Source organism: Sciurus carolinensis, chromosome 7 (genome assembly GCF_902686445.1).
Source record: "Sciurus carolinensis chromosome 7, mSciCar1.2, whole genome shotgun sequence".
Lineage (NCBI taxonomy): Eukaryota > Metazoa > Chordata > Mammalia > Rodentia > Sciuridae > Sciurus > Sciurus carolinensis.
The window spans coordinates 47,191,862-47,250,181 of record NC_062219.1 but is presented as its reverse complement, the minus strand read 5'-3'; the positions used below and the strand labels follow the sequence as shown (position 1 = coordinate 47,250,181).

At 33.7% G+C, this 58,320-nt stretch overlaps 2 protein-coding genes across 5 annotated transcripts; one reads left to right on the top strand and one right to left on the bottom strand.

Annotated features, from left to right (window-relative positions):
• Positions 1–1,361: 1,361 nt before the first annotated feature.
• On the top strand, positions 1,362–46,377 carry Kpna5 (karyopherin subunit alpha 5). Of its 4 annotated transcripts, XR_007109489.1 has the most exons (16): positions 1,362–1,524; positions 6,803–6,936; positions 8,304–8,405; positions 8,526–8,625; positions 13,161–13,255; positions 16,512–16,643; positions 18,398–18,486; positions 23,446–23,545; positions 30,056–30,219; positions 32,271–32,349; positions 34,806–34,931; positions 35,613–35,740; positions 38,678–38,856; positions 40,800–42,020; positions 44,389–44,542; positions 45,162–46,377. XR_007109489.1 is itself a non-coding variant. In XM_047558527.1 (15 exons), the coding sequence occupies exons 1-15, from the start codon at positions 1,521–1,523 to the stop codon at positions 41,881–41,883; spliced, it is 1,563 nt and encodes a 520-aa protein (XP_047414483.1). In that variant the 5' UTR covers positions 1,362–1,520; the 3' UTR covers positions 41,884–43,017. The 4 variants fall into 4 exon arrangements, 2 of the variants coding, with proteins under 2 accessions (XP_047414483.1, XP_047414482.1); XR_007109488.1 differs by having other exon boundaries at positions 44,389–46,377; XM_047558527.1 differs by lacking the exons at positions 44,389–44,542; positions 45,162–46,377 and having other exon boundaries at positions 40,800–40,918; positions 41,872–43,017.
• Fam162b (family with sequence similarity 162 member B) lies at positions 43,022–51,951 on the bottom strand. The gene is made up of 4 exons (XM_047558529.1): positions 51,716–51,951; positions 51,452–51,560; positions 48,386–48,494; positions 43,022–46,610 (listed from the first exon to the last, which is right to left on the bottom strand). Exons 1-4 carry the CDS (start codon positions 51,885–51,887, stop codon positions 46,512–46,514), a joined length of 489 nt encoding a protein of 162 aa, XP_047414485.1. The 5' UTR covers positions 51,888–51,951; the 3' UTR covers positions 43,022–46,511.
• Between the last annotated feature and the right edge of the window lie 6,369 nt (positions 51,952–58,320).

Genomic DNA, 58,320 nt, shown 5'->3' with positions numbered 1-58,320 from the left:
GTCCTTTCAACAGTGCCCTCAGTTCTACCTCAGGCACCACTGAGAAAGGGGTTTTATATATTAGACTGTAGAAACAATGACATCATTAGTATTAGCTTGTTTAGTTTTTTTGTATGACCAGCTTTCCAAGGAGCAATGGTCCTGATGTTAAAGCAAGAAAGTAACTTTCTACAGATAACACTAACTTGCCCTAGTTCTCATGGTATAAAAAAGAGAGAGAGAGAGAGACAGAGAGACAGAGAGAGACACAGAGAGAGAGCGAGCTTGCGAGAGAGTGCCAGAGTTCTTCAAGATAATATGCATTTGGACATGGTAGATTGAACGTTTACATTTCTCTGCTTGTCAAAATCGATTAAAATGACAAGAATTTTCCGCTATCATTAAGTTATGGATCATGAGATGGGGAGATTATTCTAGTGGATGCACTGTAATCCCAACAGTTTTATGATGGGAAGATTACTAGGTCTGTGTATTTTGTTTCTCTGGAGGGAGCAGGAAAAGGAAATAGGAAAGGGGTAGAATTGCTAAGAGTTTAAGGTAAATAAAATCCTATTAATACTTCAAAAGCCCTGTCCAGATTTTCTTTGTCAATCAAGCTTCTCTGTTTTTCTCCGACACATATAAACACAGTTAAGTAATTTGTCAATTATTGAACACAGTAAACATAACGATTTGTCCTGTTCCCCGCCCCCTAAAAAATGGTAAATGTCTTCAGGATAGGAATCCTTATGTTATCTATCCTGTGTATTTTGTGCCTAGCATTACATCTGGATTTTAGTCTGTTTTCAATACTGGTTTTTGATCTTCATCGTGGCTTAAGGGCTGTGTTTTTGTGATAGAATTTAGAGCATTTTATCTGGAATTACTATTCATTGCATAAATCAGTGACTACATATTAGTCAAAAACTTGCAGATGTTATGGAAACCCAAATTATATATGAATGGCCAGTTAAGAAACTTGAAACAAACGAGCCTATAGGAAGACGTTCATGAAGGTGAAATACTCGGTGTAAACTTCATGTGGCTTGAATTTTTACCGCTCCCTACCCCATTACTGAATCCCCAATACCTAAAACTGTGGCTGGCACAGATTAGGCTTCCGATCAACACTAGGTTGAAGAATGGATAGGCGGATGAATGAATGAATGAATGAATCGGAGCTCGTCCCCGAGTAAAACAGGCTAGACTAGGGACCGCAGTGCACAGCCCAGCCACCGCAAGCGTGCGGAACCCTAGGATTCGTTCTAGCGGCTCTTCCCTGGGTGGGCGTGGCTGGGGCGCGCACTTCACCCCGCCCCTCGGCTAGTCTGTGCGGCCACGCCTCCGCCGCCGCCGCCTCGCGCAAGGGCTTCTGGGAACCAAGCCTCGGGGTCTCGGGCAAGGGGCTCAGGTGGCCGCCATCTTGGAATGCGAACCGGGTCGCTACGCTCGCGCTAGGGGTGGAGTGACCGGCACTCTTACCTGAAGCCGACCTTGTCGCCGCCCGCACTGGAGTCAGGGCACCGGAGAGTGTCACGTTAATGGGTAAGTGGGAGTGACACAGGCCAGGTTGGGGGAATCTCAGGCTTGGTCCTTTTGGATTCTACTAGTTCCTGTGGCCACTGTTTTTATTGACTCCTTTCCTTGAGTAGGGCTCTGGACCTGGCCTTGCCAGGGTGTTTCTCAGATTTTCCTGAGGGCGTCAACAGTCGTGGGGGCGTGGCAGCCCGACTTTCCCTTGTAGATGTGAACGCGCGGTGAGAGATTCTCTCCGACAGCCAGGCTGATCCTTGGAAGGAGCTTTAGGCAACGGATCTGATCCTCACCTCTCCCGCTCACCGTTCTGGGTAGTTCTTCGCAGTATGTAGTCTTGCCAGACGTTGCTACTCACGCCAGGTAACCAGCGGCAGGGAGTTTATGGAAATGCCACCGCGCTAGAGACAGGATCCTGGGATACCTCCGTAAAGCAACTCTACCTGTCTCCAGCTGTCCTTCCTCCTGCTTGCCTGGGAGCGCTCAGTCCAGGGTTCCACACTGCTCGGTTGATGGTGTCAGCTCCGTTCCAAGATGAAAATTTAATAGCGTATAATCGATAATGCATATAAGGATTTGAAAGCATTAAACGGCAGTGATACTTCAAAAATATGTCACTGACATGAACACTTGGCCTTTTTAGACACATCGGAGAAAAGAAAGACTTCTGACTTGTATCGCAATTTCGGTACTCAGTAATGATTCATATTTTGTAGGAAAGAGTATTTCCTGCTGAGCATGGCATGCCTCTGCCCTTCAGACCTAACTACTACTTGTTTGGTTGTAGGGGCTTCAGGTGGGTGCTTAACCCTTAGTACAGTTTTGCAATTTTCTAATGAGAAGGTCTGATACATGGAAATGAAATCTTTACTGGCATGAAAAAATTCAATTAATAGAAATCAGAAAAAAAGAAAATCCTAAGTTTAGATTCCAGTTTGCTAAACTTAAATATGATTTAAAGACCTGGGTAAAAAATTAAGCTTATGAATGAAAAAAAATTTTTCTGTTTTGCAAATTTAATGTGATTGTATAGCTTTTCTTATATTTAAAATACCTTATAATGCCTCCAGCTTTTGAATCTCTTTTAAATTGTATTTTCCTGTGAACAAAACAATTTCATTGGATGGGACATCTTTAGAGATTATTTTCCTTAGCCTTGACGTCCCTTTAAATCTACACAGGAAAAGGCAGGCATTAAATAAGATGCAGGAAATTAGTACTATAGAAGAAAAAGGAAAAAGTAATATATGAATTTGGAGGACTACCTTGTATTTGAATAATAAATTTATATTGAAACATTTCTGTTAAACGTTTTTAATCTGGTTGCCTAGGTTAATGGTCTCAGAAGTAGTATCTAGAATGAATGCGTGTGATGCTGGTTTGGGAACACAAAATGATCCAATTAAATGTGGAAAGAAAATATTAGAACATGTATTTATCTTTTTTAAAATTTCCTTTTTTAAAAAATCAATTTTTTGTGAATTTTATAATGGGATAACTTATTAACATAGTAATAGATGTCTAGAAGTAAGTGTTGAGGATGAATACACATGCATTTTACATATATAAAAATGTGTAATCAAAAAAGCTTAGAAGTGGTAGAAAGTGCTATATATATATATATATATATATATATATATATATATAGGTGCTAAGTATCTTAAGAGATTTATTACCAAAAATGTTTCTTCTCATTAAAATTTTTTCTACTTGTTGGTCATTTTTCAGCAACTATTGTTGAGGCCTAATTTGCTCTGTAATGAACTCTGATCTTCATTTTTCCTTTTGGAGCTTAAGCTCTTAGTGAGATTAGAAGATTTCTTGATATATAAGATAATAAGAAAATAATGGTAAATGTTATTGAAAAGTTAGATTGAATAGTTTCTAATGATGATTACTTATAGGTGCATGCAGTATTGTTAAAATTCATTAAATATTTGAAAGAGGAATTTTGGTCAACTATAAATGCATTTTAATTTCTAGAATACACATGGGTTAACTTCAGAGACACAAACCAGCTTCTTTTCTTTGGTGCTATGAGTTGAACCCAGGGCATTGCATATACTCAAGCACATACTCTACCACTAATCTATACCCACAGCCACATTCTCAATTCTTCAGTCCATTCCATTCTACCTCTAGCTCCATCACTAGTGAGATTTGTCAAACTTTACCAGTGATCTCAAGGTTTCTCCCTTTTTCTGTTAAAATGTGAATAACCTCAAGTGTTCTCCTTTGGTGATTTTTCTTTTATAGCTCTCCATGATATAGGATGATCAGTAAGGATCTATGTCAGAGTATGTACTAGAAATTTAACATTTCAAATTGAAGTTGTATGTAATTATTAGAATGACTGTAATTAACAACAATACCAACAGTCTTGACAATACCAAGTGGATACAGGATGCAGAGCATTTGGAACTCTCACATATTGCTGATGAGAATGCAAGACGGGACAGTAACTTTGGAAAGCAGTTTGTCAGTTTCTTATAAAGTGAAACACTATTGCCTTATTATCCTGCAATTCTACTCCTAAATATTTACCTGATAGATAGCAATAAAAAAATTGTGTTTACACAAACACTTCTATGTGAATGTTTGTTGCAGACATATTTATAACCTCCTACAATTGGAAATGACTCAAATGTTCATCAGCTGAAAAACTAATAGCTAAGAAGTATCCCAACAGTGAAATGCTCCTTGGCAATAAGAAGGGGCAAACTGTAATGCCAACAACATGGATGACACAAGTAGAAGGTGAATTCAGAAGACTGTATACAATTCCGTTTATGAGAAATTCAGGAAAAAACATAACTATATGGCTAGAGAACAAATCAGTGGTTCCCAAGTATGAAGCATGGAGGCTGGGCTAGGAAGAGGGTCAATAGGAAGAACATGAGACAGTTTTTTAGAGTTATAGGCTCTCTTCTGTGTCTTGACTGTGATGGCTTTATGGCTATGCTTTTGTTAAATTTAAAGAACTACAAGCCAAACGTGATTTTTACTTAATGTAATTTTTAAAATGAATTTAAAATAACTGAATTCATTATTATTCTCTCAAAAACAAGCAGGCAAACCAAATAACTTCTACTTTGATCCTCCTGATCCTTCAATTCTATTCCCTGTATGGGTTATTTTATCATAATACTAAAATGACTCAAGCTAAAAACTGTGGGGTCATCTTCAACTTCCTTTTATTCTTTACTACATATCTGTTATATTTGTCTTCTAATTCTTATTGAATCTATTTCAGAAATATTTCTGGAATCTAACTTACCTTCTATATTTTCATTTCTACTAATATATCTTCAGCATCTCTCTTTTCTCTCCCTGGATTATTTGAGATAACTTTCTCCTTAATCTTTTAAATTTTATTCTTTAGGATCAAGTCTAAATTTCTGAACTGGATTGCAAAAACCACATATGTTTTACACTTATAGCTTTGTTTCCTGTCCCTTTTCTCTTGCATCTTCTTATTCAAGCACTCTGGATTTCTTTACTGTACTGAGGCTTCACGTGTAAGGCTTCTTTTTTTAGTTATTATTTTTAGTACCAGGGATATTTTATTATTTTTATTTAATTCTTTTATTTTTGAAATAGGATCTTGTTAAGTTGCCCAGGAAGGCCTCAAATTTGCGGTCCTTTTGTCTCAGCCTCCTGCCTTGCTGGGATTACAGGCAAGCATCACAGCACCTGGCTATGCCAGGGTTCTTCAGAAAATGTTGCTTTTGTGAGTAGTTCCTCTGTTTGAAATGCTCGTTGCTTCTCTTCCCTTTCCATCCTCTTCCCTGGAGGATTTCTCTCATCAAGATAGAAAACGGTGAAACTGTTCAGAGTGCCTCAAGATACATATTTGTCTTCTGTGCTCTTATAGGATTTAATGCATATGTAAATTATACTTTACTATACAATAAAATCTTCCCATTTATTAGTCTATGTCTACTCTATCTGGGATGTCAGATCGATGACAGCCTCTCCTTTGGTGTTTACTTCATGAGCTGATTGATAATATCATTTGGTTAGGCCTGGTTGTTATCCTCTGAATTCATCAGAGTAACATACTAGGTTCACTATCTATCATATTTAACTTAAGTGAGGACACCACTTTAAACTGGTTTTTTTCTTCATATGTAAATCCAGAATAGGATACAGTATCAGTATTTTAGTATTTATATAAGTAAGATAAAGCAAACTATCAATATAATATTCATTTATGTAATTTATTTTAAAAGTAAAAGTAGAACATACACTTCAAATATAAAATTTTATATTATATATTTTATATATACTTAAGTATATTTGTTTTGAAATGTATAATGTTCTGAAATACTTTTGTAGCAAAACTTGAAAAATAGAATATGTAAATATTGTGAAAGAACTCATAATTACTGGAGTACTGAGAACTGACACTGCAGTTATAACTCAGGTTGTAAAACTCATGGCCTTAGTATTTAATTTAAGGTAGTATCTTAAATAAGTGAAAGATGCCAGACCCCAGTAAATATTTGAGGTGTGCGCATTGAAGCCTAATACTGTATTTCATTGACAATAAGACTGTTTAGTGCTGGCTATTTGATTTTGTCAGAAGCTATAATTTAGAAGGTTTTTTCTTTTTTTATTACCTGAGTAGTTCATTATTATTTCCTGACTTCAAGTGATTGATTTAAGATACATCCTACTTCAGAAAGGCCAAAGGTAAAGGAATAAGGAAGGTTGTTGAATCTTTATGAAGTAAGGGTAATAACTTTGTATTTAGACTAAAATCTGTTAGTCGTCTAATATTGCTATGGTTTGTATGTGATTTATCCCTGTTAAAACCTATTTTGAAATTTGACTGCCAGTGTAATAGTGTTCAGAGTTGGGCCTTTTAAGACTGATTAATGTCTTCTGTGAAAATGTATTAGTTCTCATAAATGTGGATCTTATAAACTAGTCAACATCTTTGTCCCCTTTCCCTCTGCACATATCTACTCACTTCCCATATCCCCATGCATAAAGCAAGGTGAGGCCCAAGCAGATTCCTTTACCTTCCCAGCCTTCATAACTGTGAATGAAATAAACCTCTTTTTAAATAAATTACCCTGGTTTCAGGTGTTTTGGTAAAGTAACAGAAAACAAACTTAAGACAAATATGTAATTCCTAAAATATTTGATCATTTTGCTCTTTGTACATGAGTTTCAGAATGATCTTTGTGATCTGTATAATCAGTGAGCCTGAATTACCTGCTCTAGAGGAAGTATCTTATGTTGCTTTGAGAGTTAGCCATGTCTTCTTTTTTCTTCCTTCAAGATTCCATGGCTAGTCCAGGGAAAGATAATTACAGAATGAAAAGTTATAAGAATAAAGCCCTAAATCCTCAGGAGATGCGCAGAAGAAGAGAAGAAGAAGGAATACAGCTTCGAAAACAAAAAAGGGAAGAACAGGTAGGTATTTTTAAACATTTATTTTTGTTTGACAAAAGAATGATATAGAGATTTAAAAGCTTATTGCTAATTTTTAGACAATTTTTAGTGGAAAGTTGAAAATTTATTATAACTAAATCTACTTTTTAATTTAGTAGATTCCAGGAATAATATTTGCAAATTTATGAATCAGGATCCCTTTGCAAGTTTTAGTCACTTGGAATGATTTTTCTATTTTATGGATAAACTTTTCATGTTATCATATTTCTACCCCATTGCTAAGAAATTTTTACTCTTGATTCATTTAGATCACTCACTGCCATTTTTCATTTGAAATATGTTTCCTAGAAAACAGTAATTATGTTTATTTACTGCTTTGTGTGTTCATCTTTGAAATTAATTATAGTAATCTTCCCATGTTATTCATTCTGTTCCTCTTATAGTTTCATTATATTTTGCACATGTGACATAAAGAATAGAAAATCATTTAAGAGAGCACTTCTCAACATTTTTCATTCCAAGATATACTTAGGTTTAGAAACACTTACAAATAAATAGGAGTGTCTGGTCCTCACATTTACAAATTAAAACTGATTTTTGAAAAGATTGGAGAAGAAAGTAGAAAAAAATGTCAATTGGTGGTACACTATGTAATCCAGGCAACTGGGAAGGCTGAGATTGGAGGATTACAAGTTTGAGACCAGCTAGGTCAATGAAAGAAGACCCCGTCTCTCAAAAAAAAAAAAAAAAAAAAAATGGTTGGGGGGAAGAGTGGAAATATAACACAGTGGTAGTAGAGCTCCCTTGTATTTACTCCTCAATATCACAATCAGTTAATCTATTAATAATATGATTTGTCAGCCCTTAATCTGTAGTAGTGTCTCACAGTCCTTAATATTTATAGTATGCACTCAAAAAAAAATTCTTGTTGATTAACAAAGGGAAGTGTGTACAGACTGAAGAATAGCAGTATTAGTTAGGAATCACAAAGACTATAGCCAGATTTTTTTTTCTCATTTTTGAATTAGGAAATGTACCTATAAATCTACTTTTACCATGTTTCTTTCTTCCTTTTTTGCCCTTCATTTTTATCCATTCCTGAACTAATAAACAGGGATATTAACTCAGTTAATATATACCATCTATTATCATCCCTATGAAATAGATGTGCTTTTTACATTAAGATTTTCTTGAAAAAATTCTTACATATCTCATAATTCAGTTTCAGAATATATGCTTTTTCAAGTGCTATAAAATGTAAATATGTACATTAAATTTTAAATTATAAAATTATTAGTTTGATTTGTTCTTGAAAATGAAAAGTGGAATTCTATAGCAACTGAGCATTTAGAAATCTCCATGTATAAAATGATTTCTCTTCATTGCAGTTGTTCAAACGCAGAAATGTCTCTTTGCCCAGAAATGATGACTCTATGTTAGAAAGTCCTATCCAGGATCCAGATATCAGTTCTACTGTACCCATTCCAGAGGTATATTTTACAAAAATGTACTTTGAGTTATACCTCAACAATATTTCAAAAACAGTGTTTGCGAAAGTATTAGTCCTGCAAAAAATTTAAATTTAAATTTTATTTTCTTTTGTGCTTTAGGAAGAAGTTATTACCACAGATATGGTTCAGATGATTTTTTCTAACAATGCTGAACAACAGCTGACAGCAACACAGAAATTTAGAAAGCTACTTTCTAAAGGCAAGAATTATTTTCAGTATGCTTATTTGGTATTATAGGATTTTGCAATAGAATTTTGTTTTAGTACATGTTTTCATTTCTCTTTAACATGTCTTTCAAAATAACATCTATTTTAAAAGATATTACTAAATTAACATTGTGGAAAATTTTTAAAATATAAGAGAATTTTATAAAGCAAATATAAAAATGATCTTGGTACTACCAGGTGCAGTGACACCCGCCTATAATCCCAGTGGCTCGGGAGTCCGAGGCAGGAGGATCAGGAGTTCAAAGCCAGCCTTAGCAATGGTGAGGCACTAAGCAAGTCAGTGAGACCCTGTCTCTAAATAAAGTACAAAATAGGGCTAGGGATGTGGCTCAGTGGTTGAGTGCCCCTGAGTTCAATCCCTGGTATCCCTTCCCAAAATAGAAATAAGGTTGTAAATGCTTGTAAAAGTATTTTTCAAGACATGATTTTAAAATGGTAACATGACATTATAGAGTATGAATATAAAGTAATAATTTAATCAGTCTTAAGTTTTTCCCAAGCTTTTTGTTATCATAAATACTGCTATAAAAATCATTGTACAATCTGCATATATTTACACATATATTCACAAAGTGAAATAATGGATCAAAGGGAATTTTCAGTTTGTACAAGTGTTCTTTTTTTAAAAATTTTTTTTAGTTGTAGATGGACACAATATCTTTATTTATTTATTTGTTGTTTTGTGGTGCCGAGAATTGAACCCAAGTGCCTCACATGTTAGAGGCAAGTGCTCTACCAATGATCTACAGCCCTAACCCCTATATAAGTATTCTTTTTAGTGTACTTCTACCAACACAATTTTTTTTAAAGACATAAATGTTTATGTAATAGCATTTATTTTATTTTATTTTATTTTTCACAGACGCATTTTGATTCCATATACACAAAAGGGGTACATCTTTTCATTTCTGTGGTTGTAATAGCATTTTATATGATATTTTTCTGATAGATTGAATATTTTGCCTTATTTATTGCCCCTTTGTAATTTATAATTGCCTGTTATTTTTTATCCGATTTTATAATAATTCATCACTAAACAAAGATGTGTCTCAATCTGTCTTATGTTTCATGTATGGAATTCATAGAATTAGTAATTTAATTAGCAATTGTAATTCTATAAATTCCATATATGTACTGATAAGATTTTGAAAATGCCTTATCTTCCTAATAGAGACAGAATTGAAAAGAAATCTCATGGTGAGGTCTACATAGAATCCATGACTTTTACTTGTGCTTTCTACATTTGTTTTGTTTTTCATTCTTCTTCCAAGCTAAAGTAGCTTAGTGATCTTAAGAAATCCTTGTATAATCAAGAATGACTCCTTGTCTTTTTCTCCTCGTACTTTTCTGGGGTTTTTCTTGTAATTAGGAATTGTTTTTTTGATGAGATTAATATTTTTGCATTACATTTTATATTATCATACTCTTTCAAGATTTCTTTTTGACCTATGCATGATATTATAACTGATTAACAAAATTTTAATTGTTTTATATTTTGCCACCGTTTTTGTTTATTTGTTTTTGGTACTGAAGATTGAATCCAGGGGCACTGTACTACTGACCCACATACCCAGCCCTTTTAGTTTTTATTTTGAGAAGGTCTTCTAAGTTGCCCAGGCTGTCCATGATTTACACTTCTCCTGTCTCAGCCTCCAGAGTCACTGGGATTACAGTTGTGTGCCACCTTATTTTTAGAGCCTGCCACTAGTATTTTTATGCTACCACTTGATCATTATTGAATTCTGTGTTTTGATTCATTAAGGCAGGGCATGGTTTTAAGGATTTTGTTTTCTCTGTACTCCTCCCCACTTCCTATGAAATTTTCTTTGGTAAAATTTCTTTTAAGCCTTTGTGTGCCTAAGTAATATTTTTCTGATGCCATTGAGCAAGTTGTCTGGATTTAGAATTCCTTGGTCAGAAGATTCTATCCTCATTCGCTGTAATTACTCAGAGTGTTGTTTCTGTTAAACTGTATTATCTTTTCCTTAGAGGCAATCACTTTTCTCTGTTTCTTCTTGGTAGTGGGATTTTTACTTGCATAAGTTGGGCGTACATCAAGAGTCGTAGATGTTTTCTTTTACTAATTGATGCAGATTCCTGTCAAATCTATCAGGCCTATTAAAGTATTAGATTTAGTGTAGTCTTACTTGATTCATCAAGTGTAGGAAAAATAGGAAAGCAGTATAATTAGAACTGGAAGCAAAAACATCCAGAAACTTTGCCTCTTTTGGAAGCATTTATTTATTGTAATAAGCGTTCTTACTTTTGACATCTAAGTATGTCCTTGGCTACTCCACCGCCTACCCTTAGCTTGAACTTTTACCCCTTTAAGTTGTGATAATGACATTTTGCTAAAATCACCTCTTTCCCTAGCATGACCACTCTTGTAGATATAAATCACAAATCATCCTTTTTTCAATTTCAGTTTTGTATAGATTTGCTGAAGCAGATATGTCCCCTATTTTACTTATGTTTATACTGCCATAATGAATAAAGGTCTCACAGAGTTCTTTACCTTTAGAAGTATGTAAACCATTATTCTGTCAATTCACATAATACTAGTAACAGTTAATGATATGTGTTGGATTAGCTGATGATCGAAGTACACTTAAACTGTTTTCTTTAAATGGAGGTAACCATAAAAGTGTTGCTTTTAATTCTCCAGGAAAAGACCATATTTGGGTTTTTATCCATGTATATGTCATATCTAAATCTATATTTAACTGTAGAGATAGATATAACTGATTGTTCAGTACCTGCCTCTTTCTACTCTCTAACCACAAAATCCTGTTTTCTACCATGCCCAGTGGCACACACCTGAAATCCCAGCAACTCCGGAGGCTGGTGCAGGAGAATGGCATATTTGAAGCTAGCTTCAGCAACTTAGTGAGACCCTAAGCAACTTAGTGAGACTGTCTCAAAATAAAACATAAAAAGGGCTGGGCTGGGGATGGATTTCAGGGGTAAAGCACCCCTAAATTCAATCCCTAGTACCAAAAAACAAAACAAAAACCTAAAAAACAAAATTCCTGTTTTCTCCTAATTCCATCTCCTGTCTACTGTCAAAAAGAGCAAGGCAAATTTTCTTATAAATTTAGGGAAAAAAAAAAAAAAAAGGATAGTAAATTTAGAATTTTCTTCTGGAAAAAGAGAAAAAACAAGAAAGGCAAAGGTGGAAGCTATAACCATAATATTTAGTTTTGATTTTTTTAAAGGTGGAGGGTAAAAGAATTAAAAATACATATTATTGTTTTACCCTGTTTATGTAAGTGTAAAACGGTTTAAACTAGGGTCTCAAGTTAATAATTAGAAGAACCTGGACTTTCATTTAGAGCATCTGAACAAAATTTTATTCTATAGCTTTTTTAACTATAGTATGAAGAGTAAATTAAATTTTTTTCTTGTGTGACTAGATAGATAGGTAACATAGTATAAGACAAATTTGGGTGTTGGGTGAAGGGTAAGGGTAAGAGTAAGTAAGCATTATGATATGAGTTTGATTTAGGTTATGGACATTTTAAGGTGTGAAAACAAAAATACATTTTTTTTTTTTTTTCGGGTGCTGGGGATCGAACCCAGGCCCTGTGCTTACAAGGCAAGCACTCTACCGACTGAGCTATCTCCCCAACCCCAAAAATACATCTTAAACGCACTTATAAATATGGTCTGGCATATAGGAGAGAAGAATTCAGTTAAGGAGATTTGTGAATTATCACAAATGATGACTCTAAGTGGCAAATGAATTAGCAAAAGAGGCTGATTTCTAGGAAGAGAGTAAATAGAAATAAGATTGATCCAAAAGAACACCAACAGAGAAGTTACTGAATAACCACAGAGGGAATTTTTACTAAATCCAAGATGAAGCAAGATTTCTTTGTGTTTAGTTGTTCTCTCCCTGAAATAGACTTGAATTTTTCTTGAATTTCCTAGAGCTTTTATGATTCTAAAAAGTCTTCTGCATTTCCTAGAAATTTATTAAGATTTTAGATAGCCCAATAGCATTTCTATAAAAAGAAATATTCATATAAAACAGAATCTCATCTGACTTAGAGACATTAGGCAAATCATTTTTGGTAGTAAAGAAGGTATCCTTGAAATTGAGGGTGATATTGGAAAGAATTAGGTCCTTTATCCCTCAGTTGGTGTTTTAAGTGTTAGGCTAAAATACTCCCATGTTGCTAAGGTAACCTCCTTCATAGGCTTCAATTTAAACTATGTAGAAAATATTTTTAAAATCTCTTTATTGGTGCAATTAATGAGAAAGTAGCATTTGCTTTGCAAAAAAAAAACATTGCAGTGGGGTTGGAGATATAGCTCAGTGGTGGAATGCTACCTGATTGTCTCCCCAGCAGCAGAATAAATAAGTAAATAAAATTGCAATTATGAGAAAATTTGTCTTCAGTTATATCCAGCTAAAGTTATTTTATGTGCCCTGATAATTGAAACAAGGACCAGATAAGTGTCTTCTTGTGTCTATGTAGTAACTGATTTCTTTTTCAATATTTAGAACCTAATCCACCAATAGATCAAGTTATACAGAAACCAGGAGTTGTACAGAGATTTGTGAAATTCCTTGAAAGAAATGAAAATTGTACCTTACAAGTAAGTCTAAAGTTTTCTATCTTAATCTGTTTGTAGAAGTGACATTAGTTTCCATGTTAACATTCTTCAGTACTGACTATATAATAAGCATTCAGAAAGTACTTGACAGTTAAAGAAAAACAACATACTATCACCTGTCTTGCCCTGGGCATGATGACAATGCTTGTTTCTTCTAGCAATTGTTATTTTATTAATCAATATTTGAAAGTATATAAAATTATTATTAATGTTAATAAAAATTCTGTGGTTGTTATCCATTAATAATTTTTTTGTTGTTTTAGGAAACCTCATACTAAAATGTTAATCTAATGGTTAAATTTATTTTGTTTCTTAGTTAACCGCAGTTGTAATGTTTCCTTTTAAAACATTTTAGCTAATCAATTAGTTCCTTTTTTGAAACAAGAATAAACTAGTATAATCTAGTAAAAATGTGACTAAAGTTTTTTTCCCCAGGAGCATTACTCTTCATCCTTGATATGTCTGATTTAAAATGTCTTCCACATAAGTTGCTACTAGTGGCAAATTACCAAAATTTGCATGACTTTTTTGCTAAGTAAATTCTTTTTTTTTTTTTTTTGCGGTACCGGGGATCAAACTCAGGATCTTGTCCTTGCAAGGCAAGCACTCTACTGACTGAGCTATCTCCCCAGCCCATCCAGTAAATTCTTAAGTAAGAGTACAGGGTGGAATTGTATCTGAGGAATTCCAGTAAGCCTATACCTAATAATGCTAATGAAGGAATGTTATTTAACAGTTGTTGAATTTGCAATTTAGAATAGTTACCTGAATAATTCACTTACCTGAATAATTTTGGGAAAGGCCTCATAGAAACAGAGGAATTATGTAGCACATGTGAATGTGAAAAACTGTTGAAAATGTGTACAATAGGGTCTCTGAGGAAAAGGCTACTTTATTTTCTGGTTGCATTTTTACCTTCATTTATTTTGGATCAGAAATCATGAGAGCTAGTTTCTTGGCTTTATATAAAAGCCCAGATTCCAGACTTAACATCTGGGTATCCCGATATCTAGTTTATTATGTAACTCTTCAATTCTAAGGGTGTGAAATGAAATGAGTGATATGAATAAATAAAAGTATTGATTGTGCTGGGCGTGGTGGTACATGCCTATAATCACAGCAGCATAGGAGATTGAGAGATTCAAAGCCAGCTTCAACAACAGCAAGGCCCTAAGCACCTTAGGGAGACCCTGGGGAATGTGACTCAGTGGTTAACAACCCTGGGTTTGATCCTTGGTACAGAAAAAAAAAAAAAAAAAAATGATGGCTAGCTTGAACCAAATATTATATGACATTATAGTTCCAAACTTAAAACATTGTTCCTATCTACAGAAGTTCTCTGTAGCAAAAGGAAGACAAAAGCAGATCTGTGATAACACAATATCCTTAGTGCTGTAACAAAACTGTATGCTGTAGGAACACAGAGAACTTGGTAGTTTATTCTGTTTGGGGGAAATCAAGGAAGACTTCTCAAATAGTCGTGAAGGTGAAGGAGAGTTTGGTGGACTAAGAATAGGAAAATAGTTTTAGGTTGAGAGAATAGCATGGTGTATTCAAGAACTTTGGGAAATTGAACATTTATTAGTTACTATAATTAAGACCTAATGAAATACAGTAATGTGACCTTGAGGTAGCTCCATATTATGCATATGAATATTAGTTCAGGCCATTATTCTGTCTAAAGCCTGTTGGGATCTACAGACCAGAATGGCCTGCAGACATATTTGTTTCCCTGCACACGTTTTAAAACATGTGAATTAGACTTTTTAAAAATAGGGGAATTTCAAATGAATGTCCAGATCTTTTTTTACTTTGACAAATCAGAAAAGTTAGCATTATTGCCACATAGTAAAAGTGAAATTGAACTGTTCTTTCTTTTTTCCTTTTTAGAAAGTTCTTTCTTTCTTTAATCATATGTATGCATTCTAGTTTTTCACAATTCTTCAGTAGGTTTGTGAATATACTAGTCTTCACTGACATTTTCTCTACAGATACCAAGGAAAATTTTGTGGAGTAATCCTTTGTCTTTTAAAAAACAACAACAACAAATATATACATACATATATGTATGTATATATACATATATATATATTTTTTTTTTTTTAGTAGATGGACAGAATTCTTTTATTTTATTTATTTATTTTTATGTGGTGCTAAGGATCCAACCCAGTGCCTTACACGTGCCAGACAAGGGCTGTAACGCTGAACTACAACCCCAGCCCCTTAATTGTCTCTTTTTTTTGGGGGGGGGGGTTGTGGATGAACCTTTATTTTTATTTGTTTTTATGTGGTGCTGAGAATCGAACCCAGTGCCTTACACATGCTAGATGCTAGACAAGCACTTTACCACTGAAGCACCACCCTATCTCCCTTAATTGTCTTTTATTTACAATTTGTTATGACTATGGTCTACATTGTTTTTTAGTATAAATTTTTTCTTAATATTATACATAACAATAATTGTACTTTTCAGTATTTTGGTAATGGTTCTGTGTACAATTTCTGTTAATTATGATGACTTCTACGGTAATAGGAAAATTGTCTGTTCAAAGTATGTTTTAAGCTATAGTCATTGCTTAGTTTGCCTGTGAATTTATATGTTGCTTTCTATATTTACAGCTTTATTGTTTGGGAGCCATGGGTTCAGGTTTCTCAGTTTCTGCCATTAAATTGTATCATATATAAATGTATCCAAATTCTAATTGAATTGATACAAATAACTTCTTTGATGCTCTGCTGCTTAAAAGAGCATCAGAAATTCTAGCACTGGCTCTGCTAATAATGAAATTTTGATGTCAAACAAATATCTCTAAATCCCTGAAATTCCATTTTATTGTTTCTTATAACGAGGTTGAGGTTACTTCCTACCTAGGGAAACAAGTACCTTTTATGATTTTTTTCCTTTGTAAAGTAGTCTTTTATTTTCGAACTTTCTTTAGAATAACTTACTGTCTCAAACATCAGCAATTTTATGAATTAAAATGTGTTTATATATTGTTGGTTTTGTAAATTACCATTTTATTCCCTCTCAGTTCTTGTTTTTACAGATTGGAGAATACTTTTGTTTTTCTTAAGAGTTTTCATTTACGAAATCTGACTTCACAATGAAGCTTACTAATCATAAGTCAGTCAGTCTCTCATACTTGTCCTGTTACATTTTTACTGCTTCTCTTCTTTCTTTTTTCTCTTTTTCTGACATTTCTTTCATGCATTTATTTATTTCACCTTCCCCCTTTAGTTTGAAGCAGCATGGGCACTAACTAATATAGCATCTGGAACTTTTCTGCACACCAAGGTAGTGATTGAAACTGGGGCTGTTCCAATTTTTATCAAACTTCTTAATTCAGAACATGAAGATGTTCAGGAACAGGTAAGTTTCTAATTTGTACTATTATATATGCTAGCTCTTAATTTTATCTTGAAAATGTCATTTGTAATTTTGACTAGTAATTTTTTGTGGCTAATTTGCCTGTACAATGCATTTATTAAACACTAATTTCTTTTCAGTATCAGATTAGAGGGGTGGAAGAATGAATTGTCTCGGTCATAATCCTGGATTCTTTGAAAGAGTGATCTCAGCTAGCATAGGAATCAGTCTTTCTATTTACAAAAGAATGTACTGAGACCCAGAAAAGTTAGTAGCTTACACAAAATCATGAATGGCTGGTAGGTTTTAAAGCTGGGTCAGTCTACTAATTATTCTCTGCATGCATGTGGATTATTATAGTGATTCTATTGTTTCTTTTTAAATTATCACATAACTTTGAATAGAACCATTTTCATATACTTCATGAATACATTTTCAAGATTTTCTTGTAAGAGGGAAAATTTGATCAAATATAATTGTACCATCCAAAGAAAATAATCTATTTTGGTATTTTTGATTGTATCATTTTTATGCACATTGATCTGTAGATCTACCATTCCATTCAACATCTTTTTTCTTTTAATCTACTTAACACTAATATTGGGAGCTTTTTCCTATAGTGTTAATTATTCTTCCAAGAAAATTTTAATGGTAACTTAGTATGCACTCAGGTATTTTCTATAATTTGCTATCAATTTCTTGATTGTACATTTGAGTTACTTCCAGTTATTAGTATTAAAACTATTATGATGACATCTCTTTATGTCATTTTTCATATGCCTCTTGAAAATGACTACCCTATCAACAGATCTAAAATTGCTAAGGGTTTTTTACATATTTCCAAGTTGGTCTCCAAAAATAATATCCCTATTAAGAGAATATTATGCTTCCCAGGGTGAGAAATATCTTTGCTTTAGGGCTTTTTAATTTATGTTTATGCTCTTTTAAACAGATTTTTTAAATTTGTAGATGGACACAGTACCTTTATTTAATTAATTTATTTATTCATTTATTTATTCATTCATTTATTTATTTTTATGTGGTGCTGAGGATCAAACCCGGTGTCTCACAGGTACTCGGCAAGCACTTTATACTTGTACTACTGAACTATAATCCCAACCTTGTTTATTATTTACAAGTTTTTCTTTGAAAAATTAAAAAAAAAATATCTAAACTAAAAGTCAAAAGTATTAATTCATGTTTAGAATGTTAAATTTTCCCAATTGCATATACTTTTGTATTTACAGGAAAAATTCAAAGTGAGAATATAATAAAATGATATTTTTATTTGCATAGTTTTTCATGTGACTAAAATTTAATAAATTAATAATTTGATCTTTTGCCACCATTTATTTTTAAATGTTAATAAAAATCTGACTAATCTTATGTTTATTTTCAGTGATTCATTTAATTCTCACATTAATTTATTTTTCTATGCATTGTCTCTTTTCCTAGTTTACAGATCAGTAGTTAGAGAGTTTCTTGGCTTAGGGATAAGCCTCTAGTATAAGTAATTGGAAAATTTCCTAAATAGTTATCTTTTGTCTCTCCATACAAGAACTTTTAAAATTCCCTTATAATTTGATTAAAATTTTAAAATTTAATTTCTAAAATGTTCCTTTCTTACTGACTTGCTTTTCATTTTCACACACTGTAGAAAATTGTGATTTTGTTTATTCTATTCTAAAGTATCATTCTAAAAGGAGCCTTTTAATCAAGGTATTTTCTTAAGAGTATTTTTTTCTTGTTTTTCTAAGGCTGTTTGGGCACTTGGTAATATTGCGGGTGATAATGCAGAATGCAGAGATTTTGTTTTGAATTGTGAAATACTTCCACCTCTTTTAGAGTAAGTACTTTGTTTAATTTTATTACAATTAAATTAATTCTACTTTATGAAAACTATATTCTCTACTATATTTTACAATACACAATTAAGTTCTTCAGCAATGTTTTATAATGTTTTCTGATACCCACAGTAGCATGACAGTAGGCAAAAATTTCAAATTTTATCATTTCTCTCTCTTTTATGTTCTCTTAAATCAACTTACAAAGAGGAAATATTTATTGGGCTCATGGTTTCAGAAGTTTTCATTCATAGTTGCTTGGTCCTATTGCTTTGGGCATGTGGTAAGATAGAACATCATGACAGGGAGCATGTGTTTGGAACAAAGCTGTTAGGAAGCGAAAGAGCAAGATCCTCTTCAAGGGCATGCCCCCAATGACCTAACTTCATCCATTAGACCCCGTCTCCTAAAGGTCCCAGTACCTCCCAATAGCACCATAGACTAGAAACCAAACCTTTAGCACATAAACCTCAGAGGGAGGTGGGGGGAGGATATAAGGTTCAACTAATGATGAATTTATCAAGATGTTACCCTATCATAAGTCAAAGAACATCTGAAGTTTATTCATTTTGATGCTATTGTAAATAAAATTGTTTTCTTAATTTTTTTTCACTTGTTCATTGGTAATGTATAGAAATACAACAGATTTTTGGTGTCTGTCTTGTGCCTAGCAACTTGGTTGAATTCGTTTATTGACAGTAATAATTTTTTGTGTGTTATTTTGGATTTCTTTAAGATTTTATCATCTGAAAATAAGATAGTTTCACTTATTGTTTTTCAATTTGAATTTTTTAAAAATTTCTTTTTCTTTTGTGATTTCTCTAGCTAGAACTTTTAATACCATGTTGCAAAGAAGTAGCGAAAACCACTATCACTGTCTTGTTTCTTATGTTGGAATAAAATCTTTTCACTCTTTTTACCATTGAGTATAATAGCTCTGGGTTTTTCATACATGTCCTTTATTGTGTTGATATAATTTCCTTCTATTCCTAATGTTGATTTTTTTTAATGATAAACAATGTTGAGTTCTTTTAAATGTGCTTTTTTTTTGCCTCACTTGAAATAATCAGTTGTTTTCCTTCATTTTATTAATATGGCTTATTATATTAATTGAACCATCCTTGCATTCCTCAAATAAAATCTACTGGATAATAGTATTTTATCTTTTTAATATGCTAGCGAGTTCATTTTCCTAGAAATTTATTGAGGAATTTTGGATATATATTCATAAAGAATATTGGCTTTGGTATTAAGGTAATGGTGTCCTCCTAAAATTAATTAGGAACTGATATGTGTTTTGGAAGCATGAGAAGGATTTAATTCTTTAACGTTTGGTAGAGTTCATTAGTGAAACCATTCTAATGCTGAACTTTATTGGGAGGTTTTCAATTAATAATTTAATATCTTTAATTATTTTAGGCCTATTCAGATTTTTCTATTTTTTTCTTGAGTCATTTTGGCTGTTTCTAACAGTTTTCTCATTTAAAAAAAAAAAGAATATATACATATGTGTGTATATATAAATATATGTACATTATATATATATTTTAGATGTTGATAGACCTTTATTTTATTCATTTATTTATATGTGGTGCTGAGAGTCAAACCCAGTGCCTCACACATGCTAGGCAAGCGCTCTACCACTGAGCTACAAATCCAGCCCCTCATTTCTTTTTGATGACCAAGTTTGTTGCCTTTGTTCATAATATTCTTTTTATTTCTGAAAGGTCAGTAGTAATATCCTCACTTTGATTTCTAACTGTATTAATTTGAATCTCTTCTCTTTTATTGGTCCAGAGAGCCATCTTTTGGTTTATTTCTCTAGTTTTTTTCTATTTTCTATTTTGTTTATCTCTGCTCTTTATTATTTCCTTCCCTTTATAGCTTTGGATTTTATTTACTCTAAGTTTTCTAGTTTCTTAAGGTGAAAGATTGGGTTCTTGATTTGAGGTCATCTTTAATGTGGGTGTTTATAGCCACAAATTTCCCTGTGGGCATTGCTTTCATTATATCTCTTAAGTTTTGGTATATTTTCATTTTCATTTATCTCACAGTATTTCCTAGTTTTTGTGTGTGGATGTCTTGTTTATTTCTTTGAGTCCTACTGGTTATCTAAGAGTCTGTTACATGATTTCTGCATATTTGTGAATTTCCCAGTTTATGGTTGTATTTTTGGTTCTTTACTCCATTGTGATCAGAGAAGATACTTTGTTTTTTTTAATTTAGGTTTGTTTTATTTAAGTATAATGTTAATTCCATGCTGTGTTTCAGTAAGAACAATACAGATTCTGTATCTGTGGCTCCAGTCAGGTATCCAGTAGTACAAATTAGCTTCAAGTTACACATACTGAACACAAGAGGTACAGCGAACAAAGGAGGGTAGGGGAGGCAGAGGGAAAGGGAAGAAGAAACAAAGAATTGAACACACATGCAGGCTTCTCCATACCACTTTCAATGCTAACCTGCTTCAGAGGGAGAGTAAAAGTAGGCAAGAATGAGTAGCCACAGATTGTTGAACTGTTACCAGCACCATGCTTTTCAGCAACATTTCAGCAGAGTTTGAAACACTTTTTACAGTAAAACCAGGACAAACCTCCCCCAAAACAACCTTTTTCCAACCTCAAGCTAACACCCAATTAAATTTAAACATTGGTATAAAATTCAAACATTTAGAAAAAGGAAAAAAAATGATACCACATATGCCTCTAAAGTGTGATCAATTTTTCAGATGCATTACCTAGAAGTCTAATGGCTTTCAAATGTAATTTCCATTTCTAATGGTGATCTTGCCACTTCTGGCACGGAGACAATACAGTAATGCTGAAAAAGCCTCTATGCAGTCCTGTCAGTGTCTTAAAGAACCTAAAAGCTGGGACCAGTAAATCCACAGAAATTCACTCTTGCCTTTAAGAACTTTTGAAAACTGTTTTAAAAAAAAAAGGCGGCAGGGGGGGGGTGCGGGGACAGGGTAGGAACCTAAATTCTGAGACCAAATGTAAAAATCAGATTTGGTGGTTCTCGGTGACAATGGGGAACTTCCAAGGGGTGGGACAGGGAGTGTGCCTTGGAGAATGTTCCACATTCACTTTAGGAGAATATATGTTCGCTGTTGTCATAGTTGTTATTTGTTTAGGATTTTTTTTTTTTTTTTTTTTTTTAGATTTAATTTTGTTAAGCCTGTATTTTTGGTCATTATTGTTGATGAAGTCTGTTCCTTTAATTTATTGGTTAGCTAGAGTTTGACAGCAGAATTCCATGAAAGTCTGGAACCCAGAAAAAGAAAGGTAGGAGTTTAAATTTAAAAAAAAAAAAAAAAAAATTCTCCATGTCTTTACAGATAGCTGCAGTTTGGCCACTTTTTCTGTGCTTAACCAGCCTGACTACAACTATGACTTAGCCTTCACTTGTTACTTGTGCCAGACTAAAGGTCAAAGTTGAAAACATAGTTTCTGAGGCTTTTTCTGAATATGCAGTGTGACCTGGGCATGTGTGTGGCTTCTAGATATCTGATATGCAGGAACTTTTTCAAATTCCTTATTCCTTAAATCCCTTATTCCCCAACTTTTCCACCCAGGTTCTCTTTGTGTCTTTTATTTGCCTTCACTATATCCTTTGCTGTAGGTTTCAGCACCATATTCATTTGCCTTGTACTGTTTTCAAGGAACATTCTTTATATAAATACTTTTCCACACTGAGAGTTTCCAGGTTTGCAAAACAAAGGCAAGTCCCTTACATCCATTTTTTTTTCAGGGAATCCTCACACAGTCCAAACAGAACCAGAAGTCCTTTGAAACAAGTCTGTTCTGTTCCCTCTAGAACCAGGAACTCACAATGGGAACAGACTGCCATGTTAAATTCTGCTGCCAAACTGAAGAGGATAAATGAAAATGTCAGAAAACTTTCCTTTTGGGAAACATATTTCAGCCCTTTTCTAGATAAAAGTTCTTTTATTTACTATTCCCTTTTGCCCATCTTTCAGAGTTCAGTTTTATTTTGACCATGTTCACAACTTTTTCAATATTTCTCAGGAAGAACTAGATCCACCCCCAGAGTTCCCATCTATACTGTTTTTACTGATAATCACTCTAAAACAGGGATATTTTTTCAATCTAGAGTCTCTATATTTCTGTAGCAGGTTGTGGAGGTCCTCAGACTCATGAAAAAGCATGCCAAATTTTGGTGTGTGTGCTTTTATTCTAAGTTGTAAGGATCTGTCATTGTCTTGGGGTCTACACCTCCCTAAAGTTTGAATGACTAGTATTTTGTAGAATCTCCTATTTAAATATAAATAACTAGTTCATATAAATAACTGAAAATAACATTCTGTTGTGGGGTAGGGGGAAACCCCTGTTACTAACTTCTTAGGAAGCCGAGAGGAAAAAATTCTTATTTTAGACAGTTTCTTTGCAGTTACTAAGGTTCATTGAAAATCAGATAAGAAATACTTAGACAAGCAATCTATTGAAAACAAAACAAAGAATCCCCTTGTCAATAAATGATCTTCATTTAATTTTACGTTGTATTCCTTGCTCCCTGAATTTATATAATGTAGTATTTCATGGTTAAAAGTAATCTAGTACTTTTTAAAATATATAGAAGTAATTAAGTTTCCCACAACACCTACTGTTTTCAAAGTGATTTATGATTTAAGAATTTGTTCAGATCTTAGAGTCAAAGTTTAAAATATAGAACTGTTTATTTTTGTTTTTGAAAATAGAATAAGGGAATAAAGAGAATTTTAAAGATTCCCTTTTCCTATTTTAAAACAGGGATATTTTTTCAATCTAGAGTCTCTATATTTCTGTAGCAGGTTGTGGAGGTCCTCAAACTCATGAAAAAGCATGCCAAATTTTGAATATCTTAAATAATATATTGAAGAGAGCTTGTGTATCATGATAGAAAATAGCTAAAGTGAAAACATGGATATAAAGCAATAATTCCTTTTTTCTTTTTCTTGGCAGGTTATTAACAAATTCAAACAGACTTACAACAACCAGAAATGCTGTATGGGCTCTCTCAAACTTATGTAGAGGCAAAAACCCTCCTCCAAACTTTAGTAAGGTATGAATGAAATACACAAATTAAGAAATCTGTCTCCATAAACTTTTAAGTTTCTTTATGGTAGATTTTTTTTAGTTGAAGGGGCTCTAATTTTTGTTTGTTTTTGTTACTGACTAGACAGTATTTTCACATTCACAAAATTCAAAAGATTTACTGTAAAAAGGAAATTTCCCTTCTCTTCGTCTCATCTGTTAAATTCATCTGCCCAGAGGCAACCATTATAACAGATATTTGGTATCTTGGAGTTGACTTTAGAAATATTGTGGTTTTTTTTTTGTTGTTGTTGTTGTTTTGTTTTTTGTTTACAGGAACTGAAGCTTCCAAAAAAGATTAAAGTAATTCATCTACTGTTGGTCATAGAATTTGGAATGTAAAATAGCACAGATACTTCAGTTTTAATTAACTAGTATTCTCATTCTCTGGTACTTACCTAAGAGATATGTAATAGTATGTCTTTAAAAAGAAGTCCTGTAAATGAATCTTAGTGCAATTTTATTCATGATCACCAAAAACTGGAAATGGTGTAAATGTATATCAGTTGGTGTATAGAGAGTATAATGCATTCTTGTGATGGAATACAACTCAACAATAAGAAGCAACAAATTATTGATATATGCAAAAACATAGATTAGGCTCAAAAACATTAAGCTGAATGAAAGGAACCATGCACAAATGCTGCATTGTGCATGATTACATTTCATATTTTGGAAATAGCAAATCTATATGAACAAAAGTCAGATAGGTAACCAGAATTGCCTGGACAACTTAGTGAGACCTTATCTCAAAATTATAAATAAATAAATAAATAAATAGGTAGGTAGGTAGGTAGGATATACAATGGAATATTACTCAGCCATAAAGAATAATAAAATTATGGCATTTGCAGGCAAATGGATGAAATTGGAGAATATCATGCTAAGTGAAATAAGCCAATCTCAAAAAACCAAAGGACGAATGATCTTGCTGATAAGCGGATGATGATACATAATGGGTGGGAGGGAGGCAAGAATGGAGGAAGCAGGGACTGTATAGAGGGAAAAGGGGTGGGAGGGGTGGAGGGGAAGGAAAAAATAATAGAATGAATCAAACACCATTACCCTATGTAAATGTATGATTACACAAATGGTATGCCTCTACTTCATGTACAGAGAAACAAGTTGTGCCCCATTTGTTTACAATAAAAAAAAATATGTAGGTAGGTAGGTAGGTGCTGAGAATGTAGCTCAATGGTGGAGTACACTGGGTTGAAACCCTAAAACTGGTGGGGAAAATGAGACTGATGATACCCAAGAAAAGGAAATTGGCTTACAAATGGACAAAAGAGAACTTTTCAGAATGATAGAAATATTCTGATTATGATTGAATATTGGTTATACAGATATATACATTAATATTAATTCACAAAAGACATACTGAATTATATGCCTAAAAAGTGTAATTTTGTTCTATGTAGCTACTTTAGTAGATTTTTTAAAAAATATTCTTTTAAAGAATATTTAAAAGTAGCAAATAAGTGAAATGTTTAATCCTGGATTAGTTCATGGATCACTGTAAATTTTTAGTTTAAAAAATTTGAATTTGATTCATATCTTAGATGATAATATTGTGACAATGTTAAATTACCTGGGTGTGATAATTATAGTGTAGTAGAGGAATGTTGGATGCCCATTTTCTTAGGAGATATATGCTAAAGCATTTAAAGGTGAAGTATCATGATAATGTTTGCAATTGGTCCTCACATGATCCAATAAAAAAGCAAGAAAAGAAAAAAACACTTGTTTATGTACAAACATGGAGAAAGGACAAAAGTTGGCAATGGCTAGACCTAGGTGAATAGCATGTTGGTGTTGATGTACTTTTTTTTAGCCATATTCTGTAAGTTTGAAATTTTTCAAAATAATTTGTTAAAGAAGGAAATATACTAACTACCTCCCTTAATATTACCTACTCTGTATTACTGTTTGTCACTTGGGTTATTACAGTAGCATCTCAACAAATTTTGTCTTACTCCACCCATCATTTTCTATTCCCAAAAAATAAACTAAAATGATCCTGTTAAAATGCCACTTCAGCTGGGCATGGTGATGCATGCCTGTAATCCCAGTGGCTTCAAGAGACTGAGGCAGGAAGATCGAGAGTTCAAAGCCAGCCTCCACAAAAGCAAGGCACTAAGCAACTCAGTGAGACCCCGTCTCTGAATAAAATAAGAAATACAGCTGGGGTTATGGCTCAGTGATCAAGTGCCCCTGAGTTTAATCCCTGATACCACCCCTTGTACCATAACTTTGTTTAGAATCCTGCAGTTGCTCCCTGTATTTTATTCAAAGTAGAAGAGAAATTTGTTAAATATCCTGCAAGGATTTTCACCCCCTAACTTTGTGATTCCTCTGGCTCAGCTTCTGGTGTTTTCCATCTCACTTCATTCTCTAGCCACACAGACCTACTTGATGTTCCTCAGGGTCACCCAGCACACTCTTAACTTTGCTCTAGCTGTTCCTTCTACCTAAAACAATAAATAATAGTTCTTAAAATTTTGGTCTTAGAACCCCTGTCACTCTTTAAAATTATGAGAATCCAAGTTTTTCTGTTCAAGTTATTTTATATCTTATGGTATTTACTAGATTAAAAACTAAGAAAAATTAAACATTAATTCATTTAAACACAGCAAATTCATTACATGTTCTGTAACACTTTTAATGAAAAGTATTTTTCAAAACAAGAATTTTGTAAGAATAGTATTGTTTTAAATTTTACAAATCTTTAAGTCTTAGAGACAGACAACAGTTCTCATTTCTGTCTTTGTGTTCAATTCTGTGCTGTGTTGTTTTAGTTGAGGTATATAAAGTCTTTTTAGGTAATTCTGGATATTCCTTGTTACTGTACCAAAACTTAAGTAGTAGTTTCTCAAAAGTTATTTGCATTGAGTCTGGAATCCTTCCACTAAACTTTTTATATTCTCTTACATTAAAATTTGTCAGCCTTAACCTTGCATCTTAAAGGGATTTTTTTTCCTCAAGCATGATACTGTAACATTATGCCTTGGTCTTTTGGAAACTATAATCCATTGAATTATTCAGCTTTCTCAAATATTAACACATTTCATTATACAATTTTTTTTTAAGCACAGTAACACCACCAGTATTGGGAAGCTGTCAAACTTAATGGTGGAAAATGGAAGTTTTCCATTTATCATTCCTCTTTTTTGGAAATTTTATTTCTTCATATTTTTATTTTCAAGAATTATTTTTCTTGCTCTCTAGTTGTTCATGTTTAGTAATTCTATTTTAAATGAGCAAATTGTCTTATCTAAGGAGTTATAGTTATTTTTGCAATTTTCTTTTTTTCAGATGTCTGTTTCTTTATAATTTCTTGTTTTTATGGTTTATTGTTTGTAATAGTCTCTTTCCTACTGGAGGTATCCTTATTCACCTGATGCTGCTTGACTTTGTACAGATTTAGGAAGGAGGCTTTAAAAAGTTTATTAGAAGATGGTTATATAGGTATGGCTTGTGATGTCACAGGCTTCATTTTAGGGTAACTGGATGGCAAATCCATACTATCTTTTGGGAACTACAAATTTTAGTCTTTTTTTCTTAGACCATTCTAGTTTTCCAGTCAGAATTTGGAATCTTTTTCTGGAAGGTGAGTAAATTGGTTGAGGGTACAGTGAAAGTAGTACCTGACCTTTGGAGATCTGGAAAATGGACATTGAAAGGATACTAGATATTTTTATCAGTTAGTATGTAGGCTTTTACTTAATCTCCCTAGTTTCCAATCCATTGCTTAATTTCTGCCACCACTCCAGTATTCAGTTTCTTTGGTTCACATTTTATTGTCCAGTTTCTTAAAACAAACCTCCAGTCTTTGGTAACATTGAGAATACCAGTCACTTACCTGTGTAACAGGGACTCAAGATTCTTTCCTCTTTTTTGCACATTTTTAATCTCTCTCTACTTTAGCACCATCTGTCCTGCCTTATGTGATTCTGGTGCCTGTGATTTCTGAAGCATATCAGACTGATGGTGGTGTGATAAATTGCCTTCATTCTTATTGTAGCTCCCTCTTCAGCATTCCTCCCTCCGTTTATAAGTCAGTTACGTGTTTTTTTTTTTTTTAATATTTTTTAGGTTTTTTTTTTTTTTTTTGCAGTGCTGGGGATTGAACCCAGGGCCTTGTGCTTGCAAGGCAAGCACTCTACCGACTGAGCTATCTCCCCAGCCCCATATTTTTTAGTTGTTGATGGAACTTTATTTTATTTATTTATGTGGTGCTGAGGATCGAACCCAGTGCCTCACACATGCTGGACAAGCACTTTTCCACTGAGCCACAACCCTAGCCCTAAGTCAGTTACTATTTTATATTATTTTCATCTTTAAATATTGTGGGGAGGATTATAAATGTCTGCTCGTCTCCTCAAATATGAAATTCATATTTTTGTTTTTTTTTTCCATGTCTCTGAGAAGGCGACAGGACAGAAATGTTTATACTTTGCTCTCGTAACACTAGATATTTAGATTTTTTTTTTTGTAGAAATCTAGTATTTTATTGTGTTTTAACTTGGTATAAAGATACATAAGCTACAAGTTTTTTTAACTCAGAACTTCATATTTTTTTTAAAAAACTGATTTATACATTCGTCCATTCAAGGAAGAAGTGATTGGTTGGGATAGAAGCATGATTACTGGAGAAGGATACAGTTGTGCTGATTCTATTTACTAATTCACAGATGGGTACATCTATTTTATAAGCCAATTTCTGTATCTGGGCCCTAGGATTATCCTTAGGTCAAAGGTCCAGCAGAGATGATAACTACTTAAAGAAGATTATAGTTTGATGTACTGAAAATTTTTAAATAAAGGGAAAAATAAATTTTGAAACCTAAAAAACACTCATCATTTTTTATTTGTGACATATCTAGCATTTAACATATATAGTATTCCCCAGTCTTTATTTGCAGTTTTCTTTCTGAGTTTTCATTTACTTGTCCAAAAATGTTAAATGGAAAATTCCAGAAATAAGAAATTTCACGGATTTTACATTGCATGTCTTTTGAGAACCATCCTGAAATCTTGCATCATCTTGCTTTGGATGTGAATTATTTCTTTGTCTAGTATATCCATGCTCTATGCTTGCGATATTGTAGTGCTTATGTTCAGGGAACCCTTATTTTACTTCAGAATTCAGTTTAAATTCCAGTACTTCATATATGCCAAATAGAAGCTATAAATCGCTTCTTTTAGTGAAGAGATGAAAGTGTATAGCTTAATAAGGAAAGAAAAAAATGTCTTGACATTGCTAAGATCTGCAACAGGAACAAATCTTCTGTCCATAGAATATGAAGAAGGAAAAAGAATTTTGTTCTAATTTTGCTGTTGTGCCTCATGCTACAAAACAAAACTTAAAGGGCACAGTGCTTGATGAATGTGTAGTTAAGTGGAAAAAGACATTAAATTTGTGTCTTTATGGGAAAAAGCATAGAATATATTAGATTTGGTACTCTTACATGATTTTAGGCTTCCACTGGGGGTCTTGGAATGTATCTCCTGTCTGTAAGGGTTAGGAGACTGCTGTAGCTCTTAGTAAAGAGACTTAAGAGATACATTAGATTGCCAATTTAAAAAATATACCTTAAGGAATATAGAATCAGTACCTATCATGGGGATAAAAAGAGCTGATATTTGAGCAGTTACTGAATAGTAGATATTGTTCTTAGATGCTACATGCATTCACAAACTTAATAGTACCACTTATTTGTTTTACAAACAAAGAATTTGAGGTTTAGAAATGTAAGGTAATTTTTCCATGGCCACTCAGCTAGTTTGAACCTAGATCTGTCTGACAAAGAGGAAGGTCATAGAATGTATCTTTCAAACCCCCTTTCCCACAGATTTGTAAACTGAATCTCAGAGAGATGAAGTAGCTTGCCACTCTCTACAACTGATTAGTTGTTTATGTGTTTAGTTTTGTTTTCTTAGTTGAAAATTTAGAGTTTTAGTACATGAAGAAGAAATAGAACTTATTATTGACTTTCGTTTGAAGATCCTTCATTCATATATTTGTATATACCTATGTGTATATATATGTATATTGCACACACTTATATTTTCTACTCCTTTGCATTTCAAATTATTATTAGATTGATTCCCAGCTAAGCACATGTAATGAATAAGGCAAGGTTCATGAAAGTTAGATTATATTCCATGTTCATTATAGCAAACACTGAAGTGTTTAGACCTCTTGTTTTACACAGATGGAAGATACCAAATGCATATTTATTATTTAAAAAAAAAAACTTTACCATGTCTTATTCAATATAAGATTAATAGCAACCATAATCAGTTTCATGTTCATATATCTGATCATAATTTTAAAACAATAGGATGTTTTAATTTCTCTGGTATTATTTTAGAATTAACTTTCTATTTTAAAATAAATTTCTGTGGTTTCCTAAAGGAAACTTGGTTTTTAGATAAAGAAAAATTAAAATATTGATTCTTTCTTCCCTTCCAGGTTTCACCTTGCTTAAATGTCCTGTCACGATTGTTGTTTAGCAGTGACCCGGATGTGTTAGCAGATGTGTGCTGGGCCCTTTCTTATCTCTCTGATGGACCCAATGATAAAATTCAAGCAGTCATAGATTCTGGAGTCTGTCGAAGATTGGTGGAACTTTTGATGTAACTATAATTTATGCTTTAGAATTGTATGATTATGTATTAAGACTAGCAGTTGAAGTAATGGCCTTGTAAACATATCAAGAGTCATTACTTTCAGGAAGAGTTAAAAAGTTACCAACCCTATACTTTATAAAGTACCAGTTGTCCTAAAAAATGATCCTTAACTTGTATCTTATATCCTAAATTATGGACTAATTATTTCATAAATGAATTTCTTTTGCTTTATCAGTTTTTTTTATGAATGAGCATGACTTAATTCAACAAGTACTTACAGAATGACTATTAACATGAGAAATTATTAATGAAATAAAAACATAATTCCTGCTTTTTGAAGAAACAGTAATCTAGTTTATTATTCATTATAGTAATTAATTATTATAAAAAGCCATGTAGTGAAAATCCTTTTATTAAAATAATGTTTCTCTTTGCTGGGCTGTTATAACTGCTTTCTTTAAAAAGAGTGGCTTTTCTATACAAAAAAGTTAAAACATTTTTTAAAGAAATAGCTTTTTTATCCTCCTACCATCTTGAAAAAAAATGTCATCTTTCTTCCTTTTGTCAGAAAACTAGTAGATAAGCTCAAACAGGTCAGGTGGCACAAAGATTAGAGGTCTGGTAAGGGGTTGAGGCCCCAGCATGAGGACGGCAGCAAGAGGAGAGTGAACAGGCAAATCCTGTGGGGAGATTAAGGCCCATGTTTGAAAATAGCATTCACCATACTGAAAAGGCAAGCAGGCTAAAGCAGGGCTTAGAGCCAACACATCATGAATTAGCAGCCTATCCGGGTCAGAAGACTGGCCATATATAGGAAAATTAGTATCAAAGAAGCTGGTTTCTTGTTATCAGAGAATGGAGATATAAAAATCAAATGGGAAAGCCTGAATAATCCTTATGATGGTAGGTTAGAACTGGAGCTCTCAATGTAAGTTCATGGCTTTCAAGATAAAAAGACATGATTTGTGTATGTAGTGGGTGTGTCCATTCTCTTAAAGGTCAGAGGAGGAATGACACCTATATTTACAACAGAACATAGTGAATGATCAGATCTTGGTTTTTCAGTAACATTCTCCATTCAAAGGAACCAGAATTCTTAGACAAATGATTAGTTTCAGAACTGGCACCAAGAAAAAAACCAAGGTGAACATAGAAAGTAGTTAGTGCTCAAAGAAAGGAGAAATTGGCTGGGGATATGGCTCAGTTGGTAGAGTGCTTGCCTCACAAGCACAAGGCCCTGGGTTCAATCCCCAGCACCGCAAAAAAAAAAAAAAAGAAAGGAGAAATTTCAGAAAGATACAGAAACCCACTTGAAGGGGGCTCCCACTGTCCAAAATGGGACAGTATGAACTTCAAAATAAATTAAAGTAATAATGTATTATGACTTACTGAATAAAATAGAAAACCCATGAGTCCACACTAACATAAGTAGATCAGTATATAGATAAGACATAGAGTTGGATGATAGTAGTAGAAAATCATTAGTAAAAATACTAATAGTTACTTGTTACTTTAGACATAAGCATCAGGAGAAAACTAGTGATAAAAGGTTAAAGAATGGGGTTTTACATAGTCTCCTTATGAAATACTAATTATGAAGGGGAAATAACAGTGGTAAAGTGGAGAAATCTGGCAGATACTGTTTAGTGACCAGAGTTTGGTTCCACTATATGGGACAAAATAGATACCATGCCACCCAATAGGTTATAATGAAAAGACTCTAGCATTTGTGGTGTCTAGCCAAAAATATATAACCCAGGTCTTAATCACGAGGAAACACTGGATAAAAACAACTGGCTTATCATCTTCAAAAATGTTAAAATCATGAAATCAAGGGAAGGCTGAGGAACATTCTGGATTGAAAGAGACTGGAGACACGGGACAACTGGGTCACATTAGATGTCATTATAAATATATTACTGGGAAAATCAATGAAGTATAATGAGATTTGTGGTATGTAGAGTGTAAGAAAATGGAAGGCTTTTGTACTTTTTTTTTTTTGCAACTTTCTGTAAATTTTAAGTTCTTAGTATGTAAGTTTCTATTTTTATTTTTAGGCACAATGATTATAAAGTTGTATCACCTGCATTAAGAGCAGTTGGTAATATTGTGACAGGTGATGATATTCAAACACAGGTGAGTTCAAACTTATGACAGACTGTTAATGTAAGGTATTGTAAGTTTATTGTGTTTCATATCACTTCATTACATATATATATATATATATATATAAGTGATACACTAGATAATTCTAGAACACTAATGAAAAAGCAACACAGGAAATTATTAGAACCCTGCATAAGTCTAAGCAAGGGCCATATTTGGAATAGAGTTTCAAATTATATTCAGATTATACACAATAAAACATTGTGAAAGAAAACAGAAGTGCCTCCAGACTGTATATGTCTTATTTGCTCGTAAAAATCAAGGATATTGAGTTCTTGACCCTACATCAATGATATTTAATGTGCTCACACTTCAGAAAGTGTCATAATGAAGTGATACTTGTTAATAGAGGTCCCAAGAGTTCTGCTGATAACAGACCCCAGATTCCAGGCAGAAGAGATCTTGAACTAGGATGTAGAATCTGGAACAAAGATCTGGATTGTCTTTATTCACCATGTATTCCCAGAGCTTAGTATACAACCATTGTATGGAAAATTGTAAAAGAATATTAGTTGAATGAATGAAGGAAAGAAAAAACATGATTACATTAAGACTCTAGGCAGCTACATATTAATCTGGAGTCTTAGCCTTCATGCTAAAGTGGACATCTTAGCCTCCTTAAACAAAGAACTCATTATTTTTACTTTTATTTAAAAGTATAATTTCTGAAAATATATATTTCTATGGTTCTAAATATATATATTAGCATAAACAGTGAGAAATCTTGCTAATTCTGTAACCACTCTTCCGGTTCCCATGCCCACCTCTTCACTTTAGCATTAATGTAATTGTACAAGCATCCATGGCAGTTTGCATTTTTTTTTTTTTTTTTTTTTTTTTGGCAGTGCTGGGGATTGAACCCAGGGCCTTATGCTTATGAGGCAAGCACTCTACCAACTGAGCTATATCCCAAGCCCCCAGTTTGCATATTCTTGATAACATGTTGTCAACTCAGATACCTATATAGGAAAGTATTATCTTAGACCTCTATCAATGCAAAGAAGTACATGATATTGGTTATGCTTTTGAGGGATTTATAATCTAACTATGGAGAAAATATATATTAAAACAAATTATCCAAAGTAGTAAATATGTGCTGTGAACTGATCAGTTAATAAATGCTATAAAAGTTTGAAAAAGAGATCAGTGTGCTAAGAATCTGTACAGTTTCCCTAAAGTGTTAGAACTAAAGCTAGTTCTTAAAAATAAAAGAGGTACTTATGAGATTAGAGGAGATCTATGTGATCCTAGGTATAGACCTCTGAGATATGTTTAAGATCATTAAACTTAACTAGAATGAAAGTTTTAGTGAACAGGTGATTGATTTTAAACAGAAGTGGGGTTGTAAATAGGAGGTCCTTTTATAGTAGATTGCAGACCAAAATTATGAGATCACAGGAAGGGTGGTAAGGACCAGAATTAGTAATTAACTGTGTATATGTGTGTGTGTGTCTTTTTGAGAATTGTAAAATATCAAATAAGGTGTGGGATCAAGGTTGACTCCAGATTTAGGTGGTTTTTCTTAAAGATAAAAACTTCCACTGTCTAACACATTAGATTCTCTTTTTTACCAGCTTACGGTAGGTTTTTTCTAATGTACAAAATACTTTTCAGTTTTACTCTTTTCAAGTCTACTTAGATACCACAAAAGTTATTAAATAGTTGATAATTCATTTAAAGTAGCTCTTTAAGTGAAAATGTCCATCTAACCATACACTGTATTTTTTAGGCAAAATTTCATATATTCTTCACCATATAAATTTAATGTAAATCATCAGGAATGATTTTGATATAGGAGCATAAATATTATCACCATGGAATAAAGAAATAAAGAGAATGTACTTATTTACAAAAGAAAAATGGAACAGTAAAAATTTTAATTAAATAGACATTCTATACAAGATTTCTTAATGGTTATAGAATTAAATGCTTTCAGACTGATAAATATTTTCTTCACTATTTTTAAAAACTAGAGGTTAGATCTCAATCTCTCAGTCACTAAATCTTTAAACAGTTATTTCAGTTGAACTCCGAAAATATTCCCCAAATTGTGACTTTAAAAAAAACATTGAGTTTGAATGAAAACTCCTCTACTTGGTTATATTTTAAAAACAACATTTTTGTTGGTAATGGTACAAGTAAACTTGCGTTAACTTGTAAACTAGCTTTAATTTATAAAGTTGAAGGGTGAGCTTCTGATTTGTATTTTTGGAGATTGAGAATATGGCACTTCACTACACTGGCATTAGACAAGGTGGGGCAACAGCAGGAAGGAAAAAGATAGCAAGTGCCTATGTTTTACTATGAGAGAAATTTCTGTTTTGATTTTTTTTTTTGGAGTGGTTTTTATACTTAAAAATAATCCATTAGATTTACTTGTAGATTATTTATTAAGAAACTTTGTTTCCATTTCTAACTTGTTTTAGGTAATTTTGAATTGTTCTGCATTACCCTGCCTCTTACACTTGTTGAGTAGTCCAAAGGAGTCAATTAGAAAAGAAGCCTGCTGGACTATTTCTAACATCACTGCTGGAAACAGAGCTCAGATTCAGGTAAATACTTTCTAGATCTGAGATTAGAACAGGAAGGTCTAAGATGCCAGTTTGGACAAAAGTCAGCATTTTATCAATAATACATTTTAGTGAGTTACTAAAAGGTTAAAAAAATTTCTGAAAAACAATTTAAAGAACTTGGACTTTCCTCCTTTAAAATGATCCTAACATTTATTTTTAATAATCTAGGGAGAAATTTGCAGTAGTATACATAAAAATGTGTAACATTTTGCCTGACACACAATGGTTAGTCTCTAAAACAGGGATTTTTTTTTTTTTTCAAGTTTTAAATAAGCTAGGCAGTCATCTGTCTTCCTCTTGTAGCTTTCAGTGGTTTATTAGGATTCTGTTTAAGCTCAAGTCAGTGATTACTTATCCATTTTCATCATTATATGCTTTATCATTGTTAAAATTTATATTCTTGGGGGGCTGGGGAGATGGCTCAGTCGGTAGAGTGCTTGCCTTGCAAGCATGAAGCCCTGGGTTTGATCCCTAGCACCGCCAAAAAAAAAAAATTTATATTCTGCTGATAGCTTCTCTATTCCTTTAAAAGCTCATTTCCTTTTAGAAGAAGAAAGGTACCTGAAAGTCTATTGACAGATGAGAAACAAACTTCTCTACTTGGTAATATTTTAAAAAATGTTTGTACTAATTATGCTATATAATTTTTTCTCTTCCCAGGCTGTTATAGATGCAAGTATTTTTCCTGTTTTGATTGAGATTCTTCAGAAAGCAGAGTTTCGCACCAGAAAAGAAGCAGCTTGGGCTATAACTAATGCAACATCAGGAGGCACCCCAGAGCAAATAAGGTATGATTCAGATATTTAAAAATTGCTTTTTAAGTATAAGTCAGAATTTGAAATAAACATTTCTATTTGTTGATGAAACCAATATCATTACTATGTCAGTTTGTTAAACATGAAATGGCAGCATTTGCTGTATCTTTCATTCACAGAGGGTTTTCTTTTCTTTTCTTTTTTTTTTTTTTTTTTTTTTTTGTACTAGGGATTGAATCCAAGGGTATTCTACCACTGAGGCACATTTCTAGTCCTTTATATTTTTTCTTTTGAGACAGGGTTTTGCTGAGTTACGGAGGGAGGACCTTGCTAAATTGCTGAGATACTTCTGCCTCAGCTTCCAAGCTGCTGCGTGCACTACCTTACTGGCACAATGGTTGTTTGTTTAATTTAACACCATATGGGCTAGAGATTAAGAATCTGAACAGGAACTATGTTAATTTGCAAAATACTTTGTCATGGGCATTAGAAAAAACATTAAAATCACAAAAATTTAATTGATTGCATAGAAATGACTAATAAATTTGAGTATCAGCTTAGAGTAAAAGAGAAATTCATATAAACATTTTAGTGATGTTCTCTTCTGCATTAGTTGTTAGCCTTGCCAATTGTAGTATCATACTTCTGTTTTATTTTTTATTTTGGGTATCAAGAATTCAATCCATGGGTGCTTAACCACTGAGTCACATCCACAGCCCTAATTTAAATTTTTAATTTTGAGAACAGGGTCTCGCTAAGTTGCTTATTGCTTAGGGCCTTGCTAAGCTGCTAAGAATGGATTTGAACTTGCCATCCTCCTGTCTCAGCTTCCTAAACCACTTGGATTACAAGTGTGTATCACTGTAGAACTGTTTTTCTACACTAGTTAAAATGCATGTTATTTTTTTTTTAATTTAGATCTTTTATTCTTTATTTTATTGACAGTATAAATAGTTGGTACAAAGGGCTTTTAAGTCAGCCTGATTTCAAGTTTTGCTCCTTCAGTAAATGTTATGTGACCTTTACAGTTATTTAACCTTTTTAATCTAGTTTCTTCATTTTCAAAATGAATTCAGTAACTGTACCTTAAGTGAGATTTATGCATTTAAAGTACTCAGCACAGTGCCTATTTATCAACTTCCCAACTAAAATTAGCTGCTACTATTATTTATAATCATAGTTTTTGTCAATATTGATTCCTTAATCTTTTTATCATGTACTTTCAATCTTTTGATCTCCTATAGCAAAGCTCCACTTTGTTCTTCTAATATAAACCTGCCTTCCTACAGAATCTTCTTTGAGGATTCCTTCATGAAATTCAAGATGTTTTAGATTTCTTACAAGTGGCTATTTATGGCATATTTTCTAATGAATATTTGCTTTGGATTTTTTTATTTATGAAACAAGAAGTTGGGCTGGGGAGATAGCTCAGTCAGTAGAGTGCTTGCCTTACAAGCACAAGGCCCTGGGTTCAATCCCTGGCACCGCAAAATCAAAACAAAACAAAACAAAAAAAAAAGAAGTCAATTTCAGTACTATTTTATAAAGCACAGAATTTTCAAACTACCTATTGTGAGATCATTGTCTTTCAGTGCCTTTATTATACTATTATGTTATTCTCTCAGATTCATACCTACATACAGTGATAACATGTCTCTGCTTTTTATATTTCGTTACACCTAATTGCTTTAATATTCAATAGTAATAAAGCAAGATCCTTCCTTTGTTCTATCTTATTTTTAAATATTAATGTTATTTTTATCTGCTTTGGTCTGATTGTTCATCTCCAAATAGTTATATATTATTTTCAATTTATTTTCATGATTATATCCATTCCTTAAACTTATTAGTATGGATTAAGTGCTCAAGGAGATCATTATTTCTCTAACCAATTTCACCATTTCATTAACTCTACATATGTGGGAAGAGAACTTCCAGATCTCAGATTAGGCTCAGCATTCATACATTCCACTAACACTTGTTGATTGCCTACTATTGCCAGTTGTTGTACTAGGCCATTTTTAACTAAAATACATTAGGTACTTTTATGTAATGTTATCTCTTTTAACTTCATAACTATGTGATAGACATTCATTAAACAAATACTTCTGATCAATTACAATACAGTGTTATGGCAAGTGAGTGCTCCAGTGAAGGTCTACACATTATTTTAAAGAGACAGGCACTTTTACTAAATACCTACTATTTTCACTACCTTCTAAGGTTGGTACTATTATTAGCCCCACTGAGGTACAGAGCAACTGCTAAGGGTTACACGGCTATTAAAGAATAGAATTGGGACTTGAACTCATGCAGTCTGGCTTCAGAGCCCGTCTTTAACTTTTGTGCTTAATATGAACTTTTTGCCAAGTAAACAAATCAGTTACTTCATTATAGAAAATGGAAAAACAGCTTACAACAACAAGGAAAGATCAAAATGTAGAAAGTGAGTGGAATATTTTGTGAATATTATTTATAAATATTATTTACAAGATGGTTTCCTGTATGCCTAGAGGTCTTTTATACTTCTGAAACATAGTATGTTTCAGAGCATTAGCCACGATTCATTTTGTGAGAAAAAATTTTTTTCCTCTCCATTTCTCTCTCACCAAATGAATCCTATGTGTATATATAGACTTGCCCTTTTAAAAAACAGGTTGAACATGATTCTTGGTGCTCATATGCCTTGCACAAAGAGATGTAAGTACCACTTTTCCTGAATGTAAACTTTGTAATTTGCAATACCATTTATTGCTAATTATATTAAACTAAAGACTAGGAGAATAAAGGTTTTTAGATTTGTATGTAGGTAAAAATTTAATTGTAATATTTGAGTTTGCACAGGAATACTTTTATTAATTGCTTAAATACCATTTCATTATGAAGAATATTTTTGTTATTATAATAAACAGTGTTTACTTAAATCTTATGACTCTTTCCCCCCATTTTTCTTTTTTAAATTACTCAAAGGTATTTGGTAGCCTTAGGCTGCATTAAACCACTTTGTGACCTTTTGACTGTTATGGACTCCAAAATAGTACAAGTGGCTTTAAATGGACTTGAAAATATTTTACGTCTTGGAGAACAAGAATCTAAGCAGAATGGAGTAGGCATTAATTCATATTGTGCTCTCATTGAAGAAGCATATGGTAAGCAGTTAGCTAAAAATTTACAACTGCAGTTAATTTTTAATTGTCTGTCATAGGCAGTTTTCCCCTCTAGTTGCATAAATGTTTTTTGTTGTAAGACCAGTACATTTTGAAAAATGTTTTTAAAATGTTACCTATAATTCTATTTTTCTAACAATTTATTTTCACTATTTACCTTTCTTTTTACATTGTCCTATACACAAATGCTTTAGATCAATATAATTACAGTGTGTAGTTTTATATTCTATTGTGAACATTTTAGAGAAAATTTCCATTTCTTCATAATTTTTATAATTATAATTGCCATATAATATATGAGCGAACATTGTGTGCAGTTTCAGTCATACACTTGCAGTTAACTGTTTCTAATTTGCGTACTTCTTTAAATATGCCAATATAAGCATTTTTCTGTGTATAAATTTGTTTCTTCTGTTGAATTAGTATCTTGGGATAAATTTTCAGGAGTGCATTTATGGAATCATAGGTAGTTTCTCTTTGATTTAAACTTTTGATATGTCTTCTTTTGCTTTCCAAAGGCCTATTCCTTGACAGTGCCACTGGCTCTTTGTGAATGAATCCCACAGCCTTAAGCTTGTTTTATTGATTTGCTGATTTAACAGATGCAAGATGGTTATCACCAAGTTGCTTTCGTGGGCATTTCTTGGCCTATTTCATATACAGTGGTCTTGTCCATGTGTTAATGTATTTCCTCCTGAAAATGGCATCTTTATTGCACTTTGTCTAGTTTACCAATTTGACTCTTCTGTAAAAATTTGAATTAATTGTATTTTATATTTGTTTATTTTGAAATGGCTTTTCTCCCAGTCTTTATATTTTTTTTTTACTTTAATAAAGCAAACTTTTGATTTTTTTTGAAGTGTACAAAATTATCACCCCTTTGGAGGTTTGTTAAAAATTAATTTTTTGTTGACCAGATATTTCTGATTGGATTCTTAAAATAGTTAACTTATTGGAATTTATTTTATAATAGCTGTGAATCTAAATTGATTTTTAAAAATTTTCAGTGTCACTCTTCTGTTTTTAATCAAGATAAGAATTGGAAGGAATATGTTCCCTTTTTGAATTTTCCACTTTAAAATAATGAACATGACCTTGTGACTCTGAGGTTTTTATTCTATTGTTTTTAACTTTTAAAATATTTGTACAATATTTTGTAAAGAAAAAACCTTGTGATTCATTGTAAATTCTTCAGTTTTCAGTTCAGTAGTGTGTCAATAGGCACCCAACAAATAGTTGCGGGTGATTAAGTAGGTAAATCCATGTTATATAAAGATTCCTAGCACATCTGAAACTCTTATTTCTTTTTGAATTGTTCTTTACCTGTGTCTTATGTCTGTATGAGCTGTGTGAATGAACAAAAATGTTTTTTAACTCTCTATTCAAATGTCTGCCAATGTCTCTGCCCCTAAGGTGATACCAAGGGAGTTGTTGAATATTTTTCTAAAGGTAAATAAATATATTAGGAGGGTCTTATGTGATAAAAAAAAAAAAAAATTTGTGTTAATATTTCCTTGCCCATATTAAGTCTCTTTATTGTATGCTGATTCAAGTTTTTATTTAGGATTCTTAAATAAAGCTGGGAATGTCACATTGCCTTTATGTCAAATTACATAATGTTGCTGGTGGAGACATTACACAAATATAAGCTTGTAACCACTGATTTTGATATTTCCTTACTGCAGTCATTATTTTGACCTTAAGTTATGAGTTTGGGCTATTCCATTATGATTGTATTTTTGTAGTATTAAAAGAATATGCAAAGTGGGCATAAGTGTTGGCTATCAATATGTGAAAAAAATTAAGTAAAAAATAGCAACCCTGTTGCCATTGGAGTTATATGTGCTATTGGTTTATTGTTTTGATATAAGTATATACTGAACTTCAAAAATGATTTGTTTTAATATATGTGTTTTATATAATAGGTCTAGATAAAATTGAATTTCTACAAAGCCATGAAAATCAAGAAATTTACCAAAAGGCTTTTGATCTGATTGAACATTATTTTGGTGTAGAAGAAGATGACCCCAGCATTGTACCTCAGGTGGATGAAAACCAACAACAGTTTGTATTTCAGCAGCAGGAAGCACCAATGGAAGGGTTTCAACTTTAATTTGTGGAGAAAAAAATTAATAGCCAAGAAGGGTAGCTTCAGATATTTCCTCTTTGTTGCCAGTGTCAGTAGGAGTGTTTCATGTTGTTTTTTTTTTTTACATAGAACAGAAAAGATTTTGACCCACTTTTAAAAGGAAAAATGAAACAAAAATGTCCATTCAGATGTAACCTTTTGTTATAAGTATTTTTTGTTGTTTCAGTGTTATTATGTATGTTTTTGTTATTTGAATTTCTGTATCTGTAAACAATTAAATATGTTATGCAGTTATTTAACTGAAGCTTGAAAAGGAGAACTTTGATGAAGTATTATGTAGTGATTCTGAATTTTTTCAAGTATTCTTGGAAACTGCACAATAGCAGTATAGCTGTTGATATTGCATTTTGGCAGTAAGTCTGACACATCCAATCTACTAAATCTACCTCTGTCTTGAAGCAAAAATAAAAACAAAAAAGCTTCAGAAGCATGGAATCATGTAAAAGCTAAATTAGAATGTGAAAATATTTATTACCTTAAGTTATTAATCACTGTGCTGTAGGTTATACTTTGCAAATATAAATTGCAACAGAAAAATTGTAAAATTTATTTATAAAACAAGAAATATTGTACTGATAATCAATTAAGATGTCACAATTTTGAAGAGAGCAGTTCTTCATGTTGTGCATATTAAAAAGATTACAGAACACTTAAATGTTTTTAACATATAAATGCTATTATACTAGTATCTTTTATATTTTAACCAAATGTGCTACCATTTTTGAAATAGTGTTTTATTATGTTTTCATTATTCATTTTAAAAAGCATCATGACAGTGATGCCATCATGAATCTAAAGTTGTGCTGCATACCTAAAATAATACTGTAATTATTTCTCTGACTTTTCAGAGCAGTAATTGAAGTTTTATTCTCTTTGTAATGATGAACTTAAGTACTTGAATGACAAAAGTATGCTGAAGAAATCACCTTATTATGTATTACATTATATTAAGTGCATTTAATGTTTGGACAGTAAGTGATGATATTAAGGAAAATTGGTAAGGATTCTTTAATATGGTTGGAATCTATATTAGAATTTTTGTTTTGATAATAGTCATACTGCTGGTTATTATAAATCATGTATTACATTTGTATCAGATTGGTCAAAATAATGTGTTTGTTTGCTAAATTAACAGCAAAAACCTCTTTAGACTCTGAAAATTTAAAAGAAAGGTTTCACTAGAAAAATTACATATATATTTATTTACTTATATATATGTGTGCGTCTGTTACTCTCACAGTACAGTGCATGGAAGAATTTTTTAAGCAGTTGTGGTACTGTTGAACTATCTTTTAATTTATAGTTATATGCAGTCTATTTAGATTTCCAATTATATGCCTAGTATACTTATTTAAAACATAATTTGCAACTCTTTTAAGATGGGAACTAAAGCAATTTTGATAAGATTCATAGTCTATTCTATAAAGAAAGATTACATTTATGATAGCATTTATAATGTTTCTGCTGGAAATCAGAGGCATGTTACAAGAGGAAGGTGTATATAGGAGTACTTTTAAGTAGTAAAATACTTTGTAAATTATATATCATGAAACTAAGCTTTTGGCAAAGACACTTAAAACCTACAGCTATAAAATCCAGGTTTAAATGGTGTCCATAATGCTAACTTCATCTGCCAATCCATTTTTATAATGTTAAGTAGATTGTATCTGTGCCATTTTTATTATGGTGGATGTTATATAATTGCATATAAAGTTTCTTTTGCTTTATGCATATTCAAAAACAGGGTAGTTATATTAAAGATTGCCAAATTGATGGTGAATTTATCAAATACTGTTATGTTGTGCCAATGGTTCAAAGCATCAGGTGACAGGGTATTCTGCTCTTTCTAATCAAATGAACTTGATAATGCAGCATAATTTATAAACTAACCAGCTGTGCCTGCTTTTGAGGACCCCATAGTCACTATAGTAAATCTCTGAGCCAAATCTTCCAAAATGACTTTTTTCCTTATAGAAGGAAAAATAATATATGTGTGTGTGTGTGCACATGCAGGCACACATTGAATGACTTGTCAAGGGAGACTTAAAATGTTTTTCTAATAAAGCAAATGTATCTCTAGGTATAGAATATGACATATATTAAGTTAAGCATTTAAATATAAAACTTCTATTTAATTTCTTGGATATGTTACTTGGCTAGTAATTTGTTTATATTCAAATGAAAAGGGTACTTAACTAGATTTAGGCCTGGTGAGGAATTTATTGGATCAAGACAGAGAAATACTTTGTTTTTAAAATTTGTTAAAAATATTACCACTCTTAAAAACATATACTGTCTTAAAATAAAAAATAAAAAGGGCTGGGGATGTAACTCAGTGGTAAAGCACTCCTGGGTTAAGTCCAAAAGAAAAATATGTGGAAAAAATGGGACTACTCTTTTCAATTGTACCATTTAAAATGCTCCAAAATGTATTCTCATTAATATTCACTGTCCTTTATGAAAAAAAAATATTTTTGATTGGCTTTTGTAAGATATATTACATTTACATCCCAGAGAAACTGTGCCAAATAAAGTTAAATGAAATAAAAATGTGCATAAAAGGGAATATATACAGCATTTATACATTTGTCAAGAAAATACTTTTTTGAAAGAGTTCATTTCATTTAATTAAATTTGAATTAAATATGGTATTTTATTTTGTCTGAATTTAAATTTCTACTAGTTAATCTATGCAATTACTCTTATTTGTTTTGTAAGTATTTGACTCATTGACTTGTTTTATTCTGAAAGGTAATTCTAACTTTTAGTGTCCTTAATTTTAATGTCATTTGTTCAATTATTGGTAGTACCAGAACAAGAAAGAAAAAAAAAAGTAATAAAATCTGCTGGCACAGAAATAAATATATGATTTAGTAACTGTAAAACCTATCTGCAGTTAAAGGTTCATTTACTGGGTAAAAGAATTTATTGCCTTTCTCTTTATATTTTTTCTTTTCTTAAGAAGGAGCATTATAGAAAAAAAGTAAATATGAAAAAGCATTAGTGGATTTTTTGTTGGTGTTCTAAATTCAGCAATCTGTTGGTTGCTTAATTGTGAAACTGTGAAATCTAAGTATTGCTAACTTTTTTATTTATTTTAGTTCATAGTATTGTTTTACGAAATGCAGACATGTTAGGAGCCAGTATAATAGGGCTCTCAAGGGATAGTGTATCTTTAAATTTTGATTGGGGGTCAGGTGAGGAGGAGGATATTCTTACCTAAATAAATAAACCAATATATGAGCAGTATGCGACATTAAGAAATGTTACAACACTATATTAAAAATAATAAAATGCTATTTTACAATTGCATTTATGTAAATGTGTCTCATTAATTTGTTCTCATGATTATTTATTCCTAACAGGGAGCAAAACCAGATGCCATTGTTGGTTAACATTCCATCTACTTTATAAAACCACCAAAGAAGATAAAGTGGAATCATAAAAACATACTTGATTAATCCAAAATTAGGCAGAAGAGGAGGAAAAAGGAGACAAAAAAATTCGAATAGCAAGATGGTAGATCTAAACTCAATTACATCAATAATCACAGTGATTTTTAATGATTTAAAGATTCCAGTTAAAGAGCAGAGATTGTCAGAATAAAATATTAATACCCAAATGATAGATTTGTTTTCAGTTTTTTAAGAAACTTCCATACTATTCGTAATGACTCTGCTAAGTTACATTCTATTAATTAAAGTATAAGATTTCTCTCTTCTCCACATCCTTAACAGCATTTGTAACTTTTTTGTCTTTTTGATAATAGCCATTATAACTGGTGTGAAATAGTATCTCATTGTGGTTTTGATTTGCATTTCTGTTGGCTAATGATAATGAGCCTGCTTCTGGTTATATGTCCATGAGAAGTGAAATCAATATACCAAAGAGATTCCTTCTCTCCCATGTTTTGCAGCACAATTCATAATTAAGATACAGAATCAACCCAGTTGTTTTCTTGAGCTTTTTCATGAGATACAATTAAGTTACTTGGGAAATACTGGATCTTTATAGGCTTGCTTTCAAACTTTGTGAGGCAGACACAGGACAGCCTTTATTTTACTCCCGAAGCAGTTTCATTCTGAATACTGTGATACTCCATGAATTACCGGTAATATGTTTCCCCTTGTCCTTTCAGGTGGTTATTTTGATGGTCTCAGGGTGGTCACGTGATCAACTAAGCTGAACACTCACAGACCCACTGCATATCAGCCTGTATAACTCTGTCCCCTGGGGACAGCATTCTGTGAACTCTGCTTGTCCTGGCCTTCCAACTCTGTCCCCAACTCAGTCTTCCAAGCTCATCCTGGCTTTCCCTTCTGTGTCCTGCAGTCTTGATATCCCCTTATAAGTAAAATGGCACCACAATAGGACTCCTTTATTTCACTCACTGCTCACTACCTGATGTCTGTTGTTAGTTTCATATTTTTGTCTCATGTTTTAGTTGTTTCAGGCTAGAGGTAAATAATAGTCCTTATTATCCCATTTTGGCCAGAAGCACACAATAGAATAGCAATGCATAATGTTCTTTAGAAAAGAAGAATATGGACTTTAATGAAATGTATCAAATGTGAACTTTAATCCCTTTTATCATTTCTAATATTATCTTTTTTTAATCTTAATGATTTGCCAAATTTTGTTACATTGTTCTTCTGTAACCTTTTACTTATTTCATTAGTTTCTGCCCTTAATTTTATAATTATCAATCTTCTAGTCCGTTTGGAGTTTTTCTAGTTATTTTTTTTTCTTTTAGGATATTTAAGACATTTGTTCTAAATCTTTTCTAAGAAAAGCACCTTGTGAGGATAAAAATTTACATTTATGATTTTAAAATGTAATGCCAAATTAAGAATATACAGGGATGAGATATATAATTTAAAAAGTTAAATTAGTGTTATTCAAACAAGTTTGAAGACGACTGCCATTTTGATTTTAAAGAACCCTTAATGGTTTAGTTTAAGCTAATTTTAATGACACGCACAAATTGATCATTTTAGCATTCTCCAGTAACCAAAAACTGGACCAAGCATCCAGGTAATTTGGCATATTCATACAGTGGAATATTATAAAGCCGTTAAAAGGAATGAATTATGTTAAGAATCCACACATGTGCATACTTAATGACTTCATGTATATAAAGTTCAAAAACAGGCAAAACCAGTGTATGGTGATGAAAATCAGAACTGATGGTTATCTTTAGGGAGTGATAACTTGAGAAAGAGCAGAAAGGCTTCAGAGGTACTATTGATATTCTACTTTTTGACTTGGGCAGTGATTATATAAGTATGTTCTCTGAGACTCTCTTCAAACTATATATAGTTTTTTGTGCACTATTTTTTTAATAAAAGTTTGCTAAAAATATGAATAAACAAGACTGTGTTTCTTACTACAAAAATAAAACCATGGCATATTTTTAAAATGTTCTATTTTACCTATCTTTTATTGTTTCTGGTAGTGATGGTATTCAAGGGAACACCCTGTAAGAATGTCATTTAGCTTTCTCCTGTGCAGCCAATGCAGCTTCTTCACGCCACTTTGCTTTCTTTGCCAAGTTCCAACTTGTTAAGGATTCATGCCGTTCTGCAGCCTGCACAAAAACCAAAACAAAGCATTGTGACTCTCTGGAAGAACTTGTGTTTTAGTTAGACATACAGAAGAGACTTTAAAAAAAGAAAAAGAGAAAAATAACTTAGAATATCTGTCACAAATAGTATTTAGGAAAAATGTTTCTTTGGTACCGAAAAAAAAAAACAAAAAAACTTGTTAACAGGAGAGCTGATGTCAGAAATCTTTCCCCATCCTCTCAGTACGTACAGACAGGTTTGCTGGATAAAATATAACAAAAACATTTTCAAATAGTTAAGCTCCAAATCAATAAAGGGAAATCCTCAGGTACCAGTAAGGAAAGAAGGAAATGGTTTTAATCAGGAGGCACTGGGTGGAAAATACTGACCTTGACAACTGTGGGCTGGAAGTTTAATCCAGGATTTGAATCCTGGGCATAGAGCTGAGCTACTTATAGAAAGCTGAAGAAATCAGGAAGAGGGAAGAAATGACTAAACAACTCTCGTTATCCCAGGAACTGGCAGAAAAATAAGCATTTATGTGGAGGGGGGAAGTAATATTTGTCTTTTTAATGACACAAGATTCAATGTTCTAATGATGTAAAGATTTGTAGAAACTAGAAAATCATCAGGCTATAATTTATGAGGAATGGGTTAAAAATGAGATTGTTGAACTTTTTTTTAGTGTTCAGTCCAGAGTGTTTTTTAATGTTTCCCATTTGATACGAAAAAAAAAAAAAAGACTAGGTTATTTTCCAAGCTAATAGGGATGAATGGAAAGTTACATCATGGTATGTTCATGGGCCCTCGTTCCTGCATGAAGTATGTGGGCTCAGATTCACTTGAGAACCTGAAAACGTAAAGACAGAATCGCAGGATTGGGCAGATTGGCTAAATGTACCTAAATGTACATTTAAGGAGATGTAAGACAGTCATAGGATTGGGCAGAATGGTGATTGGTTAAATGTACCCAGATTTAGAGAGCCTACTAAGCTATTCTGTGTGATGTGGCTACAGGACTGAAATGCAGTGTGCATAACTGATGGAGACATCTGTCTCCTGGGTGCAGTTTCAGGTGCAGAGGGACCATGGTAAGTTAGAGTCCAGAGAGAACTAGATGGAGGCTGGCAGAGATAGAGAAGTTAAGACTGGAGAAGAGAGACTCAGCAGTGTTACACATTTCCCAATATTTGGGGGACTGCTCTTAGTCACAAAAAGTGACCCATAGATGGAAGGATTTGGGAAGGCAGAGAACAAAATTTGAAAGTTGTCAGCTCCTAACTTCTCTCCAGCGGTATTAAACGGAAACCGTACATTGAAGGTGGCAAGTAGGCACTCACAAACAGGATGCAATCTAGATGACCTTGGCAATCACTTCCAACTTGTATAGTTCTCTTTCATAATTTTGTACGATAGCTAATTGAGTTAATGATGTAAGGAACCATCTAATCTGCATAACTTTTACACAACAAAGTTCTTGTGCAGATTTTCAACTAGGTTATAAAAAGTCCTGGTTTTGTTTCTGCTTATTTTTTGTAAGTGGACCCAAATTTCTATGCATAAATTTGTTTCCAGTATGATAAATACAAGTGGGTGGCACCAGATTTCAAAAGACAAATTTGTTATTACAGTAATGAATGGCCATAATCCTGGAATTACAAGGTCCATAACATTCCTTAAAATTTAAGTCTTTTTTTCTCTTTCTATAGAGCAGGGGGTTGAACCAGGGCCTCATGTTTGCCTAGCATCCCAGCCACATCCCAGCCCACGACAGGTCTGACTTTAAGCAGGTACTCACCCTTTTGGCTGATGCTATCACTGCAAAACAGGCAATAATTGTGAGTCCTATCATTATGTAACAAGCTTTCACTCGGGCTTTGTTTCTTGCAGCATCTATCATTTCAGGCCTAAACCAAGAAGTGATTTTTGTTAATTATGTTAATACAGTCTCCTGATGGTCATGATAAATAACTATTTGTTAAACAGATATTCCAAAAATATCCCTGAATGCAAAACAGACATGAAAATTTTCAAATGCTTGTTCATTAGTATTACCAATTTTAAATTAGCAGCAATTTATTCAGATCTTAGAATAATGTTAACCAGTATGAGACCACAACATAGTATATTTAGTTTCTAATTGCAAGAATATAACTACTAGAGATTATGGTCAAACTATGGTTTTTATTCACCAAAGGAATTAGAGTTAAAACCTGAGTATGTCTATGATTCATATTCACTTAGCCTATGTGTTAGGTAGGCCTTGAGTTTTCATTTTGAATGGGTTATTCTTTAAAACTCTCTTTCAACACTTCACTTTTTTTTCCCACTAGTTTTTAACTCTCTCTCTCTCTTTCTTTGGTACTAGGATTGAACCTAGGGATGATTAACTACTGAGCCACATTCCCAGTTCTTTATATTTTATTTACAGACAGGATCTTGCTAAATTGCTTAGTACTTCGACAAATTGCTGAGGCTGACTTTGAACTTGTGATCCTCCTGCCTCAGCCTCCCACACCACTGGGATTACAGGTGTGCGCCACTGTGCCTGGCTCCAATCTCATCTTACCCCCTCATATCCTATTCCCAAAAGATACTATTATACCTTTTGTAGGAATGACTATTAGAGAAAGGGTGTTTCCTTCATGGTTTTTGCAGGAGTTTAAAAGAAGTGACCCAAATCACAATAATTTGTTAAAGAAAAAGACAAAAATCTTCATTTTTTTGTAATTCTGAAATTTGATGTACTCATTAAAGCACTGGACTGTCTTATTAATAAAGTTGTCCAGGATTTTAGCAATACTATTTTAAAAGTAATGTTACAAGAGGAATCATGGATACAGAACTTTTCTATTGAAATTAACTATAAACTTTGTAATTTGCAATAATACGAAGTGGCAGTTTATAAATATGCATAATTAAAGTATTTGATTCTTGAGAATATATTCAATAACATTCTTTTCTACCTAATGTCAAATTTAAAGTGTAGTTATATTAAAAATTCTCCAGGAAGACAAGTTAACAATTTCTCTTAAAAATAAAAAATTAATTTTTCCACTAATTGAAAGATCACAGAAAGCAATATCAAGCCTACTTTCCATAGATTTTTTAAACAGAATAAATTTTAAGATGTTAGTTGTGAACAGTTTCAATTAGTGTCTATGGAGACATTATTAGATTTTATTTCCTGCTACCTTTTGCTCCAGATGGAACTCAAAAGATCTTATCTTTTTGACCTATCCATCTGGCTTTGATCTATTATACCAAATTAGTTTAACAGCAAAAATTTTAAAAATAATATGGTTATTATGAAGTAGAATTAGTGTAGGGTACAAAAATTATAGGTCACTTAATTATATGTCCACTAAGAGAATAAAAAAGGGAAAGTTGTTTACATTTCAGAACTAACAGCTCAGCAGGAATAGCCCTCCTAAATAGCAATGCTTTAAAATTTTGTTAAAAACTACAAAGCTTTATTTGCATATTGTTCATTGTTAAATGCTCCCGACCATAGTATGTCTTGATTATAATCCTTAGGAAATTAAATCATTTTGGTAAAATGGGTCTCTTCCCACATTAAGCTATGTTAATGCTGTATTAAGCATAGGATCTCTTGATAAGCATTAATTTACAATGTGCTGGTTTTTTACATTCAGCCTGCATATCTCAAGGAAAACAAGATTTGTTTTCTAATATTAGAAAATGCCTCTATTGTTGAAAAAATGCAGAAATAGATTCCAAAAGTCATGTTATTTCAAATTTCATGTTCATTTCTTATTAAATAATTCTGAATCCAAAAAGGAATAAAAAATGCTTCAGAATTCACTGTTGAGAATATATTTTCCACCACATGTTTTTTTCTCCCCCATTTATTTGAGATGCTTTGGGTAACTGGTAAATTAATAAGCAACAAAACTTAAGGCAATGTGTGAAGAACAAGACGCAGGCCCTGTTTCCATCATCTATGTATTCCAATAGGTATTCATTGTAAAGTAAAATGCAATAAATAGAAACACTTCTAATCCTTTTCAGCATTGTGGTTTCAGTCTTCCTATCTTTTAATGATCATTTTTAAAACTAGCAGATTGATTATATTCTTAGTTTCCTTCTCTTGTAATTACTCACTTGTAAAAGTCCTTTGAGGTGTTTTTTTGGGGGGGATGGGGGAGGGTGTTGGCATAAACCGAAACGATATAATAAACGGTTTTTTAGAAGTTACATTTAGTTATCGTTTAAATCATTTTTTTTTAGAGGTTACATTATCGTGGCTGGGAAGTTGGAAGTTTGAGTTTTCTTTTAGCCACCCTTCAGTTCATCAATAGGCTTTGGACTATGAGGATACTCCTGCGTGTCCCAACTCCAGTAAACCTGGTATTCAGAGGGCTGCAGAATAACGTCCGCCACAGGCAGTCTCCCTCCCCAGAGGGGAAGGCTGGCTGGATGAGGGTTCTTCCCAGAGACCCTCTAGCAGTCCCCCTGAGCCATGATCAAGGGACTTTTTACTTGTGTAGATTTAGCGGAGACACCTCAAGCCTAGGGCCCTTCTCCCTCTCTGGCGCCCGCGCAGCCACCAGAGTGCAGGCGAGGACCGTGCCTTGTGTTTGGCTTAAATGCTCCGGGAGCTCTGGGAACTCTCTGGGGACGAGTGTCTGTACTATGGTAGAAATGCCCAGTGAATTTCCGAAATCTGCAACTTCTGCAACCTCCCTATAAACATTGCTGCCCACTGTCGGTCCAAAGAATTTGCCTTTTGACCGCACGGCGGGTGCGGGGTGGGCAGTGTAGTCGTTTTCTTATGGTGGCGGGTGTGTGGGAAAATTGGCCCTGCGCCTTGACCCCAGGGTGTGCACCCCGCCACACTTACGGAACCCGAGGCGGGATCTCCTCTATCGATTTGAAACGACCGGTCCACACCAGGATTTTCTTGTCGAATTGTGTAGGCTTGTGCTGGGCGAGGACCCTGTGAACCTTTCCTGCAACGAAAGCGACAAAGATGGACCGGGGGAATGAGCGACCCAAGGCACAGAGGATAAGCCTGCTCAAGCCTCGACCCTCTGCCCGGGGCCCCTCGCTCGCCCTCTCCTGGTCCCCTTACCCCCAGGTCATTCGCTCCCTAGCACAGGCTCACCGTGACTTTGGGAATCAGGACCGCAGCGGTTCTCACCACTGGAGTAGCGAGGGAGACCACAGAGCCGGAGAGCGGATACAGGCAGCTGAGAGGCTGCTCGAGGCGCCCCCGGAGCGCAGGGAACCACGCAGCCCAAGCCCAGGCGCAGGAGGCTCCCGACGGCGATGCGCATGTTGAGTGCTTTTCCCGCGTCGGCAGTCGCTCCCGCACCCACTGGTTCACCAGATCAATCTCCCTTCAGCGCGTCCCTCCCCAGCCCACCCTGCCCCACCAGACCCCACCCGGACCTGGGGAACTCAGGGGGCGCAGCTGGGACCGCCGACGTGCGCACACTCCGCTCGCTGTCCCCGCCCCGCGGGTGACCCAGGACCAGGTCTCCTGGGGAACGGATTCCCCAGGGAGCGGCTTGATTCTGTTTGAAAACTGCAAAGCGTGCAGGCTCACAACCTCCTGAGACAGCCTGTGCTGTTCATTTTAAATGTGTGTCTTTGCATCGAGATTTGTGCTTCTATCAGGCTTTTGGTCTTTGGCTCCACCGTTTATGATCAAGAGCTAAAATCTAAACCCTGTCCTCAAGGAAAAGACAACAGTACTTCAATGCAGGAAAGTTCAAATATTTACCAAGGAAGGGTAAGGGCACTCTCCAAACTTCAGCTTTCCCCGTGGGGAAGGAAGCTGTTTGAAGTTAGGGCGTCCCACCCCAACCTCTACACTTTTTCTCTTTTCTGGGCAAAACTATCACAGTTCCTACAACTGTTTTTCTCTATCTTTTCATTTTTTGGTAAACCCATAAACCCTCCAAACCCCCTTCCAAATGTGCCTTTCATCTGTCACTTTCCACCATCTCCCTTCTGCTTAAACTGAGGAGAATTACTATACTTTTGCACTAAATGGGAACAGGGACTCACACTCAAGGCTGGAGAGAGGGGATGTAGATAGCCCTACACTTTGAAGAAATATTTATTGTATTCCACAAACAACAGACCCCACCAAGTGAAAGTGTTCCTCAGCATCTCCTTCTTCTCCTTTATTGCCCCTGAGTTTCCTTCCACACTTAGATGTTGCTTTGTGCTTGTCAGTGGATTTCCAGATATTTTCTTCCTAAATAGATTCAGGTTCTTGAGGGTAAGAACTTCTCTGTAACTCTGAGCTGAATGCCTTTCATTTATCTGTGTTTATTTTAAAAGGATTGATTATTGACTCTGTAAAGAAATATGCATCTAGAGGACTGATTGTAGAAAAAACTTCAACTTTGCCTTCACGCCTAGATTTAAATCTCAGATTTGCTGCTTAGGAGTTACAAAATCATAGGCAAATTATTTAAGTTATAAATCTTGATCTCCTTAGTAAAATCAGAATTCCTACCTGTCATTCATTCATGCAATGACTATCCCAAATCTACAATGTGCCTGCTACTCAGAGCTGGGGCTAGAGCAATGACAACATCAGGTGGGGACTAGTGGATGAACAAAAATGAAGCATGATGGGGAAAAAAAGTGAGCAGGGGTGGGGTGAGAGATAGAGTGGATGCTATTTACAAAGAATGGATAGGAATGCTGCTCTAAATGTGCCTGGCACATAATAATTTTTCAAAATACATAGTTTCTTTCCTTTACATACTTGTACTTGTCCCAGAACACAAGGGCATTTTAATCCCCTGACCTGAAGAAAGTGTTATTGTATTCCCAGAATATATCTGAAAAATTGACACATAGTAGATATTTAACAGTATTTGTTAAATAATGAAGAGATAAATGCAAGTCTCAGGAAACTGACTCCATTCACACTTTAAGCAAAGGCTGAAATACTTGACAATCTATGTCCCTTCCAACTTTGTATCCCCAGTGACTATCATGTTGCCTAGCACACAGCAGTCTTCAAATAAATATTTATGGAACTGAACTGAATTCCTATTTGAGAAATTATGTTGCCATAGATGATATCTGATTGTTCCACCATTATGCTAACTTTTATTCAAATATGGGTTTTTTTGTTTTTACATCACTGAGAGTATCCATAGAGTTAGAGAAAACTGTCTTTGAGAAACAACTAGTTATTAATAGTTCACCAAGAAGTATTAAATTAGCTAAATAAGTTTGCTTCTGTGGAGACAACCAGATGTCATGTAGATACATCCAAGCATCTCTAGTATCAGAGACCTACAGGGCTAGTGAGTAAGACCTCAAGTCATGAGAAAGAGAACTATTTGCATTCTATTTTCTATCCCTAATGGGATTAAAATAACATTTTGGCAGTGCTCTACATAAAATAAATTACTTACAGCTGCATAAGAGATGTTTTCTTTAGTGCTACAATTAGAACAAGTTAAAAAGAACTTGAATCAACTTCTAATAGAAGAAAGAGCTAATTGTATTCTTTTTTTTTTTTCTAACAGGGCAACACATTTGTTTGTTAAATAAGTATTTATATTCTGGACAATGTTGCAGACTGTGAGGTTGGAGCAGATAATCAAAAGAAATTCTCTGCGCCTCCAGGAGCTTCTAATTAATTCAGTTTGCTCATACTGTTTTATTATTTTTCAATCCAAAGCTTCAAGCAATTTTTTTGAATATACCATTTTTAGTATTTTTCCTTCAAGACCTGCTTTTTGGTATGATTTACAGTTGTAGTTCCTTCAGCTAATGTAGTTTCTTAAGATACACTCTCCTAACTAGGAATAGATTCGGTGTGGGTAGTTTTTACTTTTTAAATTATTATTCAAAAGCTGTGTGATCTGTACTGGGCAAAGGTGGGGAATGCAGAGTGAGCTACCCAGCTGCCCCTGAGGCACTGTCAGTCTGGCTGGAATAATATTTCCTCATCAGCAAATGTTCTACTGCCAAGGGAGGGTTTGGAAGGAACCTTAAATAATTTGTTTTCCCACTTTCTACTGGTCTTTTCATTGGAGAAAGTTCTAGAGTGACAGTTTATCTGCAGAGACAGCTCACAGTGATCTCCAGGGCTTTGGACAATCTTGTCAATCTTGTCAAATAGATAACTCAAGTTCAGGCCTGATGACCCACCGGGCACCAAGCATGTACTAACAACAGAGGGAGAAAGAAAGAAAGGAGGAGAGGAAGGATGGAAGGAATAAGGAAGAGAGAAAGATGGGTGAGGAGGAAAGACGAGAGAGAAAGAAATAAAGAAACAAAAAAGAAAAAGAGGGAGTATTTTGAAATTATCCTGACATTTAGAACCTTAAAAATCTTAAAAACCTTTAAAACCTAAAAAAAAAAAAAGGTCAAGAGAATATCTTGAAGGTCCTTACACTTACATCCTAAATATACGTTAACATACAAGTTGCAGAAGATCATAGCATTGCAGTACCTGAGGATGCCAGAGGTCTTAATTTGACCAGAGGTGATGATAACATCAAAATCTGGTGTGATTATGACTTTTTGAAAAATCTAAATCTATCCAGGTAAAACATTCCAGTGGTTCAACACCATACTTAGGATAAAATTGGAGCTCTTTATTAAGGTCTATATGACCTCTCCAAGTTCAACTCTGACCACTCTCTCCATTTTCTATCTTTTCCAATCACACTAGGCTCTGTTGAGTTTCAAACAGGACTAACTAGCTTTCATCCCAGGGCGTTTGCTCTTGCATCATGTGTTTGCCTCCTTGTCAATTTCTAGGTCTCAGCACAACTGTCCCTACCTCATAGAGATCTTTCCTCTTCATCCTAACAAGTGTAGCCCTCTGCCCCTCTCATTTCCAAAGAGCTTAGAGTTGTTCTCTATTACATGACCTTGTTTCTGCATGGGAGTTGTTGCCATTCTCTGCATGGTCTGTCTGCTACCAATTCTATCTCCATGACTAGCATCCTTAGGGCATCACTCACTATATGGTCAGAATACAGCATAGTGCCTAGCACATCTGGAGGTTCTGGAGATATGCATTGGATAAAGGAATGCATGCATGAATGATACTACTACCGCCTGATCTTATTCCATAAGATTCTCAAAAGAGAAGCATGCTCTGATTTGCCTTCATTCCCCATTTTGTCTTTTCATATTCATGCCTCAGCCCTCTGACCACTCAAAATGAGATCTCAGAAGCTATCAATGATTTCCTACTTCAGTTCTTGATGTTACTTCTCTTGGTTCCTGTTTTTGCTATAGTAGTTTGGTTCTGGTTTTGTTTTAGGTTCTAGGTATTGTCTTTTGTTATCTCTCAAACCTCCTATTATAATGATCTCCAATGTATTTTTCTTATCTCTGACTGATTTCTTTCTCAACCTTTCTCTGTATAGCCTCCAGAGGAAGCTTTCTAAAATATGGATGTAATCATATAAGCTTTTATGGTATCAACCTCTTCTCTATTGCTTCCCCAACCCTGTACCCACATCCTTGTTCACATACTACAAAAACAACTCTGAAAAAGAAAATCATAATGAGGCAGAGAGGACCCTTTTCAAATCTTCAGCTCTGATATTTTGCATTGTCTGATTCACAGACAATGATTCACATCCCTACACAAACAAAATGGCAATAACCACAAGCCAGGTGGGTTACATTCAATTACTCTATGGTACTGATAGTGTAATAATACCTGAGTTGGTTGAGTTGCTTGTTGTCCCATTGCTCTAAACTTTAGTCTTGGGCTGGGAATGTAACTCACTGGCAGAGAAATTGTCTAGTATGTTTGAGGCCCTGGGTTCAATCCCTGGCATGGAGGAGGAGGAGGAGGAGGAGGAGGAGGAGGAGGAGGAGGAGGAGGAGGAGGAGGAGGAGGAGGAGGAGGAGGAAGAGGAGGAGGAGAAGTCCAAATATTAGTCTGCCAAATACATTCAGAAGAAAGCAGATTGGATTATCTACTTCTGCAGATAAGAACTGTTCAAAGTCTTTTACATTTTCTATAAATAAAAGCTTTTATTGTTCTAGACATAGAAAATCTGAAATACATACACATTTATGACATACAGTATATGCAAAGTCCTCAGATAGTAAAGAGGCATTCGTCCATCTTCAATGTCCATATTCTTCACATTCTTCAGTCAAATGGTTGTGTTTGTAGTCTGGTTTGATGATTATGAAGACTTTTTACATGTCAGATTGTATGCAATTGTTTAATCACTATGATGAAGCAGTTTCTATTCCCAGTGATTGATTTTCAGACCCAAAGCTCTTCATAACAATCTTGCATGACCAAGTTAGCATTTTATGTTTCCAGTTTCCCATCTGAAGTATAATAATAACGAGGCATAACTGATTTGAAGGGCAGAGACTAAGAGTTTTTATTTCTTTTTTTGTCTTTACATGTTGCCCATTACACCACTATCTACAAACAGAAACCTTATCATTACTTATGATCACAATAATGAAGATTTATAACAAAATTTGTTAAAGATAATTGACAGAGCACTGGTTGCACAAATCATCTAATTATGGCTGCTCTCAAATAAGAGGTCTGGGTTGAGTTAAAGGATCAAAATCTAGGGAAGTTTTTCAGGGTTGAAACTGGATAACCTAAAGTACAGAATGTTATGGAAGTTAAAAATAAGTTATTTCATTTTGTCTATTTATTTTCTGTTTCATTCACTTGAAAAGTATTCAGTAAGCAACTATATACAGAGGCCCAGGAAAACTAGATCTCCAAGAACTATTCATATTCTCTATCCAAAAGTTAAACCTTAAAACTCTAGAAAACATCTGTCTCCTTAATTGTTATTGGAAAGTCCATGTTTACTTTGATTAAATGCTAACTCTAGAAAGAAGAGAATGAGATGTTTAAATTCAATAGCAAGGTTGAGATAACCTAGATACACACACAAAAATAGGGATGGAGACTTATGCATATCCATATTAAATAGTCTTTACTTCTGTTATGACTGTTACATTCTGAATTTGAAGTGCTTCCTAGCTTCCGCTGGCACTCATCTATAATGCTCAAAGCTGGTTTATAAAAGGCTGGGCTGTTCTAAAAGACCAATAAAGAAGTGCTTGGAGCACTTGCTAGTTGTATAAGTGTTTCATTTAAAAATTGAATTATAAAGTCACTTTAATATGTGTTATCATAATTGCATTGATAAGTTTAGTTACATATAAGTGAAAAATATCCTGCCTCATATAGTAATTGACTGCAATTAAGCACAAGATGAATCTTTATTACAGTGTATAAAAGGCACAAAACAATACACAAAGAAGAATAATATGAAACGTTAAATCAAGAACAAAGGCAGATCATGTAATAAAATATGTAAAAGAAAAATGTGAAAGTCAGTAGAAGATTCCTAAATACATGCTTATGGCTAAGTACTATCTCCTGTGTAGTGAAAGCACCCAGAAACCACTCTGGACGTGGGAACTCACATGAGAAACTTTATTAGCAGACAAACAAAGTGTCTGCTCTTAAGGGTGAAAGCGAGAAAGAGCCAGAGAGTGAGAGAGTGAATGAGTGAAAGTGAGAGAGAAAAAGAGAGCAAATAGCAGGGAAGTCACCCTTAAATAGTGAAAATCCATGGGTCAACTGGATCAATAACTAACAAAAAAGTTAACAGCCTAAATTAAAAAATGGTGTGCTGGGAGGGGGTAGAATCAGGGGAGAAATGGCTGCAGCCTTGCTCCTTACATGTAGGATTTGGGTATGTGAAGAGATAGAGT

Excerpts from the sequence above, each read along its gene's own strand:
- Kpna5 (XM_047558526.1), top strand. Across the intron at positions 16,644-18,397 it reads ATGAAGATGTTCAGGAACAG|GCTGTTTGGGCACTTGGTAA; the intron begins GTAAGTTTCTAA and ends TGTTTTTCTAAG. Across the intron at positions 35,741-38,677 it reads GGCACCCCAGAGCAAATAAG|GTATTTGGTAGCCTTAGGCT; the intron begins GTATGATTCAGA and ends AATTACTCAAAG.
- Fam162b (XM_047558529.1), bottom strand. The coding sequence starts at position 51,887 with ATGCGCATCGCCGTCGGGAGCCTCCTGCGCCTGGGCTTGGGCTGCGTG. Across the intron at positions 51,561-51,715 it reads TCCTGATTCCCAAAGTCACG|GAAAGGTTCACAGGGTCCTC; the intron begins GTGAGCCTGTGC and ends CTTTCGTTGCAG. Across the intron at positions 46,611-48,385 it reads TGATAGCATCAGCCAAAAGG|GCTGCAGAACGGCATGAATC; the intron begins GTGAGTACCTGC and ends GTTTTTGTGCAG.